A 72089-nucleotide genomic window follows, 5' to 3' on the forward strand; every position below is an offset into this window, starting at 1 on the left:
TTCTTAATAAGAAAAAATAATTTCATATTTATTTAAGCTCTTGCATTTTTGAGCATCCTATAACTCGCAGTTAAATGCATCCCTAGCCTATATTTTAGCTATAAAAAGTTGCTTAGACTTTTGTATCTATCTATATATATAGATATATATATCTTTTGTATCTATCTATATATATATATAGATAGATACAAAAGTCTAAGCAACTGTTAGGATTGAACAACTGGAACAATTGGAACAACCAATCCCTATGACGTACACTGACCACCAGGGGGCAGATGTTCAATGCAAGAGCTGCCTCCTGGTGATCAGTGTGCCCCCACAAGGGGAGCACTGCTCAGCCAGAACCTGGGCTCACAGATTGTGAGCGCAGCTGTGGCTGCGGGATCCTCTCTGATTCCACAGCAGCTCTACCAAACAGCGGTGGAAGGCATAGTGGGCCAGGATAAGCACAAGCAACATGGCGCCCGACCCCACCTCAGGGTCCTCCCTGGCTGCCTGCCGCTTGGCACACTGCTATATCCCCTGAAGGGTCCCGATTGCAAGAGGGCACAGGCCAGGCTGAGGTACCCCTTACCCTGTAAAGAAATCCATGCACCGAGCTTCTAGTAGTTATAATAAAGAAAGGAGGAAATAAAATCAAGGATGGCTTCCTTAAGAAAGACACAATTGAATTTGATCTTGGATTTAAACAGAAAGTGTCCAGGTAGATAATTGTAGAAAACTTCATCTGGGTACATAAATACAAAACAGCACAATATATAAGCAGATGCTTCATTAAGTTAAAACAAAGACATTCTACATAGCTCCTTCATGCCCCAGAAATTCCAGTATACATCTTACAGATGAAAAGTAAGTGAAGTAAACAAAACCTAATGTTTTTTACCCTCTTCCTAATGGTATTGGGCTCTGAGAAGAGCCATATTCAGTGAATATTTCATCATTGATATTGGAAGAGTGCTCTAGAGAAAAACATTCAGAACAGAAACTGTTGGTAAGGCCAGTGAATGATTAGCTAAGATATAAATGAGGGAAAATTAATTAAGGGCCACCTACAATCAGTAGTTTAGAATATATAATTTTAATGTTGACATATATACTATCAGTTCTTCAAAGATAGAGATCAATTTCTTATCTTAGTCTTCCACTGATCCCAGACTCACCTTCAGAATCCTTATCAACTCAGGACTTCAGTTAGTCACTATTTTCAATTAGAATTGGTATGTGAGGGGGGAAAACACTTGCAATCATGAGATATTTGTTGTGGGGTCGAACCGTGGGTTCAAAATAAGGCCACTGGAAGCTATGATTGATTAAAAAAGCAGGCAAGAATTTATTGAAATAAACTGGCCAGGACACCCACAAGAGCACCATAAAGCAGGTGGACTCCACACGACCGCATTGTTTTAGGTGTAGCCAGTCCTTTTAAAGGCTCAAACCACAGGAATTTTCCTTTGTTCTAAATTCTAAAATCTAAAGACTACGTTCTAAAGACTGGGGTCAGCCTACAGGGTCGTTCCCAGTCACATCCTGCTGGACATTGGAATGTGGCCCTATCTTGTGATAGCCATAACACAGAAGCAGAGCTCAGAGGTTATCTACAGTTTCTATCTCTGAAGGTTATCTACAGTTTCTATCTCTGAAGGTTACTGAGTCAGTGGGAATCAATCTCCTGTGGTCCAGGTCCCAGGCAAGGGAAAATTGCCTTAGCCTCCAGGTCTCCACCTGAAAGCTAAGGTAAATATCCTGTGTTTAATCAGGTGTAGGAGCCAGACAAAAGGGTTAAAATTCAAACAGCAGTTTTTATCAAAGTATGGTTGCCACTATATTTCAATATTATCATTAATCTGGGACTTGAAAAATCTCATAGTAATGCTTAAATTTCAGGTCAACATAAAAACAAGGAATGATTGGGATAAAAACAAAGTTTAATTAGGGAAAGATATAGTCTTTTGTTTTAGATAGTTATGAGTGATATATTCTAAGTTTAAATGAGTTCATTATAAAGTATTTGTGGTGATGATGATGATGATGATGAGTCTTAGAGTCTCCTGTTGAATTCAAAGAGGAAAAAGTTGTTAATATCAAATGGGAATTTCATCAAATGGAAATTCTTGGACCATTTCTAATTCAGAATGGCATTTAAGAATATATCTGAGAGTTACTAAAAAAAAAAAAAAATGGCAAGATAGAAAAACAACTCAAAGCTGCAAAACACAAATACCACATTCTTTTCAAAATACTGTTTTAAGAATAGAGTCACTGTCTTGGAAATGTGTAGTTATTTTGCAGAAAAGGTTCAATGTGCCCTTCTTCACTCTGAATGTCTAACATTTACATTTCTAAGTAGGCATATGACCAGCAATCCCTTCAACTTTCTTCAAACTTGTTCCACTCAGGGACAGAACCTGCTTTTGCAAGGGTTCAAGAACATAGAGTTACTATGCCTTTCTCTGAGAATAGGGATGCAACATCACAACTATAAAGTTAGATATGGAAATGAATATCCTTGTAAAATAAGAAAAGAAATCACAATAAGTCACTGTAGACTGAATGACTAAGGTCTCTTTTCCTGCATTTTCTTTAGGTAATTTGCAAGTAATTCTTAGAGATGCTTTCTATTGTTATCTGACCTACCTTCCTGAACACTGCACAGCTCTGAGCAACTCCCAGCTCTCACAGGGGCAGAAGCAAGTGGGGACACTGATGCTTAAGTTTCATTAAGTTCACAGTAAATCCAATTCTGATTCTACTCCATGTCCCTCTAGGTCCTATTGAACTAGCAAAGCAATAGCAAATCCAGTCCTATTGTACTTAAAGTGTTTCTTCAAGTACTATGCATTGACAACCAAATCTAAAATAAATGCCCACTTTACTTTTAAGCAACTTAGTGCTCCTAGAAAAGTGGTTTTCAGCACTTGCCATGCATTAGAATGATTCAGGGCACTGTTGAAAAATACCAGTGCCTAGGCCTCATTCCAAGAGATTCTGATTTAATTGGCCCTTATTGAGGCCTAAGCATCAGTATTTAAAAGCAATGTCAGCCGGGACCGGTTTGGCTCAATGGATAGAGCGTCGGCTTGGGGACTGAAGGGTCCCGGGTTCGATTCTGGTCAAGGGCATGTACCTTGGTTGTGGGCATATCCCCAGTAGGGGGTGTGCAAGAGGCAGCTGATCGATGACTCTCTCTCATTGATGTTTCTAACTCTCTATCTCTCTCCCTTCCTCTCTGTACAAAATCAATAAAAAATATATTTTTTTTAAAAAATAAAAAAATAAAATAAATAAAATAAAAGCAATGTCATTCTAATATAATGGCAGAATTAACACTCTCTGGCCTAGGGATTTGGAAGGTTCTAAAATATTTATTACAGTTGGCTACTAAAATCTGCATCCTTACTGGGACTTGAAAATTAAATATGTGCCTTCATTTCCCAGTGCTGAGGGCATCAAACATTATAAGATATTAAGTGCCCACTTAAGAATGTGCCAAGCAGAAAAGAGAGGAGGAGCAGAAAGGGAATTTGAAATTTTTCAATTTTCTTTTTCCTAGAAAAATAGGAATCAGATAAATAAGAGCATGCTACAGATCGATACACTTTTGTGGACTATAATAACAAACCAAAGAAGGAAAAAAACTAAAAATAATTGAAAATAAAGCATCAAGCAAGATAATGGAATATGAGTAGATGTTAAATATTCCTGGATGACTCAATATTGCTGGTTGTAGCACATCTGTAGGTGGGTTTTTCTTTTTTTTCTCAGGCATCAAATTAAAGATTCTGACAGCATGACATGTTATGACATGACAAGTTCTGTCATTTTCATTTTTCTTTCTTCCTTTCTTATCAGTTTTATTTAATAGCAAACATGAATTTTCCTGGACACTAATTGTAGCAATTATTAGTCAGCAATTCAATCTACCAAGAGGAAGACAGAATGGCAAAATAAATAAATAAAGTAAAAAAAATCATTTGTCTCACTTTAAAAAAAATTAAAGGTATCAGTTTAAGAAAGAATTAAAATATATCATATTTTTGAGGTTCAATAAGACTCCATTTAGCTCCAGAGTTGGCAAAGACTTAAAGAAAAAAAAATAGTGTTTATACAGATCAAAATAAGTAGAGAGTTAAAAAAAATGACCTAATTTGTTTCCCAATTTTTTTGATTTTTGTGTGTATGTGTTTTGTTGTGGTTTTTCTTTTTCTTTTTTCTCTGCAATCCCTGACTCTAAAAAAATCTTACTCAGAAACTCAATATGGAAAACAGAAATAGTAGAGTTAGTCTAAATGAAAAGAGAGCTGGAGAATTTCAGACAGAACTCTCAATGGGTCAGGGTGAACGTGACTCGTGACTTTTCTTTTACACTTTCAGCAACTCTTGTAACACATCATCAGAATCCCAAGAGGGATATGGAAAACAGTCTAAACACCACTAGTCTAGGAAATTCAGATCTCAGATTCTGATGCTAACAGAAGAAGAAAAAAATTAAAGAGAACATGATCTTTTCCATTGGTATCAATAGATATGTGCAAATAGTCCTTTGTTTTGTTTTCTGATTTATTAATATGCCAACTCTATGACTCTAAAATAAGCCATTGAAATTGTTTTCAATGTAATTAACTTGTGTTTTTTTTTTAATAACAATTAGAGGCCCAGTGCACAAAATTTGGCCAGCAATCAGGGCTGATCAGGTTCCCCACCTCACTGCCTCCCCGCCTCCTCCTTCCCTTGCTCCCTCAGCACCCTGCCACTGCTGGTTGCCTGCCATGTTCTGCACCACCCCCTGGTGGTCAGTGAACTTCATAGAGAGCGATCAAACTCCCAGTCTCTTGGTCGAACTCCTGAGGGACACTTTGCATATTAGCCTTTTATATATGTAGATAATAGGAGGAGAGCAAAGGGGAGGCCAGACATTATAAGCATGGTTATTTAGGCAACTTCATCAGGAAGTTACAGCTTCAGTTCCCCAGGGAACCACCTGACCACTCCCTGTACATCACTAGGGGAAAGGATTGAACAAAGGAGGATATGTATGCATAGGCAATAAAGTTGAGACTTGTCTGTAAGACTAGCCTCAGGGATAATGGATTGGCTACACCAGAAGCGCACAAAGTCTATATTAGTTAATTGGTTCTTTTGAAGAATACCCTGGTTAAAATCTGCAGACAAAGAGTTCCCTTTCTCTTCTTCACCATCTTTCACTCTTATTCTGTCTTGCTCCATGACTAGCACTCACCCATGTACTCACATGTTCTCTCTCCATAGCCATGTGAACTTAATTAGCTGCATGGGGACCCCACCTACTGTCCCGACCCGCGGGACAACAACGGGGGGCACGCAGGAACCACCTAAGAGAATGAATCAAACAAGGAACGCGAAAGAATGGAGGCAAGACAAGGTTCTTGATCAAGCCTCAGTTTTATTCTCTGAAATGGCTGTATTTATACAGCAGAGACAAAGGGGGTCAGGGCAGCTTATGCAGGGGGGTCTTTGGAATGGCAACACAGGATTGACTAATTGCCAGAGGCGGTGTGACATTCCAAGGTGCAACATTCCAAGGCTGGGCTATCTAGGGGGGAGGATCAGGAAAGGAAAGAGGCAAGAAGACAGGAGATGCTAAACCCCAGGTTAATCTTATCTTCTGGCCAAGCCCTCAGGGCACCACACAACCTCTGCTAGAAGGAACCCAATTCCATTTCCTTAAGACTGAGTAGCTTGCCTCAACTCTGCTAGCTCCCAACAACCTACAATGGACTGCAGCTGGGAACACAAGCTAAGCTAGCCAGATGCTGGACTGGACTGGACTTTAATATGAAGCAGAAACTATGAGCAGTGGCCTTAATGCTGGCCCTGCTGAAGACACAGTTGGACTTTTTCCATGATGAATGGACACAGATGGGACCAGGGATGTTTCATTTGTTGTTACTAGTACTTTTCACAGTAACATTGGTTGTTACTTTTAACAGCAATTACCACCAGAATATAGATGCAACAGAGGGCCTAGGTGAGTTAATAAGGCGAATAATTTGACAGAGAAGGTAGATTGTTATGGTTGCTATTTTAACTTTGTGATTGAAAAAAAAACAAAAAAAAAACCAAATCATGAGAAGTAGAGGGGACCCCATTTTGTTGAACACTTACTGTTACATGTCCAGTGCTTTTTATAGCTGATCCTTCTTCACCCTCAAAAAGTGCATCTGGGCTATGGGCTCCGTGTTTTCAATTGGCAGGTAAGGCAGATGAGATTCCAAAAAGTGAAATGACCTTCCAAAAGCCACATAATCCGCATGGTGAAAGGCCTAAAGCCCTGTGATCATCAAACCTATGCCTTTTCTCTTTGCGTCACACTGCTTCCCCAGATCTTCGGCTATAAATTCAATGAAAAAATGTTAAAGGTTTCTTTTATGTAAATGCAAATTTATGAAAAATCTAAAGATAAGTAAACAATTATGAAGTACTGATGGAGTCTGGAGCACAACAAAAGGTTACCTGAGATCCTATTGTGAAGGGCTCTGAGGCTTCAGCATCAAGTCAGGAAACAAAGGTGCAAGAAGATACCAGGAAGACATGAAGAATGGCTGAAATAAGCCCCACGTCTGCACCAGGAAGGTAACCATAACATGGAAAGAAAACTGCTTCTCATTAGAGGCACTACAGTGCTTCCTAAGCAGTTGGCTTGTTTTTCACACTCCTTTCTAGGAAACAGCTCTAGGAGCACCAGAGTTGTTCTGATTCTAAATGCGTTTATTTTAATAAAGCCACTTTTTAAATGAACTTGGAGCACAGTCAGTTCTGAAAGACAGGCCTGCTCTGTGAATGCCGTGCAATTCACAACAAAGCCTAGCAGTAAATTGATAATTCAGAGAAGGTGTAAAAATAGAACCTTGGGTCCTTCCTGGGCATCAGTGCCATTTTTTTTTTTTTTTAAATAAAGAAGAAAGGGACTTTCTATTGCTCATAGTTTCTCCATCAGCAGCTAAGTAGAGAAGCCTCCGGAATTGGATAAAAAGTGATACCGAATTTTTGGACTGGAACCTGGATTCTTTGTCCACCGGAATTGAAGAATGAATCCACGGAAAGAAAGTGGTATAGCAAAGGTGGAGATTTATTGAAGAACAAGTATAGACTCCCACTGGGGAGAGGGAAGAGTCCCACTGAATGGACTCCCAAGTAGGGAGGGGGAAAAGGTCCCACTGAATTCCTGTTTTTATGGTTTGTAAAGGCTGCAGTTCCTGTGTCCTGATATCCCCTCTGATTGGTCAATATTCCCCTTCAAATTGGTTACCATAGTGATTCCTGAGGCTCTCTTCCCTCACAGTCCTTCTATACCTCTGAGCTTCTTCTTTTCCATCTGAATGAAGGGCTTCCTTCTCTTTATATTGTAAATATAGACCTTTCTTGGCTAATTCCAGTTCCCTTGTCTTATGGAAATATACCTGTTGCTGCTTCCTTGTCTTATGTAAATGCAACTGTTGCTGCTCCCATGTCTTATGGAGATATAACTGCACCTGCTCCCTTGTCTTATGGAAATGTACCTTCTCCCAGTCCACAGCCCTGTGTTTTTCCATAGATCCCAACTCAAAAACTCTCTAAGCCTGCCTATATTTCCCTAAAATTCCTGCTTCGGAGTAGTGAAAGACACATACTTCTTTTACTTAGGTGGGTACAGAATAGTTAACAGTCAACAATTAACTCACTAACAATGAGGGGATTTGAGGTCTCCACAGAGCAGTTCCTGTGCTTTGAGGGTGTCTGGAAAAAGGAAAATTACTCTGACATTTCAAAATATGTTATCCTAGATGCAAAAACACAATAGACAAACTCAGTTAAGATACAGATTGACCTTTTTCAGGGAAGATATGGGCCTAGGATATGACTTATTACCCCTTACCCCCAGCCCCTGACCCCCATAAACTGCTTTTAGTTTTAAAAATTTCAGACCTTCTTTTGTGGTTACTTTAGTTTCCGAATTTGCAAGACAGCCATGCAGGCCTTCCCTGAGCTTGTCATGTTAGCATGTGGCACCTTTTCATCCACAATCTGACCAAGAAGATTATTTTACCTAGTGTATTCTTGTGAAAGAAAAGAGCCACAAGCTAACCTGACAAGCTCAGGGAAGGCCTGTGTGGCAGTCTTGCAAACCCAGAGACCTAAGATAACCACAAGAGATGGTTTGAAAATTAAAAATCTAACAGGTTATAGTAGGTAGTCATGTCCCAGAGATTTCACCTGACAAAGATCAACTTCGATCTTTTACTGAGCCCCTCTGCCTTCCTGCATCTAAGATAACATATCTGCGAGATATCTGGGTAACTTGTAACTTCCTTTTACTCCAGACCCCTCAGGCACAACAAATGGCCTCGAGACATTCCTCATTGTTATTGTTATCAAGTTAATTGTCAACTGTTAATTATGTTAGAGTATCCTGTATCCATCTCTGTGAAAGAAGCTCATGTCCATCATTTAACCTTTTACCCTATCCCAGAGGTCCCCCCCCCCCCCCCCCCCCCGCTTCGCTTTGTCCCACCTCCCTAATCTATCACCAATAAATTTCATGTAACTCACCTACATCCCTTTCCTTTGATTGCAATGTATAAATATAGAAATGTAACCCGCCATTCTCCAGAGCATTATCTCAATCCGTTGAGGTTCTGCTTCCCGGCACGTGTCGACAATTTTGGCTCAAATAAACTCACAAAAAAATTATTTACAGGTTTCAATGTTTTTTCGTTAACATTCTATATATCCATCTCTTTGAGTTCTTAAATAAAACTCCTTTATCTCTCTTGAATTTTCCTTAAGAGTAGGAATCTATCTTTATTTATTTTTTAATATATGTTTTTTATTGGTTTCTGAGAGAAAAGGAGAAGGAGAGATAGAAACATCAATGATGAGAGAGAATCATTGATTGGCTTCTTCCTGCACACCCCACACTGGGGATGGAGACTGCAACCTGGGCATGTGCCCCAACTGTGAATTGAACCATGACTTTCTGGTTCACAGATTGGTGTTCAAACGCTGAGCTATCTTTATTTTATAGGCTCACTTTCATGTTATTTTTTGGTTCCATTTTAAGCAGTTCATTCTCTTAAGATACCAGAACCAATAATCCCCAAGGATGTATTCCAGGTCAGGCACAGAGTAAATTAGGAAATTTTCCCTGATTAATTCCAGTGAAAATGTCAATGTCATTCATATTATTATTGAACTGCTGATTGGCTCAAGCTTGTTAGACATTTCACCTCTACTATCAATCCACAGGAAGTTAATTAACAAAGTGGAGAAGGAATGGCTTTCCAGAAGAAAACTGAGGTTTATTATAGAGGGTAAGAATGAATTGTTATTAGAATGCAATAATAGCAGTTAGCAACAACATCCTAGGCTTCTATAAAGCTTGTAAAGACACTGTTGTAAAATGGTCAGCACAGTGTGTGGCACAGGGGGTAACTGAGCCACTTAAATCACAGTATTACTTTTTTACAAGTGTACAATGTTTAAGTGTACTTCAATCTATTGTTAAGTCCTGTGAGAATAAACAAGTCATCTTTTATGTCAAAGAACAGTTTAGACAGCTGCCATTTTGGACTATGTGACTTGGCAGCCACCATGTTGGCCACATGGCTTGCAGCTCCCTTTTGGCCTCCATCTTGAAATAGCAAAGGCCAGCCCCTCCCTTTGAATTAGCCAATTGCAAAAGACTGTGCACTTAAGCTCCAATAAAGAACAAAAGATGGGTCATGTGCATCAGGGGTTATAAAGCTGAGCAGCCCGCCTGTTCAGTGTGCATGTACTTCCAGACTATGTGTATATACCCTTCTACATAAAAGTAAAGATGTTTGCCTTGCTGCCTGGCTCCCAAGTATGTTTTATATTCTACCAGAACTCCTGACTTGGGGGGCTCGCCTTATTTCTAACTGTCCCAACTGCTCACTTCAAAGACAAAAAGATATGCTAAATTGTGTCATAATGATAAAACATTAAGCCTTTCTTGCACAAAGTGAGGTAGGGAAAGATAAAATTCTTGTGTGACCATGAAGAATGGCCCATCTGATTATTCTTTTTCACACTTCTTCTTTTTTCACACTCTTGTCTGTTTTCCCTCATGTAGATGATATAGTGAGAGGGGTCTGGGATCCATTCTCCCATTCTATCGTGTCTAGTAATACTTAATGTCGTTTTTTAACATTCGTTTAAAATCTTGCTTGGCGTTGACTTGTATTGACATAACCTTCAAACACGTGGTACCTACAGAACGTGTGAAGTGCAATTAACAAGTTTTGCTTGAAAAAGTTTGTGTTTGGTTTGGTTTTTGTTGCAAAACTAGGGCTAAGAAGATGGCAGATGAAGAGCATATTCGGCACTGCATGCTATACGAGTTCCAATTAGGAAGAAAAGCAAGTGAGGCTGCAAAAAACATCTGTAGTGCTCTTGGTCAAGATGCAGTTAGCGCCAGAAAATGCCAGCGTTGGTTTGAGAAATTTCGCGAGGGAAATTTTTTGTTAGATGACAAGAGTGGTCGAGGCCATGTGTCCAATTTTGATCACGAAGCTCTTCAAGCTCTTTTGGTGCAAAATCCTCAAATTACCCAACAAGAGCTTGCGACAACTTTAAATTGTTCACAGAAAACAATTTCCAATCAATTGTGTGCACTTGGCAAAGTCCAAAAGTTTGGAAAATGGGTTCCTCATGAGTTGACTGACAACAACCGTAATCAAAGAGTCACAATTTGCAGTTCGCTCCTCTCTCGTCAAAACCGTTTGCCGTTTTTAGAGCAAATTGTTACCAGAGATGAAGAATGGGTGCTGTATGTTACTTTGAAAAGGTGGCCTCAATGGTTGGACAAAAATGAGGCTCCGCAGCCCACGCCAAAACCTGACTTGCATGCGAAAAAAGTGATGTTGTGTGTTTGGTGGAATTTTAAAGGAATTCTTCATTATGAACTTTTACGATCTAACCAAACCATTATAAGTGCAGTGTATAGTGCCCAATTGGAAAGGTTAGCCCAAGCTTTAAGAGAAAAAGAACCCGCGCTGATTAATCGGAAGGGCGTAATTCTTCACCACGATAACGCACGACCGCATACTGCAAGAATCACTGCTGAAAAACTGCGCCAGTTAGAATGGGAAGTTCTCCCTCAACCTGCATATTCTCCTGATATTGCCCCTTCCGAATACCATTTGTTTCGTTCTTTGCAAAACTTTCTTCTTGGAAAAAAATTTAATAATGAAGAATGCCTCAAAAATGCATTGACCAAATTTTTTGCATCAAAATCACAAGAATTTTACAACAGAGGGATTAAAATGCTTCCTGAGCGTTGGGCACAAATAGTAGAAAACAACGGCAACTATATTGTTGATTAAATATTGTTGTATTGTTTAAATAAATTCGATTTAAAAAAGTATTAGAAAACGATATTAATTATTACTAGACCTATATCTTAGAATTCTGTCTTGGAAACTGATAGGGATCACTTTACTCCAATGAGGTGCCATGGATAAAGAGGTCTGTATCAGTCTCCTTTGTCCCGACCCGCTGGACAACAACGGGGGCACGCAGGAACCACCTAAGAGAATGAAACAAACAAGGAACGCGAAAGAATGGAGGCAAGACAAGGTTCTGATCAAGCCTCAATTTTATTCTCTGAAATGGCTGTATTTATACAGCAGAAACAAAGGGGGGCAGGGTTGCTTATGCAGAGGGGTCTTTGCATAACATTCCAAGGTGCAACATTCCAAGGCTGGGCTATCTAGGGGGGAGGATCAGGAAGGGGAAGCCACAGGAAGATGCTAAGCAGCAGGTTAATCTTATCTTCTGGCCAAGCCCTCAGGGCACCGCATAACTTCTGCTAGAAGGAACTTAATTCTATTTCCTTAAGACTGAGTTGCTTGTACCAACTCTGATGGCTCCCAACACTCCTTGTCTTGCCTACTTAAAATAATATGTTCCTGTGGCTTCCAGATTGTCTCTTTCATTTGACTAGAAGTCTTGCTGGGGCCAGTTGCACATTTTCAGCTATAAATATAGTATTCCTATGTCTGAAATATCATTTTGGCCTCTCTTTTAGATTTTCAGCATTTGAAACTGTGGTCATTATTCAGAAATTATAGATTGTCCTATATAGAGACCCTATAGAGATGGCCATTTTGTTTCCATGGACACCTGAAGATTCATACATCAAGCATGGAGGCAGACAATGGCTCTTATGTTCTTTGGCTTTACTTTTAACTCTCCAGTTACTTTGTGGCCCCAGGTCTGATCTGAGCAATTAAGGGAGATACTGGCAGTGTCTATCTGATTCCAGCCTATGAAATGAGGCAGGAAGATACTGTCTTGTATACTTGAAATTTGCTGAGGGTAGGTCTTAAGTGTTCGCATCGCACACAAAAAATAACTATGTGAGGTGATGGATATTTTAACTAGCTTGATTATGGTAATCACTTTACAATATACATGTCTATCACATCATCATGCTATACAACTTTATTTAATATGTACAGTTTTGTACCTTAATAAAACTGGGAGGGGGGACTGAAAATAAGGAGAATAGTTGCTATTTCATATGGTTGTCATGATAATTAAATGTACTTATTTATATTAGTTTTCTATTGCTGCATAGCAAAGTACTAAAAATTTAGCATCTGCAAACAGCACCTTAGTTATTATTCACAGTTTTTGTAGGTCAGAGATACCACAAGGCTAAAATCAAACTGTAGGCAAAACTAAGTTAGGGTCTAAAGGTTCTGAGGGGAAAGGAATTTCCAAATTTATTCTTGCTGCTGACAGAATTCTATTTCTTGATTATAGTGTTTGGGTCTGCATTTCCTTGCTGGCTACCAAGTGAGGCCACTCAGCATCTATCTACAAGCCACCCTATTTCTTTATGCATGACCCACATCATCGCTAAGCCAACAATGACACATTAAATATATCCCAAGCTTCAGTCTTTGAATTCCTTCAGTTACCAGCCAGAGAGAACTTTCTACTTTTAAAGGGTTCAGGTGATTGGCTCAGCATACCCAGAAAAGCTCTCTTTTTGAAGGACAACTGTGCCATGTAGTGTTACCTAATCACATGAGTAAAATCCATCAGATTTACAGTTCATGGGATCATGTAGGACATGTACACAAAAGGATAGACAACTTTGGGGACTATCTCAGACTTCCACTTATCATAGGACGCTTGTAAAGCACGTAGAAAATTCACTATTCATATAGGCCCTTAAAAAGTATTTGATATGTTATTTTATATGTAAAGGCTCAACATACAGTATTCCACAATGTATGGAATCATCAGAATTCAGAATGATCACTCTGTAGTAAAACTGAAATTTACCTATATGTTTTCATTATTTTGTTACAAAAAAATTCTGAATGAAGTCTAAAACCTTCAATGTAGATTTAGCAAAGTTTAAGATACTGTCTAAAAGGCTACTTTATATAACAGACTTTAGCGTGGTTGGATATTTTCAACCGTGTGCATCTTCTGCCTTCTTCTGGTACTTTGGAGCATGGCACGAGGATATTTTTTCTTTCATGAGGGAGAAGTCTTAAAAAGTGCTGACTTTCTGTATGAATATTATAAAACCTTAGTTGGCCTTAATTTTAGAGTACTCCATTTAGAATTTGTAGTATGACTAGCCACATTTATCTTAGTGAATATGTTTAAGTATAAAGATACTGTGATTCAGTACACATATCATTTTCTTGAATATCCTGTGGCTATAATGCCTGCTTGATTTTAGAACTGATTTACAGCTACTGCTATGGTGCCTATTTTAAGGCCCATTGGCTGGTACACAAATGGGCATGGAATGGTTCAATCAACACATTAAGCCCACTGGTTTTCAAGAGGGTAGTGAATGTATGGAAAGTCAAGTCTTTTCAGAGAGGTTCAGAAACTTTCTGCAATGAAATTAGGTTTTATTTGTAAGGTCAGGCCTGTTTCTAACTGCCCAGGAAACGGCCAAGAGATTGCAATCTCAACCTTATGTTTGCATTTCCCCAGGCCAATTTGCATTTCCCCAGGCCAATTTGCCAATTTCCCCAGGCCACCTGCGTGTGGTTTCTGCCTATAAAAGCTTGTAACTAACCTCTGTTCAGGGCTCTCAAGCGGCAGTCTTTTTCTGGACTGCTGCTTGTGGGTCCCTGCGCAGCGCTTGGAATAAACCTCCTGCTCTTTGCATCAAGACTCGGGCTCTGCGTTTGATTTGGGGTCGCCGCTCATCCTTTGGACCGGGGGTCTTTCAGGCCTTACATTCTGGGGGCTCGTCCGGGACCGAGCGGCCCCCCCCTCAAGCCCAGAACCGATCTTGGAGGTAAGAAGGGGTACCCCGAAGTTGTCTGTCTTTGTCTTGTGTTCTGTTATCTGATCTGGTTCTGTGTGCGCACTTCTGTAATCTGATCTGGTTCTGAGTTCGCAGCCGTTCGGCAACTCGTGAGAGTGGCCGAACAGTGGTCGGTAGACGTGTCGGAGGGCCACAGGCTGCCCCAAGGGTGCAGGAGAGCCAGGGGCGCCTGGCGGTCTCCTATCAGGTGTCGGGTTCGAGTCCCGGCAATCAGGTGTCGGGTTCGAGTCCCGGCAATCAGGTGTCGGGTTCGAGTCCCGGCAATCAGGTGTCGGGTTCGAGTCCCGGCAATCAGGTGTCGGGTTCGAGTCCCGGCAATCAGGTGTCGGGTTCGAGTCCCGGCAATCAGGTGTCGGGTTCGAGTCCCGGCAATCAGGTGTCGGGTTCGAGTCCCGGCAATCAGGTGTCGGGTTCGAGTCCCGGCGAAGATCGGATAGGTTTGGTTACTGAGACAGTGAGGCAGCCGCGACCGTCTGCCCCAATCGTGTGTTTGTGGAAGAGATTCAAGTGGAGACTCCTTGGCTCTGTCTGGGTTTGGAGTCTGGAGATTCCCTGGTTCTGGTCTGAGTGAGTGTTTTGTGAGTGTTGAGAGAGTGCGGCCGCAATCGAGTGTGTGGGAATTGGTAAAAGTGCAGTGTTTTTGTTTTTACTCTTTTGGATTTGTTTTGGAATTATTTGTTGCCTAACAAATTGGGAAGAAAGAGAAAAATGGGGCAAGGAAACTCAAAGGAGAGTCACCTAAGTCCCCTTGAATGCATGGTTAAAAATTTTCCGGACTTCAAAAAACGAGGTGAAGGCTATGGTGTTTCGGTAGATGCCTTCACTCTCCGGAGACTGTGAATTGGAGTGGCCGACATTTGGGGTTGATTGGCCTTCAACAGGGACCCTAGACATGGGGCCCTACACGGGAGTCCGGCGGATAGTCTATAGGAGCCCTGGGCATCCGGACCAAATTCCATACACTGATATCTGGATTGATGTTCTTTTTGATAACCCCAAATGATTGAAGGAGTGTGGTTGTCTCCTTGACAAAGGAAAATTGGGAAAGAGACCTCCCAGGTCCATCTTACTCGCCCGGCCACAGGCGAGCAGAGAGAAAGAAAGAAACCTTTAATTTGTTTAAAGCTGAGTGCTCTGGTGGCAGCACCGCCTTCGTCACCTGGGACCCGTTTGCTCCCTGCCTCCATTCACCTCCAGGAGTTGAGTAGCTGGAGGCAGCAGATAAATTAAAAACTGGTTTCCCAAGTCATTGTAAGCAGCTCTTGAAATTCCCCACCATGAGGCGGAAACTAGATGGTAATGGTAACAAGTTTATGTGAATGGTGGTGAATGGCCCTGAATGGCCAGGAGTCTTTAGGTAAAGAATGTGTTCATTTGCATTTGAATGCTGCTCCAGCAGCCCACAATGGTTAGTCTTTGTCATTGGTATCAGCTAAGCAGAGTCATATAGCTACTTAAGTATGAATTGTGATTGAGAAATGTAATGTTGCTTGCCAGCTTTAAAGGTTCAAAGTATAAATTGAATTAGGAAAAGTTAATTGCAGTAACTAAATGCCTAGAATATGGCAGGCTAAATTGTATTACATGTGATAAGAATAAGCAGTAATGATCAAAGATCTCAAGGATTGGTTTATTCTCATTTGTCAGATGAGGAATCTATATGATGCTTGAGCCCTATCCAGGTTGTTTCATACAGACCTAAGTAAATTTGTTGGGAATTTATAGTGTGCCTCTTGTGAAGAAGTAGGCCAAGTCATATATTTTTCTCTTAATGTAGAAAAAGTGATAGCCATATTAATTTGTTTTGTTTTGCTTTTCTCATATGCCATTGTTATCATTTCTAATTGCATTGTAAGCTTGAATTTGGGCTTGTACCTGCATCTTGTATTTTGTTTAAACTTTGGGAATAATTTTTGGTTTCAGTCATGTGTGACTACTTTATAGATTTAAGTAGACTTCAATAATTTATTTAGAATTGTGTTAAAACAATGTGAAACTGCTTGGACACTTTTCACCGTGTTCTATTAGGGGATTTAAAGGCACAGTTAAAATTCTCCTGTGCCCCTTTTCAGTCTTATCAGAATCTGAGATCTTTATCTGTAGGAAGAATGTGGCAGTTTAAAATTCAAGCGGCTATTGGGAACAGAGTGCTAGACCTGCTCTCTCTTCCCTCTGCCTTTCCTAAATATTCTAAAATAATGGTTATAGATTTTTGAAGGACATAGGAAGAAGGTTTAAGAGCTAATGTAAAATAGTGAAAGTTTTTATAAAAGTTGTACATGTGATGAGAAGGTAGGGAGCGACTGACAGTCTATCTCCAGATTCTAGTGGCCGGCCTCAGAGGAGCCGCGCGTCGGCCCACCAATTTGGCTAAGGTAAGGGATGTCCTTCAGGGACCCACGGAGCCTCCCTCGGTCTTTCTTGAGCGACTAATGGAAGCATTCAGGCGGTACCCTGCGACCGAGGGGCAGCGGGCTTCGGTGGCTATGGCCTTTATTGGCCAATCTGCTTTATACTTTGCAGGACTTAGTTAAGGAGGCAGAGAAGGTGTAGACAGGAGAAGAATCTCACGCGCATCTTGGCAGCAGTGGTAGGTGATAAGGGAGAGGTAAGGGTAGAACCTGGGCGATCGCCTCCCACTCGACCGAGATCAATGTGCCTACTGTAAAGAAAAAGGACACTGGAAGAGAGAATGCCCAAGAAGGCAGAGGAAGGAGAAGGAAGCCAAGACCATTTTGGCCTTTCATGAGGACAGTGACTGAGGGGGACGGGGCTCGGAACCCCTCCCTGAACCCAGGGTAACCATCCAAGTGGAGGGGAAACCAGTAGAATTTCTGGTGGACACAGGAGCACAATAAAAGCTCCCTTGGGGCCGATATCTAAGAAAACTTCTTGGGTCATTGGGGCCACCGGTAATGAGCAATACCCGTGGATGACTAACCGGACTGTAGATCTTGGGACTGGGACGGTCACCCACTCTTTCCTTGTGACCAAAGTCTCTTGTTGGACGAGGGGAGAGTCCAATTCGGGGCCCCCGTGACATTGAATCCTGCCTCTCTGCTACCAGAAGCAGACTTGGAAAAGAGAGAGATTCTGCATTCCTGTCAGAAGATATTGGCTGAAGAAACGGGGGCCAGGCGGGATCTCAGAGACACACCCCTACCCGGGTCCCCCCTCACTTGGTTCACAGATGGCAGCAGCTACCTCTCAGACGGGAAGAGGAGGGCAGGAGCCGCAGTAGTCAGCACGGATGAGGTAATCTGGTCTAGCAGTCTGCCAGAAGGCACCTCAGCACAGAGGGCAGAACTCATAGCCTTAACACAAGCCCTCAGGTTGGCTGAAGGAAAAAGAGTCAACATCTACACTGACAGCAGGTATGCCTTTGCGACTGCTCATGTGCATGGGGCCATTTACAGACAAAGAGGACTCCTCACCTCAGCCGGAAGGGAGATTAAAAACAAACCCGAAATTCTCTCCCTCTTAGAGGCCATACATGCCCCCAAAGAAGTTGCCATCATACACTGCCCAGGGCACCAAAAGGGGACGTCTGAGGTGGCGGAGGGGAACAGGAAGGCAGATGTTGAAGCAAAACAGGCTGCATTGGGACTAAACATCCTGCCGCTAGCAAAAGTCCCTTTGGACCCTCCTAGGTCCTTCTCTTACTCCCCAGAAGAGGAGGGGGAGATGGCCAGAAAGCCTGGCAAATACGTCAAGGATAAGTACGGGGTCTGGAAGGATAAGGCAGGTGGGAAGATAATCGTCCCTGAAGAAATGGCAAAAACTTACCTCGAGCAACTACACCGCCTCACCCATCTGGGTCCAAAACATCTCAGTGCTACCTGCCGGGCCCTGGATTACTCCATCCGAAAGCTCACCTCCCTGGCCGAGAGAACTGTCGCTAGCTGCAAGGCATGTCAGCTAGTAAATTCCCACCCCTCGCAAGTCTCTCAGGGGAAAAGGGAAAGGGGAAATAGGCCGGGCAGCTATTGGGAGGTTGACTTTACGGAAGTCAAGCCGGCCCGGTATGGTTATAGATACCTTCTAGTCTTTATAGATACCTTTTCAGGATGGGTTGAAGCTTTTTCAACGAAGAGCGAAACGGCAACCACAGTAGCCAAGAAGATTATTGAAGACATCTTTCCCCGGTTTGGAGTTCCAGAGGTAATTGGTTCAGATAATGGGCCGGCATTCATCGCCCAGGTAAGTCAGGGAATTGCCAAGGTGCTGGGGATTAATTGAAAATTGCATTGTTCATGTAGACCCCAAAGTTCAGGACAGGTAGAAAGGATGAATAGAACGTTAAAAGAGGCTATGACTAAATTATCCTTAGAAACTGGCGTGACAGACTGGACAGTCCTCCTTCCCTTTGCCCTATTCCGTGCCCGGAATACGCCCGGGCCCCTGGGAGTAACCCCTTTTGAAATCCTTTTCGGGGCCCCACCACCACTCACTGCTGACCCGTGGACAGAAACTCACGCCCCTCAATCCCTGCTCGCTAGGTTGAAGGCGTTGGAGACGGTCCAAAAGGACGTGTGGGTCCCTTTGGCTGACCACACCAGTTCCAGGTTGGGGACTTTGTCTACGTTCATCGTCACTGGACAGCCAACTTGGAACCCCGGTGGAAGGGACACCCACCGCCATCAAGGTAGACGGCATCGCCTCCTGGATCCATGCCTCTCATGCCAAACCTGCACCACCGCCTGACGATGGATGGACTGTGGAGACTGCTTATAGACACTCTTTGGGGATGGTGGCTGCCACTGACTCCTACTCGCGGCGGGTCTTGATGATGCCCCGCCCAATCAGTTCCCCTTTTATGGGAGAACAAGGAGTGAGGCCTGGCGGTGTGGAGGGGCTGAGGTTTTCTTTTGTAAGAGCTGGTTTCACTAACCCTAGCTGTCTTGCTGGGGCTAGGGGTAACCGCCGGGGTGGGGACTGGGACAGCAGCTTTAATCCAAACCCCACAGTAAGCTGGAAGAATCCCTGACCTCGCTGTCTGCGGTAGTATTACAGAATAAGGGGGGGGGGGCTAGACCTCCTGTTCTTGAAGAACGGTGGCCTGTGTGCAGCTTTGAGAGAGGAGTGTTGTTTTTATATAGGTCATTCAGGCATGGTGAAGGACTCTATGGCCAAACTGAGAGAGAGACTAGACAGGAGGCAAAGAGATAGAGAAGCTCAACAGGGGTGGTTTGAAAATTGGTTTAATCGTTCCCCGTGGCTCACCACCCTAATCTCCACCTCATGGGGCCTTTGATTACTTCTAACCCTCGGGCCCTGTATCGTAACTGGGCAAGGGGAAACAGAATATGAGTTCCAGGGTTGAAACTCAGTCCTGAGAAGAGGAGGGAATGTAAGGTCAGGCCTGTTTCTAACTGCCCAGGAAACGGCCAAGAGATTGCAATCTCAACCTTATGTTTGCATTTCCCCAGGCCAATTTGCATTTCCCCAGGCCAATTTGCCAATTTCCCCAGGCCACCTGCGTGTGGTTTCTGCATATAAAAGCTTGTAACTAACCTCTGTTCAGGGCTCTCAAGCGGCAGTCTTTTTCTGGACTGCTGCTTGTGGGTCCCTGCGCAGCGCTTGGAATAAACCTCCTGCTCTTTGCATCAAGACTCGGGCTCTGCGTTTGATTTGGGGTCGCCGCTCATCCTTTGGACCGGGGGTCTTTCAGGCCTTACATATTCTCTCATAACTATTCTTGCAGTTATGATTTTCTATGATGATTCTGTTGGATGTAGGTGGATTTAAATAGCTAAATTTGCATAGCTGTCTCACATCACTCCTTCCTGACATTTCAACCCAATGTATTTCTTTGTAATGTGGTCATTGGATTACCCTTTCTTCATTACCTTTTTCTCCTTTCCAATCTGAGGTTTTTTGGGGGGTTGTCTAGAAAGCCTTATTTCCCTCGTAGCACCAGCATAATCACTGCATGAGGAACTGCTTGGTTAAGAATCCTTCAACATGTTAACTTCAAGCTCTAAAAGGAGAACTACCATAAAAGGGCTGTTGTCAAGATACTGTAATCACAGCACTACAAGAAAGGAAAACAACCTTGGATTCTGGAGTTCTCATCAGAAATGAGAAAACCTTGGTTGCAGGCTTAATCCCCAGTAGGGGTTGTGCAGGAGGCAGCTGATTGATGTTTCTCTCTCATTGATGTTTCTAATTCTCTATCCCTCTCCATTCCTCTCTGTAAAAATCAATATTATATATATATATATTAAAAATTAGAATGCTATGACTCAGATCAAATAGCCAATCATTCAGGATATTTCTTCCTGTTAACTTCCCTGGGTTTCAGTGGGCAATTTTTATTTTCTTTTTTTATAGGTTACTGAGTTTATGCTCAGGTGCTGTCTCTTAGTAGGTTCCTGTTCATTTTATGGACCTGTCCATATTCTGGATCATTTACTCCTAAGGATTCAAAGAAGTTCAAAACAGATAACACCTGCTTCTTTACAACCCAGTTTGGTTGAAAGGCTCACAACTGCAACATTCACTCCTTGTACCAGGAAGCCAGTGATTTGAAAGTACAGAGAAAATAGGTGTGGTGTGCAGGATGGGGAGTCCTTTTCATGGGATCTGTGTCTCTTAAGTAACTGCTACATTTATCATGAAATCTTTTTTTTTTTTAATTATTTCTTTTGAGGAACAGGGCACCCTTAAGCAAATACCACTTTGTAATAAGTTGTCCTTTCTTCAGTCAACAGATTGACTCCAACAGTGATATGTAAATTCATTAGATTATAAGTAGTGTGTACTTATCTTCCAGTCCCTGAATTTAAACATAAAGTGTGATGGGCATGAGAGGCAGGGATTTGCTCTCTCTCTCGGTCCCCTACTCCCAATATAATGCCTATGAATATATTTATTATGTGGCAAGGGAATTTTAAGGGTGATAATTGACTAACCTTAAGATAGGGGAATTATACTTCATTATCTGGTTAGGCCCAATGTAATCCAATGGACCCTTAAAAGTAGAAGAGGGAGGCAGAAAGCTCAGTGAGAGAGAGAGGAAGTAGGAAATGAAGGATGAAAGATTCAAAGAATGAGAGGGACTCACTATTGCTGGCTTTTAAAACAAAGGTGGGCACAAGCCAAGGAAGGCAGGCAGCTTTCAAAAGATGAGAACTGCCCTGCCTCCATGGCAGCCAGCAAGAAAATAGGGACCTCAGTGCTACAACTGCATGGAGCTGAATTCTGCCAGCAACTTAAATGATCCAGGAAGCAGACTGTCCCCTATGGCCTTCAGGAAGGGACACAGAGCCACAGGCATCTTTATTTGGACTTTGTAAGACTTGAGGCACAGAAAGAAGCTGAGCCTATCAGACTCTGACCTCTGAAACTGTAGTGTTGTTATGTTAAATGGGTACAGGTTTAAGCTGTTAAATGTCTAGTGAACCGTTACATAGCTTCAGAGAACAAATAGTCACATTTCAGTGATTTCTCTTAAGAGGGTCAGTAGATTGCTTTTGTATGGGCATCTCTGTCCCTCCATGCTTAGCCTTTCATGATAAGGATCCATATGTTCCATGGCTGGGTGTAAAAGGAAAGCTTGGTGATTTGCTTTCTGGGACATAGATGAAAGCACTAAATGCAAACCTGGTCTCTGAATTTTCTTCCTCATCTGAAAACTGCTGATCAGAGTGTTTTCCACCCCAAGCAGATAAAGACGAGCCCAGTTTCTGGGTCAATAACAAATTGTCCTTTTGATTCTGTCCCACTCCTCTCTGTTAGCCACATATGCCAACCCCTTTGTGTATTGATTCTAACATCTCATGCTCAGTTTTGGTTAGGAATCTTTTTTTTTTTTTCTCTCCTTGCAAATCTCAAGAAGAGAGGAAACATTTTGGCTTGATTGCATTATACTCCATTACCTGAGACTATGTCTTTGGGGAAAAGCCCAACTAGGCAGAAATTGAAAATACTGATTATAATCTGAATCCAGAAAGTAAGTTCTTAATGAGAGGGATAGACTCTATGGGCTGCTATGAATATAAATTGTTATAGTAGAGTGTATATAATTTTGTTTAATCACTTGGGCAGCTGTGTAAGTTAGGTATTAATATCTTTATTTTTGTTTTTTAAAGTATTAATCTCATTTTAATAATTAATAGACTTTCTTTTTGTAAATTTTTAGAAGGACAATAAAATGGAGCAGATAGGATAGAGTTCTGTATACCCACCCCCTTTACCAACTAACTCCTTTCCCTAGGCACACATCAGTTTCTTTATTATTGATTTATTTCTTGCATTAATTACAATCAATGGGTCAATATCAAAACATTGTCATTAACTAAAGCAGGGGTCTTCCCACATGCGGCCCGCAGAGGAGTCTGATCCGGCCCGCCAGATTTTTTGGGCAGTGAGCGCAGCCGAGGTGTTACAGTAGGAATTAGTAGTTCATATAGTCTGGCCCTCCAGCTCTCTGAGGGACCGTGATCTGGCCCCCACTTTAAAAAGTTTGAGGATCCCTGAACTAAAGTCTTATTTTACAATAGTGTTTACTCTTGTTTTGTACAGTTCTATGGGTTTAGACAAATGAATAATGTCAAATGCATAATGACACTGCCATTATATTGTAGTATCATACAGAATTATTTCATCACCCAAATGATTCCCATCAGTCCCTTCTCTTCCCTTCGTTGATCAGTCCCTTCTCTTCCCCCAACTAAACTTTCTGACAACCACTGATATTTTAATTTTCTTTGTAGTTTTCCTTTTCCAAAATGCCCTATAGTCAGAATCAGCCAGCATGTAACCTTTACAGACTGACTTACAGTATGCATTCACTTATACTATGCATTTAATGGTTCCTCCACATCTTTTCTGGCTTACTAGTTCATTTCTTATTATCACTGAATACCCCATTCTGTGGCTATACCATAATTTGTATATCCATTCATCTACTGAAGCACAACTTAAAATGTACTTCCTGCTTGTGGCTATCTGAAAAAAATTGTTATAAAAATGTGTGCTTAGGTTTTTGTGTGGAGAGTGTGGTTTGGGTGTGGACATTACCAGAGATGGCCTTGCATTGTTGGGAAGAATAGTTTCTGTAGCAGCAGAGCTAAAAATGGCATCTCAGTTGTTCAGACTTTAGCATCTGTACTCATTCTACCAAACTATCTTTTCCAAACTTCCTTCCTCATTAGTTCCAATGGTTACTTATGGTTATTACTGGGAAAGGCAAAGCAGGGAGGAATTCTTATGTATATAATAAAAACTCAGTGGTCATAACACCAAAATTACCAAAGACCAGTCACCAGGAGGCTGCATGTACACATGGGTGGGCTGGGCCACGCAATTTTACATGCAAGGCTTCTAGTATTCAAGTAAACTTTGTAATGTTGGATTAGATAAAGGTAATTTGGCTTATTTTCAGCATGTTAATTTTCTATCTCTCTCTCTCTCTATATATATATATTACAATTTTTTAAAAAATTTATATGGCCGTGGAGCTCCCTCAAAGAATATTTCATGGGACTAAGTTTCCATGAAGTACTCTTTAGCAATCACTTCATTTGAATAAGGAGATTTGGGTGCTTGGGTATGTAGAGAGTGGCTCAAAGGAGGAGAAAACAGCTTTTGTGGGCATGTGCCCTGGATCCAGGGGATCTCCTGACCCATGAGAAGGGAACACAGTTGAAGGTGAGACAGAATGAGATCTCCACACTGGGTTTAGAGCAAGGATCCCACTTGTCTAGGCTATAGTTAACCTTTATTGAGTACTCCCAGTCTTCCAACTTCACATCTTCTTAAACTCTCACAACACTGAAATTACATATTCTTAGTATTCCCACTTTATAAAGAAGACAGTTATAGGCACGATAAGTTATTTGTCCAAGGCCACATTAGTAATAATAGAAATAGAATTGGGGCCCAAGGTGTCTATACTTATAGACTTTATAAACTAAAAATTTAAGGGGACTAGCTAGTTTTCTACCAAATATCCAAATATAGTCTTAAAAAAGTATGTATATATATATATATGTGTGTGTTGTGTGTGTGTGTGTGTGTGTGTGTATAAATATATATAATAAAATATATATATTATTGATTTTTTACAGAGAGGAAGGAAAAGGGATAGAGAGCTAGAAACGTCAATGAGAGAGAAACATCGACCAGCTGCCTCTTGTACACCCCCTACCAGGGATGTGCCCGCAGCCAAGGTACATGGCTGGAATTGAACCCGGGACCCTTAAGTCCATAGGCTGACGCTCTATCCATTGAGCTAAACTGGTTTGGGCCAAATATAGTCTTTAAAGAGCCAGGGATCCCACACTGGGTACAACTTAATATTGTAAAATGGTCATTCAGGAGTTTTGGTATAAAAATCTAGTTTTTTATTTGAAGACATTGGATTAAATATAGTTAGAAATTTTAAAAATTAGAGAAGAGATATTATCCTTACTCCCAGGGAGCATCTAATGCATGCATTAGAATATTGTCTATTGCTCTATTCTAAAACTCATTTAACTTCTGAGTTTTCAGGTCAGTATTCACTTCAGAAGGCATTGTTTGGTTCACTTCATCGTTTCTGTGATACAGGAGCCACCTCACCTACAGAAACACTTTAAAGCAGTGTTCCATATGGCATGGACCACAGAGGATCCTTTTGCAGGATGGGGATAGGCAACGTGCTGATGAGGAAGTCAGTGGCCAACGTGCAGAGTTATGTTAAGGATGCTTCCTTATTGCAGGACTTGTCAGAGTCTTTACTATGATACTCTGCTATTTCAATCTCCTGAGAGGGAACAGAGAATAAAATACTTTCCAACAATGTTTGTAAGAAGAGCTTTTATTTTATTTTATTGCTTCCTAAATGATCTTTGTCAAAAAACGATAGGAAAATGTTTTTGCTTTGTGGCAAATGGCCTTTCCTCTTAGCAGCACCATATATTTTCATCTCTATTTCTCGAAAGGAAAATGAATTGAAACTCAGTTGTAGGGGCTTTTAACAATGTGCCATAAGAGATCATTTAGCCTTGATTGCAAATGGTCCTGTGCTTAAACGATTTCTCTTACGGAGCCACTTTGGACTTGGAAAGTTGTTCTGCCTCCAGAGATATGAAGAAATGAAAGTTGCAGTGGAAGCTATGATTGACAGATATGCTGAGAGCAGCAACTGGGGAATGATGCTCAGCTACGGACCCTCTTTTAAGATGCCTTCATAACTGGGAGGTCAGAGGAGAAGGAACATACTAAAGGCATCCTGTTACAGCCCTGCTGATGCACTCAAATCTGACTCTGTACTGTTTACATCCTAAGTGGATTGCAGATTTATTTACAGAAGCTACTGGGCACTTTACAATGTATTTTACTGCTTGCCAATATCATGGTTCATTTTCTGCAACTAGCTCTAGGAGCTGGTTTAATAAAACCCAGCGTCAATTCTCTTTCAGGTTAACTCATTGAGGTCATAGCTGAACTAGGCAAAGGTTTTTGAACCTTGTAAGAAATGATTCTCCTCTTTAAAATAAAAATCATTTATAGCATGTCAGAGGGATTATTAAATAGGAAGTGCAAACTGAAGAGGGAGAAAGGAAATGCATTAGTACTTAGTCTTAAATACCATCAGTCTTAAATACCATCAGGCTTAAATAGTCTTAAATGCCTTGCAGGCATGTTCATTATCAATATGGAGTAGACCATAAGCATTTTTAGCATCAGTTACTAGTGTGGGATGCCAAAGGTCCATGATGTCTTCTTCTATGATTTCGCTCAAGCATTAGCATGAACTGTGCCGTACACAGAGAAGTGGTGTGTGGAGACAAGTCAATTAGGTTCTCAATGAATCAGCCTGGTTCTTCTCCCCTCCACTAATGAGCATGAAGAGTGTGGGAGGCTAAATAATGTACCCCGTACTATATCCACAACCTAATCCTTGGGGCCTGTGAAAATTAATTTTTATTGAAAAACAGATTTTGCAGAAGTGATTAAATGAAGGGCTTTGAGTTGGAGAGATTATGCTGGATTTTCTGGGCTGGCCTGGTGTCATCACTAGGGTCTGTGTAAGAGGGACACAGGAGTCCTGCCGATGTTGCTCAGTGGTTGAGTATCAACCCATGAACCAGGAGATCATGGTTCGATTCCTGGTCAAGACACATACCCAGATTGTGGGCTCTATCCCCAGTAGGGGGCGTGCAGGAGGCAGCTGATCAGTGATTCTCTTTCATCATTGATGTTTCTATATCTCATCCCCTCTCCCTTGTCTCTGAAATCAATTTTTTTTTTAAATGTAAAAAAAAAAGGGACATAGGAGGAACCAGGGTCAGAGGGGGAAACAATGGGATGTTGGAATTAGTTGCACTTTGGAGTCACAGTGGAAGAACACAGGTGGCCACTAAAAGTGGAAAAAGGCAAGGGGACAAATTCCTCCCTCAGAACCTCAGGGCAGAACCAGCTCTGTCTTTACCTTGATTTTAACCCAGAGAAACCGATTCAGACTTCTGAATCTATTTTTAGGGCACTGGAAATTTTTTTGGAAGGTTTTAGGTGAAAGAGTGGCATGAAAGAGATATTTTAAAATATTACTCTTGTTAACATCTGGAACATAGGTTGCAAGAGGCCCAGATAGGTGGCTTTTGAAGTCCTCCCCTTGAGAGATAAGGATGGCCTGATGGCAATGGTAGCCATGAAGTTGGAAATACATGGGAACTTTCACAATATGTTTTGCAGGTGGAGTTATAGCATTTCTGATAGATTGGATGGAGCGTGGGAAGACAAAAGAGATATAAATTATGGCTCCTACATGTTTGCATTAAGCAATGAGGGGAATGTTGGTTTCATTTTTCTTTTTTTTCTTTTTGAGATGGGAAGAATGTGGGAAGTATCAGGTTTAGGGGAAGGAAATAGAGTTTTGTGGTAAATTGTGAGGTACTATTAGACATCCAAAGGGGAATGTTGAGCAGGTCATTCTGTATATATGCTTGGAGTTCACAGTATTAAGACATTTAATCTATAAATAATAGGGATTTAGATACTTGATGATATATTTCATTGGGAGGCAAATTAAATAAATTCTTACTATTACTGGACATTTTGCTGAGAAATGAGATAATTACTCTAGTTATTTAGAGATAATTAGCTTATGGTAATTAGATAATGAGTCAGAAATTGTTTGTTTTAATTGTTGTGTCCTTTAAGCATCACTTTTTATTGTGTTTTTGTGGCACTGGTAGTGGTGGTATTCTCATTCTTCAAAATGATGCCTCTTGCAAAAAAACCTTTTGAAAAGCAAAAAACTAAGGCACTATTATTTAATTCCTGCTGCCACCTAGTGGCAGTATTTGAAATTAAACAGTTAAACTTGAGAATCAAGATTGTTAGTAGACTCTACACAGCAGCTACTTACTGGATCCTATCTCATTTTCCAGATGAGGAAAGTAAGACTCAGAGGAGGGCAGTGTCTTGTCCTACGTCTCACAACTGCAGGCTTGAACTCTGTCGCTGAAATCTCAGTTCAGGAGGTTTTGCCCTACAGGGTGTATATGCTTCTCTCATAAGTCCTCTTTTGCCAGCTCTCTTTGAGATTATTTTTCTATTCTTCAACTTTGAAAAGGGTCTTAGCCAAAATCGGTTTGGCTCAGTGGATAGAGCATGTCGGCCTTCGGACTGAAGGGTCCCAGGTTCGATTCCGGTCGGGGGCATGTACCTTGGTTGCGGGCATATCCCCGGTGGGGGGTGTGCAGGAGGCAGCTGATCGATGATTCTCTCTCATCGATGTTTCTAACTCGCTATCCCTCTCTCTTCCTCTCTGTAAAAAAATCAATAAAATATATTTTAAAAAAATGAAAAGGGTCTTATTTCTAATTTCTTTGACTCCACTTTGATAGTCTTAGCTGCTGGTGAATAGAGACTCCTAGAGCTTAGTACCAAGTAGATTTCGATCAATGTTGTATTCTTATCAGTTACAGAACTTTAAAGACATGATTAATCAAATTTCCTTTTCATATTTATTTTGATGATTTCATAAAAAGATATGTTTTAAAATACAGGTGTTGTTATTATTTAGGTGTGGAAAGTTCAACAGATCAGTAGACAGCTACCATGGAAAAGATTGCTTGTTGTACTCACAGATTCCAAGAGGGAGGGCATGCCCTGCCATGGGGGCCAGGAGGAAGCAGCAGGTCAGTCAGGAGGCAGGAAGAGTGAGCATAAATGTAGGCAAGAGGCTTTATTGTAGTTTCCCTGGGATGGAATAAGCAAGGCAGGGTCAGAGGTTTACAGCTGACCAGTTTGAATAATTTCAGCGGGCTCTCGGGAACTGTCCCTACATATCTGGTGCTTGGAGATGGAGTGATTAATGGTGTGTGTGTGTGTGTGTGTGTGTGTGTGTGTGTGTGTGTAATGGCCCTGACTGTAAATGCTTGACAAAGAAGGTGGTTGTGAGTTTGTGCTCTGGACTGGTTGGTTTGCATCTGGAAGGCATGCTCACAGGTAACTCACTTACTACCTTAAGAAATTTACTAGCCCTGGGAGGGGCAATCCCTCCAGAGTCAGCAAAGCCCCAGATGTCAAAGCATCAGAAACACTTGTTTAACATGAGGTTTCTCTCATGGGCACCTGGAATACATGGAGACCACAATCATGATAATGCAAAGATAGATATGGGATGATGCCTGATCTTAAAGATATCACAGTCTCCTCTGGGCACACAAAAATGAACACAAATTTAATATAACTAATAAATAATGCAGTGGTAGTACCACATTGCTATCAGCTGAGAGAGAGGGAGATAGGTTTAGCTTGGTGAAGGGAGGTTAAGGGCAGTATGTGTGAAGTTAATATGTGAATTGGTTCCTAGAAGATAATTGCAGGTTAACACAAAGAGCAAAAGTAGGGTCAGGGATGAGGAGGGACATTATCCAGAAAGGGGCTGATGTGTAATGAGAAGTACCAACGATGAGAGAGAATCCTTGATCAGCTGCCTCCTGCATCCTCCCTATTAGGTAGGCATGTGCCATGACTGGGAATTGAATCTTGTCCTCCTAGTTCATAGGTTGAAGCTCAACCACTGAACCACACCAGCCGGGCTCTCATTCTTCCTTATTCACTAATGTATCTTAAGGACTCAGAAGGGTGCCTCACCAGTAGCAGGTGTCTGATAAATATGGAATGAAATGAGGTTTCGGATTCCAGAGTATTTTCTATGACCCATTGCCTGTACTAATAATGAGGATGATGGTGATACAAATCACCACAACAGTAGCTGAATAACCTCCGTTTGCTTCCCATTTTTACATAAATCGTCTAAGTAGGTCAGAAACTGTGCAGCTTGGCTCTGCCAGGTTATTTTTAAAACGCAAGCGATCCAACTGGAACACCAAGTGTTAATGGAGCAGAGCCTGGCTTTTGCAGCAACAAGCTGTATACACTCCGAAGCTACGAAATGAGGAGCAACACTCTCATTCTCGGGGAGTTCTAGATACATTAGGAACCTGTAATTACCGACTCCATCTGCCCACTCTGTCTCGAGCTTAATTATGGATCTCAGAGGACCGTTTTTTCATGTTTTCATGTTTTGTATATATAAATATTTAGCTACATCGCTTATCATTTTCTGCCTTCCTTTCCCTCTGCTTTTGCCATTTACCATCTCCTGAGCTATTTTTACTACCAAATGGCAATGTCTTTCCGAGGCATCAACACGAGAAGAACTGGAGCCAAGAAATTTAGCTCTACCCATGTCTCCACAGGATGTTTGAAGAGGGCTTCTTAAATCCCAGACATGTGTGTACAAATGGTGGGGGAGAGGGGAAGGGCAGCTTTAGTGTTTTTTTCCAATCAAAATGTGCAAAATATTAACAATCTTTATAGTTAATAATGTGCAGGCACTTCCTGAGAGGATGGAGGTGTGGATAAAATCAGAAAACAATGAAGTAAAAGAATGTTTAATAGGATTCTTTACATCAGAATTTAGGATAGTCTTTACATATGAATGTGCCTCTCTAAGGGGCAGAGAGACTGTATCCTAGGATTACTCAATCAATAAAGACAAACTTTTGGGAGGACAAGACACCTATTAGTGTACCCCCAACAATATTTTGGAAACAGGTGATCTAGTGAAATTTATTTCCTTTAATGACATAAGCATATAGACGTATTGGTTGGTATTAGCTGGATCTGTAATAATTTCAGTGTTCCTTTCACTCTAATAAAACACTAAGGAGAACCACAAATATAGGTTAAAATGTGGTAAGAAAATATACAGTAAAATTAATTTTTAACTCCCTCTTCCTGAAAGAAAGAAAATAAAAAGCAAAACAAAGGTGATTTTATTTTTCATTTTCTCCCATGGTCACCCTCCAGGCCAGCTCAGCCTTTGTGCCCTGTCTCTTTAAATTCCTCTTTACGTACCCTCCGCAGCCTCCACAGGTGTCTTGAAGGAAACTCCACCCAGGTCTGTGTTTAGAAAACCCAACGATGGAGTTGTCCGGCCAGGCAGGGGAGTGTGCCAGTGCTTGGATATGGAAAGGAGCATCGACCCAGGAGTAATGGCCTGGGACCTAAAATCACTGGAAGGTTGATCATTTAGTTTTGTGTAGGGAGAGACATGTGTTCAATAGGCGATGGAGATGAGTACCTGCTTACATCCCTGCCCCCACGTGAAGGTACAGCTGTGACCTGTCCAGGTAAGAATGGGGGTACCTTATTTACCCTATGTGGTAATAAAGGTAATAGGTCCCCAATGGGTCAAGGGTAGAGGAAGTGGCATTAAACCTGGCTTAGGTAGAGAAACAGCTCTGGTTCTACTTTCAGGACTAGAAAATTCACATTTAGGTAGACTAGAACACCACTGATTTCAAGTTAACATTATTTTTTTTTAAATCCTCACCTAATGATATTGTTTATCGATTTGAGAAAGAGAGGAAATGAGAGAGAGAGAGAGAGAGAGAGAGAGAGAGAGAGAGAGAGAGAGAGAAACAGCCATGTGACAGAGAAATATTGATCCATTGCCTCCTATAAGTGAAATATGGCACTATCTGCTATGATCCTTAAAATCCTTCATACTACTCGTAATATGACTTGTACAAAGACACTAATTTGGAATTCTAGGTCAGGATAATACATATTAACCAGCAGCAGGAGTGGGATTCCTATTATCAGCATTCCATAATAGGGACATTAGTTACTGGCCTTGGGCATTAGTGTGAGAGGGGACTGGTGACCTTGGGTGTGGAAACTAGTAGGGAGACGAACCAGAGATGAGGTCCTGATGGCAGCAACATAAGGGATGTTGGGAATAGTGGAATGGTGCATAAACAATGTTTTTTCATGCAAAGATTACAAATGACTTGGGTAGTTATATATTCTGCACTACTTTAATGTTTAGGTATATTCTGACTTAAATATATTTTCTAGAAAATGGATTTGTCTTGTAGTTTAGAACCTGGGAAAGCTATTTGCTTAACTTGAAAAGGTTGGCCTGGGGGTGGGATAAGAACCACAACTTGTCCTTCCTGACATTTTTTGCAGAACAGGAAACAAACTCAGGTTAATAAACTGGTGGAAGTCATGGAACTAATCCACCTCTGAGCAAAGATTCCAACCCACATATAACTCCAAGCCGGTGGGCTCCTCTCTACCCTAGTAGCTCCTCAGCCTTGTTCATCACAATCACCGGAGGTGCTGGTTATGTAATAACAATTCCTTACAGCTGGTCCTGGAGACTCTGATTCCGTAAGGTCTGCCTCCTGGTGGCAGCCAGGTGCAAGAACTCAGGTATTTGTAATGCTTCTGAATCACTGTCTCACTTTCGCTATCACTGAACAGGGAGAACAAGCATCCTTTCCAGCAGAGCATAGTGGAGTCAGGAGGCCAACAGTAGCAATCAAAGCCTAAGCAGAGTTGCATGCTCAGGGGCATAGACTCACTCTCTAGGAGGGGCAGGGAAAGTGAGGTGGAAGAAGCCAGTCTGGGCAGCAGTCCTGGCAAGGATTCGGGCAGGGCAACGAAGCTACTGCACCTGGTGAACAAAGGATGTTGGGAATGGGAAGCAGTAAAGACAAATGAGAGCATCTGATCCTTAGAACAGAGGGTAAAGGGTGTGTACGATTAATTGGATTGATTTTTAGTCTCCAGCAAGGGCTAAGGCCACCACCATTTATTTATTCGTGCATACATTTCACAGAATCTTTGATTCCATAAATATTAGTCGAGCGCCTGCTGTGTGGTAGGCTCTGTGCCCAAAGCAGGTGGGATTTCTGCCAGGTGGAGGGTACAGCAGAGTGGACATTGTGAGAAATGGCTCTCCTCTCCAAATTTCAAATGAAGGACTGTGAACAGAAGCATGGCAAAAAAGAAACTTTTAATAACACTCTCCAGAGTCTGCATCCATTGTACAGGATCACACGTAGGGCCGGATGGTAGCCTATTTATTCAGACCCTCCTCCTGTTCCTCATCAGCTGAGTACTATTTAGTCACCTATTTCCTAATAGATTGCCTTGATGCTTCCATTGGGTTATTTTAAAAAGTGGGCTGGGGCCTTCTCTAGTCCCCTCCACCTCTGCAGTGTTTCCCAAAGTGAGGTACTGTATTTTCCGGCATATAAGACGACACCCTAATTTTACAGTTTAGGCTAGGGGTGTCGAACTCAATCATAGAAGGGGCCAAAATCTAAAATCCAGCCTAAATCGCGGGCCGAATGGTTTACTGAACAGTCATAAACTGTCATTGTGATGGAAACGCAGCGGAGTGCAGTGATGACAGCGAGGTGCGGGCCACATTGCAAGGCCTGGCGGGACGGATTTGGCCAGCGGGCCTTGTGTTTGACACATGTGGTTTAGGCCTATATTCATTGTATAAGACTATCCCCTACTTCCGAGGCAACACCAGTTCTTTTTTTAATTAAATTTTTAATGAATGACATTTTTCGAACATTGACTTTTTTTCATTTCAAAAGTCATCTTATACGCCGGAAAATACGGTACGTGTACCCCCAGGGATACGGGAAGAGTTTGGTGGGGGTACACGCGTTGCACTGGAATTTGGTGGGGATATGCACTGCACCTTGCTTAGCTGCGCCTAATTCTACATTCTCCTGAGTACGAGGGATACTCAGGGTTACGAAAATTATAGAAGGGGTACACATATGTCAAAAGTTTGGGAAACACTGGTCTAGGGGAATCTTGTTAGGACATATGCCATCAGTCATGTGTCAGCTCTCATCCCCTCTTTCACCCCCACATCCTGTTTGGGGAAATTCAGTAGTTTGATCACATGCTGTTTCTTTTCTATGAAGATATATCAGACACATGTTTCTTACAACGTGATTATCACTAAACAGCGATTAGTTAATTTTCAGTCCTGGTAAAAACGAGAGAGGAATGACTTGGGGCTGTGATGGAGGACAATGGGGTGGGATGAGGCTAGCAGGCATTAGAAGGGGAAGGCCTCTCGGCCTGACAAACTTCACCTGCGATGGGGAGGGAAGCAGGCTACCCTCTCCAATGTGCAGGAGCCTAATCCTAGAGGACAAGAAACATTCTTCTCATCGAACGTGGGAATCAGAAAACAACTCTGAAAAGGTAAAACACTTGGATTTTTAAAAAATATGCAAAACTGGTTTCTAATGTGAAACATACTCCTAACACCCAGGGGTGATTGTTACCACCCTGGGCTCCTGCCAGTGGCCTCCTCTGCCGGCTCCAGGGACAGTCAGGTCCCAGGTGGACCCGTGTTGGGATGTCTGTGGGCAGCTCACGCTCTAAGTCCAAGAGGGAGGCCCAGTGCTGAAGCCAGAGCTGGAGTTGGAGACCGCTGATGGCCAGAGCATGGTTATAAAACCTCCTTCATTCGGATGTCTTCGTGCAGGTTTAGCCCCCTCCCCCCCTTGGGGTGGGGGGGTGGGGGAAGAAGTCTGACTCCATCAGACAGTGATGCTGGATTGGTCCCACCTTAGCTGCCAATCCTCAGCTGGTGAGAGTGGCCCCTGGCAGGAGGGTGCTTAGTATTGTCCCAAGGCCCCATCTGGCACAGCAGCAAAGTCTGCAGGCACAACACAGAAGGGGTTCAAATCTTTCCAAACATTGGCATTTTTTTTTTTTTTAAACGCCGAGGGATGTGGGACCAATTGTTAAAAATCGGGACTGTCCCGCCAAAAGCCGGACGTCTGGTCACCTTAAACAAGACCAAGCTTTCTCTAGCCATTATTTACATTTGCTTTCAGACAATCAGTGGGGCCCCAAGGAAATCCTGTGAAGCTAGTTAAGAGAGAAGTTCAAAACCCAGGCAGCCCTGTGAGCCATCTCCTTCTAGTTCTATAATCGTGGTGATGGTATACTCTGGGCCTCAGCTTCCACAATTGTAAAGGGGAACCACAGTGCACCCCACTTGGCTTTTTAAGTGGATAAAACGAGGCAATGGGTGTGTTGGCCTTTTGCAAATTCCCAAACGCTAATAAAATGTTACGGTAAAGGAGATATCCGCTGAGGTTCCCTACCCGTTGAAAGAAAGGATAAGATTGGCTCCCAAGTCAGTTCTCCATCTGTGAAAAACCAAACACTCCAAGGTTTTGTCACGTTCTGAAAAGTCGTATTTCTCCTCAGTTCTGGCTCTTGTTGCTGGCTTCGGCATCTTGCACCTGTTCTTCTGTTCCTGCTTTGTCATTGACTCAGATGGCAAAAATGGTGCCCATTCCTGGAGCACTTTCTCACAAACTCATGCCGCAGGAGGCAGGCGTGCACAGGAAACTTTTACTGGGGATGTGAGGGTACAGGGTAGGAGCTTACCTGACACACAGAAATAATTTTAATATCAGTTTCAAGAGATACATTTTTTGGGGGCAATTACTCCAAAATTTAGCTCTCAGTGCTCATCTATTCATGTTCCCATCTCCTCTTGCCCTTCTTATTTCCTGGACATCTAAATTTTTGCTTTTCAGGATTTCACCTTTTGTTGTTGTTTATCCTCACCGGAGGATATTTTTTCCCATTGATTTTTTAAGAGAGAATGGAAGTGGAAGAGAAATGAGAGAGAGGTGTGGGGGAGAGGGAGAGAGAAAGGAGAGAGAAATATCGATGTGAGAGACACATCAATCGTTTGCCTCCTGCATGCATCCCGATTGGGGCTGGGGATTGAACCTGCAACCCAGGTGCATGCCCTTGACTGAGAATCAAACCTTTGGCCTTTGGTGTGAGGGTCCACACTCTAGCTACTGAGCCACACCAGCCAAGGCAGTATTCCACTTCTTATTCTTCATGTGCTTCCTTCCATATAGTCTTCTTAATATTAAGGAGTAGCTTTCAGGCGGGCAGAAAGGGAAAAAATCCTTAGTCATGGGTTCTGGATATTTAGAGAGCCCTCTTTTGGACTGCTCTAGTGACATCAACCCTACAAAACTGTAGCAAATAGTTGAAGGTATGTGTATCTGTTCTTCCTGAGAAGAGAATTTGTAGCTTTTCAATGATTTTCAAAGGACTCTCTGGTCCAGTGAATTTCAATGCTATCTGGTTGTAAAGCTTATTATTATTTTAACTATGTTTTTAAAATGCAGGAAATCACAACAAAGCCCTATTCAAGAAAGAAATCAAAGCATACAATTCTGTAATGTAAATCTCATCAATAAATGCTAAGACCGCACACAATTATTTGTGTCCGTGAAAAACATAAAATGGAGCATGGTTTCAATAAACTGGGAATAACTATTGCTTCCCCGAGTGATTCACGTTAGGATTTATTTAAAGACATATTTTCTTTGGGCGAGAAACACTTATTTGTGAAATGTCTTAGTCGGTTTGGCAAACTGTCAGGGACGAGGTGCATTAATAAACAACAGAAATATGTTCCCCGCAGCTTGAGTGCCTGGGAAATACGAGTGCATGGAGCTGGCAGATTTGGTGTCTGGTGAGGATGTGCTTCCTCATTCTTAGAAGGCCACCTGTTTGCTGTGTCCTCAGGAGGCAAGGAAGGCAGGTTGCTCTCCTCGGTCTCTTTGGTAAAGCATTTTGTAAAAATCACCTCTTCATGGACCCTCTCCCAAATGCCTTCACATTGGGGAATAGGCTTCAAAGTGTGACTTTACTTTTGTGGCAACATACACATTTAGACTACATCGTAGAATTATAAGTAATTGAAGAGTTTGAAGACAGGGGAGAACAGTGGAATGAGAGGTGTCTACTTAAAGTAATGTGCCAGGCGCTCATGTTTAAAATCTACCAGAAAGCAGTGTGTGACCTGCCACAGGACAGAACATTTGGAGGCATAAGTTGTTGTGACTTAGATTAAGTCACCTTATCCCTCTAGGTCAGGGACCACCCATCTGCAGGCTGATGAAGTATAAAGTAAACTAAGGTGCCAATGACGATTGGAAATGAGAATGAAAGTCAACAGGAACATAGCTTTTTATTTCCATGGGGCTTGGATGCAGTTTGTGGAGGAGGTGGTACAGCTCTGCTCACCTACAAAGACAGTGGGCTCTGAGGAGGCACTGACTCCTTAGAGCCCTCTATGAAAGCTTGCTGCTGGCTGCTCGGTGCTCGATAGCCAGGTTCTTAAAAAGATCATGAGCCCCACCTGAGCCTGAGTTTTTCCTGTGGTAAACCTGTGGCTCAATGGTTGAGCCTTGACCTATGTACCAGGATGTCATGGTTTGGGGTGTTATATAATTGATGTTTCTATTTCTCTCACCCTCTTCTTTTTTCTCTAAAATCAATAAAAAAAAAATCAGACTATAGTAGGAAGGCTGGAGAAGGTAGTGGGGAGGGAGGTAAGAGATCAACTGAAAGACTTGTATGCATGCATATAGCATAACCAATGGGCGCCAGATACTGGGGGGAGAAGGGGAAAGCATGTACTAGTGGGTAGGGGAGGCAGGGGAAGGTCAATAGGGAAAAAAGGGAGATGTGTATTACTATTGGTAATACTTTAAACAATAAAATAAAATTTAAAAAAAACTTGAAAAGAAATATATACTTTTTATTTGTATTGTCCCAAAGTTCCCTTAGACTTTCCTCCTGTTTTTTAATTTTTTTTTCCCCAGAAGCTGTTCTAATTGGGTATTTTTTTCCATCTTGTCTTCTAGCTCACTGATGCGGTCCTCTGCTTCTTCTAATCTACTCTTGATGCTTTCTATTGAGTTCTTTACAGTAGCAATGTCATTTTTCATTTCTTCTTGGTTTTTCTTCATTTCCTCTTGGTTCTTACTCATATTGTCAAATTTGTCTTCCATTCTTTTTAGCCATTTTATGATCAGTACTCTGAATTCTTGCTCTGGTAGGTTGCTTGCCTCTATCTCGTTTACTTTCTTTTCTGGTGAAGCCTGCTTTTCTTTCATATGCGGGCTGTTTTTTGGTCTCCCCATGATCTAGGATGTCTGGTTGTGTAGTTCTCTCTCTCCTTTTCGCTGAGCAGTGGGGCACTGCTGTGAGGCCAGGTGTTCGCGCCGCCTGGGATCCACGTTCTGGGGGTCACAGATGCTTGGTGGTCGCTACGGCTGTGGATATTCAGGCCTCTGACACGATCCTATCTTCCTCTCAAGATGGCGAGGTTTTCCTGTCCAAGCCGGTAGGTAGCTCCGGGCAGGGACGTAGCTCGCGTGGGTGCTTCCCTGTGAGGGGTACCTCTGTCAGCGGCCCCCCAGCAGTTTCTTCTGGTGTTCGCTGTCTCTCAGCTTGCTAATAAACACTCACAGCACAAGACCCTCAGTTGCTCTCTCTTTCTGCTTTGGGTGAGGGCTCAGAATCCGCCCATCTATTCTTTTGCCATCTTACCTCCTCTGTAGAAATATATATTTTTTAAAGAGCACACATTAGCAGTTAAGAACAATGAATTATGCATGGTATTTTGGGAGTGTAGCATGGTGCTTTAAGATAATAAAAATTGCCTACTGTCATTTTATCATTTGAGAAATAATTTTTTATTCCCAACTTCCAACAATGCCCACTGGTAATATTATGACACATTAAATACAAATGGCAATGTCCACATTCTCTTCCTGAGTGGTTTTAGAAAATTACTGTTAGCTGGGCACTTTATCGAGTGTGGAGAGCTTGAGCATACAAATTACACATTGGAGATTACATGTGTAGCAGTGTACCATGGCTAAGCTGCTTCTGCCAGCAGGGGGCGCACCCAGGGGAACCACAACAAAAAGGGTGACTATTTTCTCAACTTTCTAAACCCAGAGGTTCAATGCAATTTAGGAACTTTATATGCACATAGACTGTGATGCAGAGAGGCCTGGGATCCTATTGAGCTGGCTTCCTTCCTAAATACCTGGTGAGACACCTGTAGAAAAGATATAGAGATTGAAGGTGTAGGTGATGGGATGCAAATAAGATTCCAAAGGATTTAGAAGATCTAATCTGTCTCTTTTGCCAGCCTCTGACACTTTGAGAGGAAGCTACTGTAAAAATGCTGTTATGAGCAACCTGATGTGGAACACTTCATTGGTTGGTTAACATGTGGTTTAGGAAGGCCCACCCCTAACATTTTACAAGGTCAGGTGAATGAGTGCTAAAAGAGACCACATACCCTATATCTAAATATTTTAAACTCATAAACTAGGAACTGTTTAAATAAAACACAGTGAGCTGCTTTAGTGAACTGCCATACACTGGGTGCACTATAAGCAACACTGTTAAATAGAGCTTTGTAGCCAACATCAAAGGCCAGATCCAAACTTAGGATTCTCACTTGTGTCTGTTCTTCATCTGTATTTCCTTTTCCTTCCAACTGCAGCTCCATCACACTGAGTGGTGAATCTTGTCTGCACGTGTGTGACACTCCAGCCTTCATGTCCAAGTCCTGTTCATACTCCACCACAAACAGACACCCCACCAATGATGGGGCCCATTCTTGGGCACAAGGACTGGAGAAGATGCACAAGCCCTGGGCCATTTGGGTGGAAAAATTATTGGGTGGTAATTACCTGGATTGTGGATCTGAGGGCCTGTCAGAAGGGGGACCAGTAGAAAGGGTCAGAGAATCAAACAGGAGGAGGTTCAATTGCAGGCTCTGCTCCATCTAATATGACACTGGGCATTTTTCTGAATTCTTCTGTTCCTCATTTTCCTCACTACAAAATGATGTAATGATGATCATTATTAATGCTTATTATCATAGTGTTGGGGAGGGTATTAAATGACTTGGTGTCATACAGTAGCATCCCATAAATAGTAGATAATAATTACCATCATTACTATTAATCATCATCATTAAAATATCATGTGTCTCATTCATTACAGACATAGGTAGATTCAATAAAGAGCGAGATAAGATTATTGGAGGAATTCAGAAGACCCAAGGATATCCTGGAAATTAGCTGAGAGAATATAATTTATACAAACCTTCAAGTGTTAGTCATTGACCAAAGTCAGAAAGTGAGGCAGGCTTCAAATATGCCTCTTCCTCTAGGCAGTGGGAGGAAGGATGGGCGCAGATTACGTGGGGAGACAGAACCACAGAGCATCAGAGCCACAGAAGTGCAAAGAGAAAGGAATGTGTGAATACGGTGCTTCAGGAGTGTGGGAGCACAGAGACTGGCCTCAGATGAATCTGGAGATACTGGTGAAGAGTCCTTAAAACTGACATTTTTGAGTCAGTTTGACTGCATACAGCAGTGTGTTTCAACCTTTTTTGGGCAAAGGCACACTTGTTTCATGAAAAAAATCACAAGGCACACCACCATTAGAAAATGTTAAAAAATTTAACTCTGTGCCTATATTGACTATATATAAAGTAATTCTCTTGAATAGGAATCAAATAAACACAAAGAAAGTATTTTATAATTACTTTATTATGAAATATTAAGTAAACAAAATAGTGAAAAATTATAAAATTCTTGTCTTGTCTGCACCTACGGCACACCAGGCAACATCTCGCGGCACACTAGTGTGCCGCGGAACAGCGGTTGAAAAACGCTGGCATACAGTGTGTGCAGTCAAAAGGAACAGCATGGCAAAAGTGTGGCAGTGGAAAGCAGACTGTTACGAGAATTGTGTGTGATTCCGTGGTTCATCCGAGGACTGCATCTCCTAGTGCAGTGGTCTGCAAACTGCAGCTCATGAGCCACATGCGGCTCTTTGGCCCCTTGAGTGTGGCTATTCACAAATTACCATGTGTGGGCGCACACCTACGGTGTAATTGAAACTTCGTGGCCTATGCGCAGAAGTTGGTTTTCGGCTCTCAAAAGAAATTTCAATCGTTGTACTGTTGATATTTGGCTCTGTTGACTAATGAGTTTGCCGACCACTGTCCTAGTGTGTGGAGGACAGCACGGGAGGTGATCAGGGAGGGACAGGCTGGAATGGATTGTGGAGGTTCTGTAGGCAATGCCAGCAAGTTTGGATTTTATTGTTGGGTAATTGAAAGAGTTGTAGGCCATTGAGAGACAATAATCTTATTTGTGCTCTGGAAAAAATCACACTACTGCACTTATGGAGAAGAGAAAACCAACAGATAAATTGGAAGTAAGAACCAGCAGGAGACTAAGGCTAGAGGGCATGAACAGATGAACACAGGAAGGATTTTAAAAATATGAAGAAGATGCTATTAACAGGATTGGATTGAAGGACTAACAGTATAGACAGGATTAGTACGGCAGGATTTTGGCTTGGGTGATGGGGTGAGTCACATATAATGTGTTAAAAATTGAAAAATTGACAGAGGGGTAGAAGATATAAAGGTAAGTGTAACCCAAGTCCTTTCCAAATGTGATAAATCAAGCTAGGATGTAAAACGAAGATTTGACACGAGCTTTCCCTATGTTTTCTCATTCAGCAAGCTTTATTGGGATGGTGGATGGTCCTTAAAGCTAGTTACTGTACAGATTCAGGTGTAGTAAGCCTAGTGAAGAATCTAATGAAATAGGATTGCTTTCCACATAGAGATAACACTGCTCAAGTCGCACCGCCTAGGGCACTGTTATGGACAAGAGAGTAATAAGGGATGTTACCGGAATCCTTATGTGAGAAAGAGTATGGGTGCCAAGGAAGAGGGTTTCCACTGACTTAAGATCGTGTCAAAATTAGATTTGTTAGTTACAAACAATTGCCTCCACACTGGCTAGTAAAAGTAGAAAAGGAATTTAGTAAGTGGAATTAGATAATTTGCAGAATATCCAAGCGGTAAGAGAGCCAGATACTGAGACCCAGAGCCAAAATCGTTGCCCAAGCCGACTTTAGGTACCATGGCACAGCACATGTTATATCCAAGACTGGAGACCAGGCACTGCCATTAACATCCACGAAGAATTAGACTCACTCAGCATTTTGCTTTCCTGAAGTTCAATGTCCAAGACACATGGCCTCTTAGGGTATTTAATTCTCAAAATCTTGCACAAGTGAATTTATTGATAGAGATCAGATTTTTCTAGTTTTTTCCTTGGGGAAGGCCTGACTAATAATTTGGAAAATGCTAAAGTATAGGAGGTTTTTCAAGAATGGTGGGTGGGCTCAACTACAAACATTGCCCTAGTATAGATCAGCAGAAGTCTGTAAAGTCATATGATACCTATTGCACATCATCAATTTGTATGTATTTTTTTTTAATTGTCAATATAGTGAACAGAATATAAAAGTCCATCTGAATCTTTGGCAAAATGAAGATTGAATCTATAAATGTGGGTTTCTTTGGATTGTGTATCAGGATAGCCTGAAACAAAGGCTTGAGAGTCAGGAGTTGGGATTTAAATGTTCACTCCATCAATTAGCCGATGGGTCATCTTCATTGATTCTTTATCACATCTTCTTCATCTCAATGATGGGGACAATAACAGAAGTCTCTGCAGTGCTATTGTCAGAATGAAATGAAAACACACATGCAAAGTACCTAGAAGAGAATTGCCAGGCAGCGGATCCTCAGGTTTCTTATTCAGGACTCTGCACCTCTGATTTAGTACCAGGATGATTTCCCCTTATTGTGAACATCAAAAGCCCTGGTTTGGACCCTCCCCCTTTCTTTCAGCTTCCTGTCTCTAGGGACAACAAGCAACCAGTTATGGAAGCCCAATTAGGCATGCACAACTCCTGCCTGTCTTATCTTAATCCTGCCAGTAATAGAACAGCAACAGAACAAGGGAGATAGTGAGCAAGCGAGGAGCACAGACAGTGCTCCCATTGATCTCAATTACTGTCATGCAATTGAGTCTTCTGTCCGACAACTAAATTTAATGCTTCCTTTTCCCTGAGGATCTGTCCCTCTTTATTGCATTCTGTTGTATCCCTTGTAGGCACGTTACCATTGACATTGCACTCTTCATCAGAATGATGGGATTGTTTGCATTTACCTAGTATCTCCTCTCCATGCTGTTCGCTTCCCAGTTCCATCCTCGAGTATTCTGACATTCAGATGCGAATCATTTCCATTTTCTCTAGTTCAACACCTGTGCAAGAACTCTGTGTTTTGGCATAAAGTATTGATTTCCATTTATGAGCAAGAAGACGATTTTTCAAAACCTAAACAAGATCTGTGTAGACTTTGCCCAAAGGGTAAAAACATATTCTGAAGTGAATTATTTCCCTCTTTATTTGGGTGCAATTAGGAAAGTTAATGATGGGTAATTTTCAGCATGCATATGCTTTCGCTTTGCTGATTTATAAGTAGGCATAAACATAATTAGGTGTGCGTATGCATGCTCACACTTTAATAGGCCCTGCATCCTGGTAATTAGGAGGCTCAGCGTGAGGTTTATGTGTCATTTTTCAGGCTAAGGTATAGAAAGCTTTTCAGATCGACTATTACCAGGAAATTCTATGGAAATGCAAGGTATATAATTCTATGAGAAATAATGGCATCTTAGGATGCATTTACCATCTGTTTTTCTTCTTAAATAGATTCAATAGATTTAGGAAATGTGTCTTCCTAAAATAGTTCCATTTTTTAATGTTGTAAATTTATATGTATTTACAAATCAACAGATTTATAGTATTTTAGAATTACAAGTTCATAAGAGAGCAATCTAGGACGAGGTTGTTACAGGTTCAATGAATTAAAGTGATTTTCCCAAGGTTACATATTTATTAGAAGTCTATCTATGGTTTACCTGAAGATGGAAGAAAGATATATTTTGATTGTCCATATAGCATCCTTACCTCACCTTAATTTTTAAACGAGGTGTTTCTCTTTTTTTGTTTTATGATTGAACTCTTAATCAGGCCTAAGAGGAGAAAAAATCCTGTTTCAGCTGTAAAAGATAAAATATAGTCAACCTAGAGGCCTGGTGCATGAAATTCATGCACAGGGGGTGGGATCCCTCAACCTGGCCTGCACCCTCTCCAATCTAAGACCTCTAGGACATCCATCTCCCAATCCAGACCACTGGCTCCTAACCACTCACCTGCCTGCCTGACCAATGCCCCTAACTTCTCCCCTGCCTGATCACCCATAACCACCTCTGCCTGCCTTCGTGGTTGCCCCTAATGGTCCTGCCCTGCCAGCCTGGTCATCCCCAGTGGCTGGTGTCCCTCAGCCTGGCCTGTTCCTTCTCGCAGTCTGGGAGCCCTTGGAGGGATGTCCTCGGGGGAGGGAGCCTAAGCCAGCAGTCAGACATCCTTAGCTCTGCTACGGAGGTAGGAGAGGCTACAGCCACTGCTGCTGTGCTTGCCAGTTATGAGCCTGCTCAGGGCTTCTGGCTGAGTGGCACTCCCCCTGTGGGAGTGCAGTGACCACCAGGGGGCAGCTCCTGCATTGAGCGTCTGCTCCCTGGTGATCAGTGTGCATCATAGCAACTGGTTATTCCACCGTTTGGTGGATTAATATAATGTGAGCCTTTTATTATATAGGATGGGAAGGACTGACTGAGGTCAGAGAGGAGGGAGACAGACATAGACAAAAGTGTGGTGATGGCCGAAACCAGTTTGGCTCAGTGGATAGAGCGTCGGCATGCGGACTGAAAGGTCCTGGGTTCGATTCTGGTCAAGGGCATGTACCTTGGTTGTGGGCATATCCCCAGTAGGGGTTGTGCAAGAGGCAGCTGATCGATGATTCTCTCTCATCGATGTTTCTAACTCTCTATCCCTCTCTCTTCCTCTCTGTAAAAAAATCAATAAAATATATTAAAAAAAAAAAAAAAAAGTGCGGTGATGGCCAGAATTGGGGGGGCTGAATGGAGGAGGGTGAAGAGGGGGAAATGGGAAACATCTATAATAGTGTCAACAATAGAATAAAATCAACAATGATATACAACTACACTACACACCTATTAGGGGGAAAAAAAGACACATTATAAACTACATATTTGCTACTTTGATAAAATTTAAAAATTTAAAAAGAAAGAATTTTGTCCAGAAAGGAGTGTTGTTGAAATGTTTTTTTTAATTTTTAATTTTATTTTTATGGTGAAGCTAAGGAAGCTTCAGAGCCCCTGTGAGGGCTGGATTTGTTCTGGGGGAGAGAGCAAGCAAATTGCAACCAGCAGCATTTTGCCTGAAGTGATTTAAAAGAGAAAGGGTCAGATTCCCCAAGCCTATAGTTATTTGTAATTTATTCTTTTATCTTCATAAAATCATTTTTGAACGGTATTAAAAAAAAAAAACCTCCCCTGCCACCTAAAATTAGTCCTTTAGGTTCAGTAAACGTTAGGCCTCATAAAACCTGTGTTAGTCCCTGAGGGTTGGGATCCCCAAAGGAGTTTGGATTCATTCATTCTATTTATTTGCTCCTTTTTTTCCCCTAAATATATTTTAATTGATTTTTTTTACAGAGAGGAGGAGAGAGGGATAGAGAGCTAGAAATGTCGATGAGAGAGAAACATCGACCAGCTGCCCCTTGCACACCCCCTACAGGGGATGTGCCTGCAACCAATGTAGATGCCCTTGACCAGAATTGAACCTGGGACCTTTCAGTCTGCAGACCGATGCTCTACCACTGAGCCAAACCGGTTTTGGCTATTTGCTCTTTTTAATTCTTATTCTAGAGGGAGAGTGAGAACAGTTTTTTACTCAGTAATTTTTGTAATAAGAATTATATTGGGGAGAGGATCCAAGATGGTTGCTCGGGTAGACATCTAACCGCAGCAGCACACAACAATTTCAATGGAATACAACTAAAATGTAGAGTGAACATTGCCCAGAGCTACAGGAAGCCGACTGACTGAAAATTCTACAACAAGAAGGAAAGAGAAAACCAGAAGGAAAATCAGAGGAGCTGAAAAAAAGCCTAAGGTACAGAGACATGCTGCGCGCTCGCACGCACGTGCGCCCGGAGAGGTCGCAGCCGGAGAGGCGGAGAGGGCTGGGTGCTGCCTGGCATTCCCTAGCAGGAAGGAAATAGAACCCCCAGCCTGGGCTGAACCCCCGAACCGGCAGCGCTGAGCCCCAGTTATGGGCCAGACCCTGGGGACCCAGGGGGAGACGGGGCTGTGAGGCAGAATCCCAGGGGAGCAGCGAAAAGCAAGGCCCCCGGAGTCGTGCTCACATTGAGCCCAGAGGACTGAATGTTGACTCTGATGCTGGATTACCCTAGCCGGAAGAAACAAAACCTCCGGCGGCGCTGAGCCTCAATCCGGACTGCTCTGAACCCCAGTTCTAGGCCAATCCCTGGGGACCCAAGCTCAAGCAGAGGGAGATGGGGCTGTGAGGTGGAGTCCTGGGAGAGCAGCGAAAGGCCAAACCCCCGGAGTCGCGCACATTGCTTGCAAGGGAAGGAATGTTGACTCTGATGCGGGATTGCCCTGGAGGGAAGGAAACAGGAGCCCCGGCCGTGTTGGGCCCCAGTTTTGACTGCTCTGAACCCCAGTCCTAGGCCAGACACTGGGGACCCAGGCTCAGGCAGGGGGAGACGGGGCTGTGAGGTGGAATCCTGGGGGAGCTGAGAAAAGCGGAGCCCCCGGAGTCGCGCACACTGCGCGCAGAGGACAGTCTGTTGACTCTGATCCTAGACTCCCCTAGCGGGAAGGAGAAAAAAAGCTCCAGACTGGAGGAACACGACGAGGAGCAGGAGCCCCTGCTGGACACCGGCCAGCCGGGCACCAGCAAGGAGCCGGGTGACGGGGCCCCCAGGGGGGGGGGGTGCCCCTGAGCCTTCAACCGCTGAGCGTGGGCAACAGAGCTAAGGCCAGGGGCTGTTTCCTGGGCGACACCGACCCCGGCAACAGGCTAAAGCAGCGCAGGAGCCCGCGGAGAACAAAGAGGTGCCACAGGCCAACCTGCTGAGCTCCCAGGACAAGAAGGAAGAAACCAAAGAAGTTCTCAATGTGAAGAAATCAAGTGAGAGCAAAAGATAGTAAAATTACTTAAGAAAGAATACAAAGATCTTGAAAAATCAAAGACTAAGTCAGAACTCAACTCATCAGCCAACATTGCAACATAAATGCGTTTAAAAAAAAAAGAAAAAGGATAGAATGGTGGAACAGTGGCGGCAGTCAGGCCTAGAGTGGCCAGGCACAAGGCAGTGGCAGCCGGGCCCGGAGCAGCAACGGCCAGGCCCCAGAGCAGCAGCAGCCAAAACCAGAGCAACAACAGCCAGCACTGGAGCAGCCAGACCTGGGGTAGTGGCAGCCAGGCCTGAGGCGGAGGCGGCCAAGCCCAGGGTGGCCAGTCCAGTAACACCCAGACCCGGAGTGGCCGGGCCCAGAGCAGCCAGGTTGGGAGCAGCCAGGCCCAGAACAGCAGTAGCCAAGCCCGGAGCATCCAGGCCAGGAGCGGCCAGGCTCTGAGCGGCCGGGCCCGGAGCAGCTGGGCCCAGAGCAGCCGGGTTGGGTGCGACCAGGCCTGGAACAGCCGGGTCTTGTGCGGCCAGGCCTGGAACAGCGGCTGCCAGGCTGGGAGCGGCCAGGCCCGGAGCAGCCGGGTCTGGTGTGGCCAGGCCTGGAACAGCGGCTGCCAGGCTGGGAGTGGCCAGGCCCGGAGCAGCGGCTGCCAGGCTGGGAGAGGCCAGGCCTGGAGCGGCCGGGCCTGGAGCAGCAGCAGCCAAGTCCAGAGCAACTAGATCGGGAGCGGCAGTGACCAGACCCGGAGCAGCTGGTTGTGGAATGAACCAGAACAACAGAGGCCAGTCCCGGAGCAGCCAGGCCCAGAACAGCTCGCTCCTCACCTGCCCCTGCCCCACGGCTGCCTCTCAGACATGGCTGGAAACTTTTGCAGGAACTTGAGGGGCTGCTGAATCAAGTGATGAAGGCTTAGATCTGGATGAGTTGAGTTAGTATAGCGCTGGGGTGTTGATCTGTGAGTGCCTTGGGTGGGGCCTGGATGAGGCAGGTTGACCTATTTGGAAATGTCTTTTGTGTGAAGTGTATCATTGGGCATGTGGAGGTATTATTGATATGAGAAAATGCTAAGTAACTGATTTACTATCTGAAAAGGGATTTACTATCGGGGAAAGGGAGGGAGGAAGAGACTGAACATAAACTGTGCACCTATGGATGAGGACAATAGGGGATGGAGAGGGGGCAGAGGGTGGGGTGGGAACCTGGTGGAGGAGGGAAGAAATGAGGAACCTTTGTAATAATATGAACAATAAAGATTGATTTAAAAAAAATTATATTGGAACCTGCTCCTTCTTTGGCTGTTTACAGGTTTCCCTTACTGGGAACCACAGAGACTTTAAGCCCTTTGAAGATAGGGACAGAGCTGTGCTGTGTGTCTGTAACACAGACACAAAGTTAATACAACTTTTATGGATATTTGTTGAAGAAACATAAATTTCAGTGCCAAGAGGAATTACTTTTCCTTCTGCTCCATCTTCTTATTGAGACTTTTGTGCAAAGCATAAGGCTGAGGGGATGAGCAGATAGAGAGGAGTAAAATTCCTTTTTCCAAGGCCTAGATCCGATACTTTGATTTTACATAGAAGATGCATTTCTGAATGACATTTTGAATTGGGTATATTAGATTTTTCTAATATCAACTCCTTTTACTTGTAGAGATTATTTTTAATGATGTTTAAACGTTTCATACTATGAGATGCAAAATACATTGCTTATTTCAAGAATATTTGTGCATTCTTTCTATAGACAAGTAAATTATCAACATAGTAAGTCTATTTGGGGGGGTTTGCTTAAAATGGGGCACACCAGTACTAAATCCAGTTCTAACAAAATAACTACACCACGTGTGGAGTTGGATGACTGTTGGACATAACCAGTTTTTTTTGTTTTGTTTTTTTTTTTTATCCTTTTTTTACTACAGCACTTGCTTCAACCAGAGGAGGCGTCTTGACCCTCCATGACCTCTTTGTCATGGCAACTGCAGGGCACTTAGTGCCTGAGGCCTTGGCACTCAGCCTGGCGTTGACCTTCCCAAGATGGCAGCAACCCTGAGGAATCCGGGTGCTGGGTGCCCTCGGCAGAGGTGAAGTAGGGAGGCACACGGGCAGAGCTTTCAGGTAGGCCAGCTGAACCCAACGGAGTGGCACTGACAGCTTCCCTCCTCTTACCACCTCCCGCGCTGGCGGGCTGGTTGAGGGGAGCAGCAGGCACTGGGGAGGCCGGGTTTGGACTCATGAGGTGGGGAGCCTGAAGTGCTGGTCCCAGCTGGGCAGGTGGGCATTTGTTCCCAGGGTTTCAGAGAATGTTGGGAGTTGAGTGTGCCCTGGCCTCTGTGCTGGGATGGGGCCTGGAAAGGAGGAAGGCTACCCCCTGCTGGGTGGGATTTTGCCGAAGAAGGGGCTGTGGATCCCTCGCCTGTACCCACCCTCCCAGGGGCAGGTCATGGGCTCTGGCACCGTTAAGGCTGGACCCTGGGGGCAGGAAGGAGCATCTGGGCCCTCCTCGCTGCGAGTCCCTGTGGGCAGACAGCAGGTGACAAGAGTAGATGGAAAAACTGGCTCCGGGCCGGATAGGTGAGGTGCGCAAAACTGCCTGGGCAGCGCTGGCCACAGAGTTGTGGAGGATAACAAAGCACTGGCAGCTAAGGCCTTGATGCTGGCACGGGGGTCTGAGAACCTTGCATGGTGCAGGATGAGCCTCTCCTGCCTCCACCTGGCACCAGCTCTACTGCACCACTGGCTGGGGGAGGGGAGGAGCTGGCCCAACAGGGGCTGCAAGCTGCTTGCTGCCTGCTGCAGTTTGCCAATCCCCTATGGCCTGAGGGGAGATGACAGTTGAGTCCACAGCATATGGCAGTGGCTGTGAAGGTCGCCACGGCAACCCAGCACTGATTGCAGGGCTGACTTTGGGACTGACTTCCAATTGGTGGAGCCTCCTGTTGTTACTGGTTGTTATGACCCAGGGTTTTTATATATTAGGATATAACTTTTATGAGAAGGGGTAATCTGTCCTTTAATATTCTGAAATAGATTTGTTTTTTTTGCTTTCATATTTGCTGAAACCCTCTAAGCCTAGTTGAATCGTAATGTTAATGTGAAAACATTCAAACCTATAAAGAATTTTTGTGAATTTATTTGATCCAAATGGTTGACAATTGCCAGGAAGCAGAATCTCCAGGGGTTGCAATAATGCTCTGGAGAATGGTGGTTTTTCACCTTGTTTCATACATCACATTCAAAGGAGGAACCTTAAGTGAGTTACATAAAATCCATTGGTGCTAGATTAGGGAGGAGGGAGAAAGTAAAGAGGGAAACCTCTGGGATTAGATAAAAAGTAAAATTATAGACACTTATTTTACTTAGGTGGGTACAGGATAGTTAATAGTCAACAATTAACATGATAACAATAACAATGAAGGGATTATGGTCTCTGTCCTGGCACCCCTGCACCTTTGGTTGTGCCCTGAGGGGTCTGAAGAAAAAGAGAAGTTACAAGTTACTCTGGCATTTCAATGATAAGTTATCTTAGATGTAAAAAAGACAATAAGCTAAATTAAGGTAAAGATGGACTTTGTCAGGGAAGTTACTGGCCTTGGAGGTGACTCCTCATCATAACTGCTTTTAGTTAAAGTTTAATTTCAGACCATCCTTTGTGGTTACTTTAGGTTTTTGAGTTTTCAAGACCGCCATGCAGGCCTTCCCTGAGCTTGTCAGGTTAGCATGTGGCCCCTTTTATCCACATTACCAATCCTTTCACACCTAGATCGATGTTTACCCAGGGTGACTACCTCAGTCCTAGAACATTTGCTGATTACACTACTCCTTAAAACTCATTGAGAAGTGGCTCACTACTTTTTCCTGAATGGGCCTTATGAAAAATTGCTTATTCTATTTTTTTTTTAAATTTGGTTTCTTTAGCTAGACTATAACCTCTCTGAGAACTGTTGGGTCCCTTCTCTCTGACAGACACCAATTTTCACTTTTTTTTTTTTTTTAAACTTCATAGCAGTCATATAAGGTGCTTATACTATTGTTCCCATTTTTCTAACATGGAAATCATGGCTCAGAGAGGTCAACTAACTTGCCCAACATCACACAGCTAGTTAGGGATGGAAAGAGGTATCACACCCAGGACCATTTTACTCCAGCACATTATATTCTTGTAGCACCGTCTTCCTAAGCTTAGCCTGGGACTCCCCTAGGCTAGGCAGCTAAGTACACAGTTAGCAATTTGATTTGTTATTTATCCAGGAGCAGCAAATTACAGAGAACTTCAAAGCTGTAATTCATACCAGCTTTACCTCCTCTTCAGAGGCCGTTAAAAATTGCTGGCCATGTCAGCTCAGTTCTGAGACTAGAAATGATATTACCATTTTCTATAAAAATATTGAGACATGCACAGACACTAAACCAAAGGAGGTTGTTATATCCCATTTTCTAAAATTGCAGCAAAGAGAGTGAGCGCTCCCTTCAGATACCAAATTGTCTATTTTTTTTTTTGTGTGTGTGTGTTATTTTTTATTTTATTTTTTTAAAAATGTCATTTCAGCTCAGAAAAATTGGTTATCTTTCACAATAGATTTCCTCTGGCGGTAGAATGCTCTGAGCCCTAGGTGTTGATGAGTTGGATGTTATCATTCTTGTAGAAATAAGAAAAGAGCAGGCCCAGGAAATAGTGCAGAACGGGCTGGGTGATTTGGAGGCAGGATTTTTAGTGCTGCCTCAGTAACAGGTCCTGAGTGCTGGGAGTTGCGATCATATGGGATATTCTCTACATCACAGGATTTATCTCATTTCCTTAGAGAATTTGACTATTTCCCTCAATATATGTAATTGGAGGGCGCTGACCAAGTGGAGATAAGTGGCACTGTGCCAAAGGATACACATCACATGTTTCAGATAACTGATAAGGAGTTAGCAGAAAGAAATAGGGGTCAGCTGAAAGAGCACCAGGGTCAAATAAGGGATGTTGGCTTTTGGGTCAGGATACAGGAGAAGGGTGGTGTGTATTTGAAAGCAGAGGGAAGGAGCCTCACATGATAGAGAGGCTCTATTCTACTTATGGGCCAAATAATCCCTAAGATGCGGGAGAACAGGCTCAAAAGCCAAGGAGTAAATGAGTCTTAGCCTCTCATGCAGTACTGGAGGAAATGCAAGCAACTATAATCCTTCTGAAAGTGAATTTGGTAGCAGGTATTGAGTTAAATATGGTCAGATCCTTTGATCCAATATTTACAGAAAACTTGCCAACAGAAAGAAGTAGAAAGGTGTGTGTCCTCAGATTTGTAACCAAGCCTGTACATTATACCAAAACCAAAGAGCAGTGAAAACTGGAACCAATCCGGATTCTTAAATGTATGGAGAACTAATTAATGGGTGTCATTCATTCGTATGGAATATTGTGCTTTCAGTATAGTTTAATGGCCTGGGAAAATTCTTGAATATTAAGTGACATAAATGTATTAAAAAATGATATAGACAAATGTGATTAGAACAACGATAAACACATACACAGTGAAGTAGAAGGGGAAAAGTTCATAGTTTTCTCTGGCTTGTGTGATTATAAATGGTAATTACATTCTTTAGTTTCCTGTACATAAAATTTCTTCATGAAAAAAAAATTAATTTTATATGAAATAAAATATTGGAAACATAGGCTTTAGTTCCAGTTCTGTTGTTTTCTACATCTGAAGTTACTTAATCTTTCTTACATGCAGGGAGTTTATTCAGTCATTCACAGACTCCGATATTATCCTCCCAGAGTACAGATTCCAAAGTCCTGGCTTAGTAATTTTGTGATTTAAAAGTCTGCCTATCCTCTTTATACTGTGGTTCCTTCATCTATATTAAAAAAAAAAAAGTTAATAATAGTACTTATTTTGTTGGTGTATTAGGAAGTTAAATAATGTGATGAGTATATGGAACAGTGGCTGGCACAGAATAAATCCTCAATATTCAATATTAACATGAATACTTTTAAAACAGGTACATCTACCTCAATGAGTTGTGGGAATTATACGAATGCATTTTAAAACATCTCCACCAGACTCTGGCACGCTGGAGACCTTCAAGAAATGCTTACTTCCCTTCATTCTCCCTTCTGCCCTGCCTTCCTCCTTTTTTCTTCCCAGAGGGGCAAGCTCTCGAAACCAGCAGGCAGGAAGCCAGGTGTAGTGTGCTGCCACCTAGTGGACCACTATTGTTCACAAAGGCAGCCGGCTGTCTTTTTTTTTTTTTTTTTTTTTTTTTTCCTTCTTTTTATTTTTATTTTTAAATAATTTTATTGATTTCAGGGAGGAAGGGAAAGGGAGAGAGAGATAGAAAACATCAATGATGAGAGAGAATCATTGATCGGTTGTCTCCTGCTTGCCCTCTACTGGGGACCAAACCCACAACCTGGGCATGTGCTCTTGATTGGAATCGAACTCTGGACTCTTCAGTCTGCAGGATGGTGCTCTATCCACTGAGCCAGGCGTCCTCAAACTTTTTAAAGTGGGGGCCAGATCACGGTCCCTCAGAGAGCTGGAGGGCCGGACTTTATGAACTACTAATTCCTACTATAACACCTCGGCTGCGCTCACTGCCCAAAAAACCTGGCGGGCCACATGTGGCCCGCGGGCCGTAGTTTGAAGATGCAAACCGGCCAGGGCTCTTTTTTAAGGCCTCAGGAAATCACATAAACCTACTTGTCACAGATACAGACACATTTCTGCTGTCCTTGCCCTCTGCAAGATTGTGTTGCTTTTTCTTCCTAATGCTGCTTTGTGGAAGGTTTTGATTTGTGAGGCAGCTGAGTCAGAACCAATTGTATTTCTCTGTAAAGGATGACAAATAGAAAGCCACATCAGTGTTCTTTAACCCCCTCTTTGCAGAGAGTTCTGGTCAACCCAGGTGAGAAATGAACAAGATGCAGACCAAGAAGGGGTGGCCACTGAGGGACCTCAGGCCCAGGTGGGGCACAAGGGCTCCAGAGAGGAGAACTGCCCTTCTCCTGGGTTTTCACCTTTTATCTGGCCTTCCAAGGTGACAGGAAAACTTGTTTTCCCTCCACTCAGGGGAGAAGGCAGAGAAAGACAAGAGTAGTGCAGAGCACTGTGCAGAATGGGTTTCTCCCCCACCTCCTTTAAAAAATATATTTGTATTAATTTCAGAGAGGAAGGCAGAGAGGGAGGGAGAGAGGGAGGGAGAGAGAAACATCACTGATGAGAGAAAATAATTGATCGGCTGCCTCCTGCACACCCCTACCCAGGACTGAGCCAGCAACTTAAGCATGTGCTCTGAACAGGAGTCAAACCATGACTTCCTGGTTCATAAGTCAATGCTCAACCACTGAGCCATGCTGGCTGGTCTCCTCTCCCCCTTCTTTCTGGAATCTAAGGACTTCTTCAGGGTGGGCTAGCAACAGTATTGGTTAATCAAAAGTCTCCCATCTCCAGTGAACCCATTTCTCAGTGTTGCATGGAGGGAAGCATAGGGCAGAGATGCAGCGGGACCTTAAATCCTGTCTTAGGCTCTCCTTAGTACTGTGATACTCAGGAACTTATTTCACATCTCTGGGCATCAGTTTCTCTAATTTCAAGTTGAGAATTATAATGATCATGTCATAATTTTTTAGGGTGTCATGAAATAATGTGCATGAATGTATGAGATAATAAAACGACAGGCCACAGTGTTTGATACCTGCTGGGTTATCCTATCTAGTAAAGAGGGAATATGAAAATTGACCATCACATCATCACAAAAATGTAGGTGTTCACAGTGGAGGCGGGGTTTCTGTAACACAAGATGGCTTCACCCATATAGGAGGCCGAGTTCCCATATTGAGCCTTAAGGAGCAATCAGCAGGGACCTGTAGCTGCGTGGCGCTGGCTTGAAGCAGGGGACCTGAGCCTGTGCCCCCGCCTGGTAGGGCTTGAGTGGGAACCTCAAGGTACGCCCTCCACTCTGGTGCTGGGCTAGGGGGACCTCAGACTGCCTCCCCCACCCAGGATAAGGGGACCTGAGGCTGTGACCCCACCTGGCTGGGCTTGACTGGGACCTATCGCTGTGACCCCACCTGGCTGGGCTTGACAGGGACCTGAGGCTGCACCCCCATGGGGTGGGACTTGACAGGGGATCTCAGACTGTGCCCCCCACCTGGAAGGGCTTGATGGGGGACCTCAGGCCGCACCATCCGCCCTGGCGCTGGGCTGGAGGACCTGAGGGTGTGTTGGGGGATCTGAGGCTGTCCCCCCTACCTGGCATGCACCAATGAACCTGAGGCTGTGCCCACCACCTGGCAGGGTTTGACGGAGGTGGGGCCAGCCGGGTCTGGATCTCTTCCAATGGGTGTGGGGCTGGCTGGGGCTGGGTCTCGCGTGATTTTGAGGCACAGTGGGTGGGCAGGAACTTGACTCTGGGTCCTGCAGCACACCCCAGTTTCTGACAGGAGGAAGATTTTCATATACATTTTACTAATTTCCTCTCATCTCTGACACTTTTATTATAGAGAAAGGGCAAATAGCAATATTAAAATATTTCCTCTAATCCCCTTTTATTGTGCACAAATTTCATACACTGGGCCACCGGTCCTATTTAATAAAGAGGGAATATGCTAATTGACCCTCACACTGTAGCAAAGATGGCAGCACCCACAGCCAATAAGGAGGGGATATGCTAATTGATTGTCCCATCCTCAAAGATGGTGGTACCCACAACAACAAGATGGTGGAGCCCAGTACCCTTGGCCATGCTGGGATGGCAGGTGCACAACATAGCTGGGCCTGCCCCCAGGTGGGTCTGGCCGATTCACGTGCCTGCTTCTGGAGTCCCCAATCTCCTCAGCCCCCAGCTGCCCAGGGCCGGCCGAGCCTTGTGCAGCCAGCAGTGGCAGCAGCAGAGATGTGATAAGGCATTGCCTTCCCCTGATTTCCAGGTCGCCTTCTGCCCCTAAGAGCTCCCAAACTGCGAGAGGGGGCAGGTGAGGCTGAGGGACCCCCGCTCCAGTGCATGCTTATCATGCACTGGGCCTCTAGTGCATATGTATTGTGTTCCAGGGAACCCAGATTTTATCATTTGAAGCACCTTTCTATGATCAAGTCATCAAGCCTACAAAAGGAGCCCAGGCTCTGGGCTGCAGGTAGGCAATTTTAAAAATGTCAATCAATTACTTGAGGTCCACTGTGGGTTATTTCTTGGTTAACATGGTTGGCTAGGAATCAATGGACCTGGGCTCCAAGCCCAGTTCTTTCATTAGCTCCCAGTGTACCCTTGAGTAAGCATATACTTTAGTCATTTATTCCTGTGTCCAGAGAGATGAAATAACTTGTTCAGTTTTACTTATCCCATCTGGGCTAGATTTCAAACCTTCACCTGTTTGATTCTAAATCTTGGCCCACTGATTACAGGTATTTTGAAGTCAGGTATCCCTTGAAATCACTTTGAAGATGAATGCCTGCCCACTCTGTCTATCATAGAGCTAGCCCTGCCAACACTAATACCTTCACATGGCTAAAAAAATCAAGGCAGTTTTTAGAGAATTTGTTGGTTTAAAATAAGGTCATTCTAAAAGTTCAGAAATCACAATCTTTGAGATTTGGGCCCTCTTTCTTTGGGACTTCTTTTTTAGCATATATTTTGGGGACAATATGGTTTAGGGATAGGTGAAAATTTGCACGTTTACCTTCTCAACTCTCTTGCCTCTTCTCATCTCACTACACCCACCCCCACCTGTTCCTATAGAACAACTCACACTTTTGTATACCCTTTGCATTTTCTCTAAAATGTCATGGAATAGAAATTTAGAGTCATGAAGCTGGCCTGAAATCCCAAATCTCTCACTTACTGAATATGTAGGGTCAGGAAAGCCACTTCACTCTTTGATCTTCAGTGTTTTCATCTTCTGAGTGAGGATAATGTCATCCGCACTGTACAGATTAAATCAGTCCTGGAACAGGCATCCCAGTTTCTGAGCAGTTGTTCGATTTTCAGTTCTAAGTGCTTCCAAGCAACCTCTAGACCTTGTTCTCAGGTCTCATGCTCTCTACCTCTTGAGGAACGGTGAACAAATTTGGGGTCATAGATAATGTGTATGTTTTGTTTCTAGTAAAGCTGAATCTTCTAGATTTGCCTTTCCGGTTGTGGGTCTCTTGGGAAGACATGTGTACTGTGCAATATACCACCGAACAAAGAGGTGTATTGCCTCTTGAATGCTTTGTTATATAATGATGCCACTTAATCTGAGTAAATTAAAATAGTTGTTGGGTGTGAGAAAAGCAAACCACAATGGGTTGGGATTTCCTTTTATTAATACATTGACTAGAGTTTAAAAATTGTTTTGAGCGACAAAGAAGAGAAAAGTGTAACACAACAAAAGAGGCAGTTGTGATGTGGGAATGTGAAGATGCAGCCACACTAACATGTACATACACATTCGAACAAATAAGGGGATATTAAAGTCCTCATAAAAATAAAGATGAGTTTAATCCTATACCATTTTAGGTTATCACAATAATACAAACTTAATCTAAAAAGTAATAAAAACAAAACAGAAAAAATACCAAGAATATGTAATCCATAATCCTGTAAACTAGAGAAAGCTTCTGTTGACATGTTTCAGAATTCTTCAAATAATAAAGGGTTTTTATAAACTTGCGAGCATAATTTGCATTTAAAGATACAGAACAAGTTTCTTACAGTAACCCATTTAAGAATGTTTTGCTTTCAATATCCTATATAATAAAGAGCTAATATGCTAATGGTCATCATGCCATCACATTGTAATGACCGATCAGCAAGAGGCTATGTGCGTAGCAGGAGCACATGGGTGGGCAGGGCTGCATGCTCACCTAGGAGTGCACGGGTGGCTGGGGACTTGACCCTGCATCCTTCCGGACAAAGCCACAGTGGCTGCTGCTGCCCAGGGCCAGCCTGAGGCTCAGGCAAGCTATGGATGATGATTGCCACTGCCCAGGTCTGGCCCGAGACTCAGGCAAGCTGGGGATAGCAGCTTCTGCTGCATAGGGCCCTAGGCTCACGCAATGAGGGCCAGGCTAAGGCCCAGGCAACCCGCAGTGACTGTGAGGGCCAAGGCTCAGGCAGCCACATGGCTGGCAGTGGCAGCAGCAGAGGTATGATGGGGTATTGCCTTCCCCTGATTGCCAGGTCGCCTCCCACAGAGGAAAGCCAGAGGCACCAGCAGTGAGAGGGTAAGGAGGTGCTACCTTTCCTGATTGGCCACAGAGAGTGGGCCTAAGCATCAGTAGGACATCCCCTGAGTGCTCCCAGACTGTGAGAGGGGGTAGGCCAGGCTGAGGGAGCACCCCCAGTGCAGGAATTTTTGTCCACTGGGTCTCTAGTCTTTTATAAATTCCTGCACAGCCCATTTGGTCTCAGAACAAGGTGAGTATATCATGTATACCAAGGAAAGTGGGAATCTAATAGGCTTTCTGGTGCCTGACTCAGAGGACAGAAAAGAATGCTTGACAACTTATTGTCAAGCAATATATGCTTTAAAGACCACACCTGAAAGGTCTTTAAAGCATATAAAGAATTTAGCATCCATTACAATGTAGGGGGAGGAGGTCCTAACACCAACAAGCATTTCTCAGACCATAAAATTCAATGGAATTCTGACATTATCTGGAGATAGATAGCATCACATTCCACAAGTTAAAAGCTCAGTCCTACAATATTAGCTCTCTCCTCTCCCCCACACAAACATACTTCAGAGGCCAGTTGGAAGTCCAGGTTGTCACCTGTGCAGATTGAAGGTTTCAAGGACCCTCTCCCTGGCTTTAATTAATTTCCTAGAGTGACTCTCAGAGAACCATTTTACTCACCAGATTGCTGGTTTATTACAAAAAGTCATTACCCAGAACAGCCAGATGAAAGAAATGCACAGCATAGAAGAAGGAACAGTGGGGATAAATTGAGAGAAAGAAAAAAATATCAACAAGGGCATGAGCTTCTAGGGTCTCCCCATGTGCACCACTTTCCCCACATTTCCATACATTCACCAACTCCAAAGCTTTTCCTCTGCCCTTTGGATTTTTATGAATGACTAGAAGCCCGGTGCATGAAATTCATGCACAAGGGTGTGTGTCCCTCAGCCCAGCCTGCACCTCTCCAATCTGGGAATCCCTTATTGTCAAGCAATATATGCTTTAAAGACCACACCTGAAAGGTCTTTAAAGCATATAAAGAATTTAGCATCCATTACAATGTAGGGGGAGGAGGGATGCCCAGTAGGATGCCCAAACGGGCAGTCAGACATCCCTCTCACAATCCAGAACTGCTGGCTCCCAACTGCTCACCTGCCTGCCTTTCTGATTGCCCATAATAGCTTCTGCCTGTCTGACTGATCATCCCCTAACCACTCCCTTGACAGTTTGATTGATGCCTAACTGCTCCCCTGCCAGCCTGTTTACCCCTAACTGCCCTCCCTGCAGGCCTGATCACCCTTAACTGCCTTTCCCTGCAGGCCTGGTCTCCCCCAACTGCCCTCGCCTGCAGGCCTGGACTCCCCCAACTTCCCTCCTCTGCCAGCCTGGTCACCCCTAACTGTCATCCACTGCAGGTTTCATTGCCCCCAACTGCCTTCCCTTGCAGGCCTGGTCCCTCCCAACTGCCCTCCTCTGCTGCCATCTTGTGGCAGCCATCTTTGACCACATGGGAGCAGCCATCTTGTGTTGGAGTGATGGGCAATTTGCATATTACTCTTTTATTAGATAGGATTCCTTAAGCATATAAAATCAGTAGCCATTCATAACTGAACTTGATTTCCAGCCTTTCCCCATTCACAAAGGTCAGGGGTTAGGACTGAAAGTTCTAACCTTGTAATCACATGCTTCTTTCTCTTGGCAACTAGCCCTATCCTTAGGTAAAGCCTAAGGATCACCACATTGCATTAACATAACAAAGGAACCTTTATCTCAGTACTCAGGAAAGTCCAAGGGTCTTAGAATTTTGGCCTTTTGAAGCATGGGGCACACAAGCTTGAGTTTGGTAACAGAATCTATTCACACATGTTTGTTGCTTTCATTTAAATTGTTTCATCTTAAGTGGTTGGAGAGTGGGGATGAAAGTAGGATGAAGGGAAAAGACTAGAAAGAATCTATACATTGCTTTGGCAGCCTCCAGCTGTTACCAGACCTCTTCCACATCAGGGACTGATCCTACCAGGCAAAAATTTTGACTCTATCTTCTCACTGGATGTACGTGTGTGTGTGTGTGTGTGTGTGTGTGTGTGTGTGTGTCTTATTTCTATCATGATCCATTTAGGAAGTGTCATGGCATTTGTCCTCCTTAGTGCCCCTTCTGCTTGTGGTATCAATTTTCATTTTAATGAGGATATAATGAGCTTTAGGGTCATTCTCTGGTCAATTGTTTTCTCCATCTTGGATTGGTCTGGATCTAACTGGTTTTTGTTATCTGCCTCCCTGACTATGGTGATTTAAACCACCTGCTTTTAGGCATCTTCAATTAAGGAGGATAGAGTCTTGTGATTTATCAGTTGGCTGTTAATTGCCCAGCCATTGAAGTCCTTTGTTCAACCATTTGTCTCAGTTTCCGCATTCTACTTGCCTCACAACCTTCTGAAGTTCAATGATGGTAAAAAACTTGCTGCCAAGTTTCTTACTGGTGCATCAGAATAAATTCAGAAAGAAACAGGAACCATTTGACTTGCTTAAATTTAAGGTATTTTGTTGCCCCTATAACATTAGAATCTGAAAAGTTTTCTAATCCAAACCTGAATCCAAAAGAGAAACATTTATAATGAGTTTTTAACCTTCTCAAAGTCAGTAACTTCTCATCTTTCAAATTTAAATTCACATCAACCTGCACAGTGATTACTCATACCCATGGGGTAAAGAGCAGGAAGGACAGTCTATTGTAACCATCGCCCTTTGTCTGGAAGGTCTAATCTCATGCTTTAATTTTCCAAAGATTCCCTGCCAGGCTACTTGCCATCCCGTGCTAGCTGTTTAAAAAAATGACATTCTAAATTTCATATCTACGAAACTTATTGTCCTTCCTAAGTATTTCTTTCATATAGATTGACATGCTGCTGTCTGGAGTGTGTTGAAAGACTATTCAGTAGACATATGCTGAATCTTGGGTCAGGTAAAGGAGAGCCTCTATTGCACATGTTTGATCAATAAATCCACCTTGCCTTCAAGAGTTTTGGCAGAGATGGGGAAAGTTAATTTCCAAGTCTGTTTCAAGAATTAAATCCCTGTGTACTTATTATTCTACTTCAACAAATTCAAGGAAGGTGTCCAAGGATGGTTCTAAGAAAATAGTATTGAGCATCAAGTCCAGAGTATGATATGTAATAAAGTTGAAGATGAGAAAGTCAGTCAGTGACAAGGTCACTACTTGGAAATCAAAGAAGTTTGAGGTTAGATCATGTGGACAGTGAGTTGAGCCAGCAAAAGGAGTTTGTCTGTAAATCTATTCTGTTTTATGGGGCTTCACCAGGAGAAGCTTAGAAAGAACTAGACAAGGATAAAGACAGGGACCTCCTCCTTTCCATAGGTGTGGAATAAGAGATCTCAGGCACATTTACTGCTCAAAGCCTAACTGGTAATCATTATGAAAGTTTTGTCAAGGTCTCTCATGTCCAAGGTGGTACAGAGCCTGGATCAGAGATGTCCTTCAACTGGATGCTTTGGGAGGACTCTAAAGAGCAGTACAGGTGCCTCACATCCAGTCACATCAGCTTCCAGCCTTCCTGTGCCCTGTGTTTTAGTCCTGGTGACCAAGTTTCCACTTGGCTCCTGAGAACATGACACCATTTTGTACCTCATGCCTAAAGTGGGGCCCAGGTTTAATCCTCACCTCCAAACATATCCTGACAAGACTAAAGCCTGGTGTTGCCAATCCTATTTATTTATGAAGTGGCATTCCTGTGATTTGTGCTCAGCAGTCTCAGCATTGCCTCCCAGAATCCCCAGTGCTGAGTATATTATTTCTCCATGGCCATGGTCAACCCATTTGCAGCGACAGCTCTTTATTTTTCCAGTTTTCAGTAATGACCTTCAAAGCTTGCTCTAGATTAGGGGTGTCGAACTCAATCAGAGAAGGGGCCAAAATCTAAAATCCAGCCTAAATCGCGGGCCGAATGGTTTACTGAACAGTCATAAACTGTCATTGTGATGGAAACGCAGCGGAGTGCAGTGATGACAGCGTGGTGTGGGCCACATTGCAAGGCCTGGCGGGACGGATTTGGCCAGCGGGCCTTGTGTTTGACACGTGTGCTCTAGATGGACTCCCAGAGAGCTAACTGCTTTTCTCTTTCAAAGCTACCTGGGATGTTATTACTTACCTTCCCCAAGACACAGATGTTGGAGGGGAATTCCCAGTGTAATTCATCTCATGCTTTAAATCTAGATTCCTCTGTGTATTTGAGCATTGTTTTAGGATCATCTCTATTACAACACCCTCTGTACTAGTCTAGGTTCTTCAGAGACACAGAACCAATTATATATATACTAGTGGCCTGGTGCATGCAATTCATGCAGAGGAGGGGGTTGTTCCTCAGCCTGGCCTATACCCTCTCCAATCTGGGACCCCTTTCAGGATGTCTGACTGCTGGCAGTCATACATCCCTCTTGCAATCTGTACTGCTGGCTCCTAACTGCTCATCTGCCTGCCTCATTGCCCCTAACCTCTCTGCCTGTCTATTGATCACCTTTAATTGCCTCTACCTGCCTGCCTGATTGCCCCTAATTCTACTCCCCTACTGGCCTGATCTTGGCCCCAACTACCCACCCCCCATTGCCAGCCTGCTCACCCCCAACTACCCCACCATTGCCAGCCTGCTCACCCCCCACTGCCCCTCCCACCAGCCTGATTGCTCCCAACTGCCCCCCATTGGCTTGCTTGCTTCCAACTGCCCCTTCTGCTGGCCTAATTGGCCCCAACTGACCCCCTCACTGGCTTGATCACCTCCAACTACCCCTCCTGCTAGCCTGATTGCCTCCAACTCCCCCCACACCCCACTGGCCTGCTTGACTCCAACTGCCCTCCCCTGATGGCCTGATCACCTGTAACCACCTCTGCCTCAGCCCTGCCACCATGGATTTGTCTGGAAAGATGTCTAGGTCTCCCAGTCTCATTAGCATATTACTCTTTTGCTAGTATAGACTAGAGGCCCAGTGCACAAAATCATGCATGGGTAAGCCCCTAGGCCTAGCTTGTGGTCAGGGCCATCTTCTGCCACCCCTTCATCACACATCCCGGTTCCCCGTGGTTCCCTGTTCACCATCGAGGTGATCAGAGATTGCGGGCTGGGGGGAGAGATAGAGAGGTGGTCAATGCACCTCATAGTGACTGGCCAATTGGTCGTTCTGGTCGTTACACCGTTATGGTCGCTGGCCTTTTATTATATAGGATGGAATTGACCCTTGTGGTTATGGAGGCTGAGAAGTCCCAAGTTCTGCAGCAAGCTGGAGATCCAGAAAGGCTAAAAGTATAGTTCTAGTCCAAGTCCAAATGCTGGATATATCAATGGTGTAAGTTCCAGTCTCAGTTTGAGTCCCAAAGCAGGAGGAAACCAATGTGCCAGAAGACAGCCTGACAGAATTTCCCCTCAGTTCTTTTCTTCTATGCAGGCTTCTAGCAAACTGGATGAGCCCCACCCACCCTGCAGAGGGCAATCTGCTCTACTCTGCAGATTCAAATGTTAGTCTCCAAAAACACCTCCACAGACACACCCAGAATAATGTTTAATCTATTATGGGAGGCCCTCAGGCCCAGGCAGGTTGACAGATAAAATCACCCTTTCCCCTTTTATTCCAGTGATTAAAAGCATACTTTCCCCCACCATAATCACTAAACTCAGGGTCATCAACCTGAATATGAAGGTCCAAGAGCAAACTTTCAATGCTCAGCCTTGGAGAAGAAATCATTTAAGGAGAAGAGGTCCTTTTGTTATTGTTTTACTGTTTCTGGTCTCCATTCCCTCAGATATGTTTACTAGACACTCATGTACCCTCTTATCAGACTCGTTCCCCACCTATCCCACAGCCCCTACCCCTGCCCGATCCGTGGTGCAGGTCTGTGTCCCTGTCTTCAGATTCTACCCCTATGGGAGCAGGCTGCATTCCTACCTTATTCTTTCCCAAATATATATACTGTAGTAGCTACAACTGTCTTCTCCTGTATACTTCCTGTGCTTACTGTGTGCTGTATTTTACCTAGATCAGCATGCTGAATCCTAGAAACAATTCTGTGAAAGGTGATTTCTATTTTGCAGATATTACTGAAATGCAAAAGGACTACAAGCTTGCTTAAAGCCATAAAGCTATGAAAGGGAACACCACAATTTAAGCACACCATCACTATGCATTGTTTTGCCTGCCCCCTGCCTCTCCAAATTGTTTCCCAAAAGGCTGAATATCTATCTGGCTCAAAAAGAAATTTTCACCCCGATTCAGTCTGGTAGCTCCAATAGATCCAGATACAGTGAGCTTTTCCAAGCACTGGCAGAAACAGGAAGTTGAAAATCTGATGTGACTTCTCTGTGAGCAGTTAAGGGGCTGCGTTCTATAGCATGCCATTCACATCCACTGTTCATCATCACAAACCTCCAGACACACCGAAGGTCATAATGGAAAACAGTTATTTTAAGAGACGGCATTGTTCTCAAAAAGACACAGTAGGGCCACTGAAGAATAACTTTAACTCAGATCTATATTCAGAGGCGAATTCTTCTTTTGGCTCAAATGACGCAGGTTTGTTGGTTGGGGTGTGAGTAGGAAGTGAGGAGATAAAAAAGGGGGAGGTAAATACTTATTTTTATCCATCTCTTGCTCTCCTATTGATAGGTGCTTACTTCCCCTCTTCTTGGCACATTCAAATTCCTTGCTTTGACCTGACCTCCCCATTTCATTAATTTGTCAAGGAATATTTCTCCATAAGGGCAAACATTGAAGGAGAATTGAAAACTATAATTAATAGGGGCAGAAAGAGAATATTGGGGACCAGCTCCATTTGTAAGCTCTGTTAACAGTGATTGTTTTGTTCTGATTAAAGAAGGCATATTTTTCACCTGGCTGGGATTTGCATTTGGGAGCTGAGAGCTCACCTAGTAATGCAGCCCATTCTTCCTTTCTGGAAGCTGCTCATTATCATAAAAAAAGATGAACAACCTTGTGCAGCCACCAGAGCCACCAGCCCTTTGAAGACCCCCACCTCTGCAAATCCCCAGCCCGAATTTCCTGTAACCATTTGGCATACCCTTTGACAATCTTTGTCCTTCTACCCAATATAAGCAGCTGGCTTATTTATGGTGGGGTGCAGAGCAGATTTTTGTGGATGACTTGTTACTCTCCTATACTGCCAGCATTATTGGAAGAAATGCTCATATATGGTTCAACCCCATCTCTGCTTCATTGGCTCAAGTAGTGACAGGCAGCCTGGACCCCTTGGTTGTCTGGTTACATAATCACCTGCATAATGAAATGTTTTTGCAAAAGATGCAAGGTTTTGCTTGGGTCATGTTTTCCTCCAAATAGGTGGAGGGAATATATTAAAAACACTCCCACCTTTGTCCTGTGATTTTGCTTTGTGCTCAAACACTTTCTCTACTCCCATAACTAATGGCCACGGAAGACCCGGAGATCTGGGGCCCCACTGTGTAGGGGGGAAACTACCATGTACATAAATAATGGGTAATATTTAGTAGTTGATTGAGTTATGGGTCTTAATACTCTACTTCTCTATAGAAACAGTATATATTCCATCCTCTTGCCCTTTGAGAATGTTAAATATTCCCATCTCTTGCCTTTCAATTTGTTCACATGACTTGTTTAGCCATTTGGTTTTTGGCAGATGTGCCATGAGCACAGGCTGGTATCCTAGCACTAGTGCCATCCCCATGAGAAGAGCAGGCCATGACAGATCTTTGGTCCCAGAATCCACAGAGGCCCATGGAACGAAGCTGAAATGAATCTACAACTTGGAGGCAGGTCTAGCCAGATCCAGCCCCAGTTACTAGAATCCAGGCTTTGTGCAAATGCAGCATGAGACCTACAGCACATTTCATTCCTTCATTCAAGAAATAAATGTTCAGGCAGGCTGGCTGGCATGGCTCGGTTGTTGGGCATCAACCTATGAACCAAGAGGTCATGGTTCGATTCCTGTTCAGACCATGTGTCCGGGTTACAGGCTCCATCCTCAGTTGGGGGTGTGCAGGAGATAGCTGATCCATGATTCTCTCTCATCATTGATGTTTCTATCTCTTTCTTCCTCTTCTTTTCTCTCTGAAATCAAGAAAAATATTGTTTTAAAAAGAAAGAAAAGAAAGAAATGTTTATTTTTGCAAGACACCAAATTTGGCAGTGGTTTGTTATATGATATTTTTTATGAGTATAGCTGACAGATGTACAAATCAAATCAGGAATAAGAAAATCATTAGAAAGGAGCCCATAACACTGAGCTAGATCATATGCAATGTTTGATTCTGCTAGTACTCACTAAGCACCAGCATGCTGCTGCTCTTTTTTTTTTTTAAAACTTTATTATTGACATTGTTACAGATGCCCCCCTTCCCTCCCACTTTGCCCACCACACTGTTGTCTGTGTCTAGTGGTTATTTACATTTTCTCATTTAGATTTTACAACTACCATGTGAGCTAGGTATATGCACTAAGTTTCTGAAGGTGTAGAGAAATGAAATGACTTTAAAATATATATATATTATTGGGTCGGCAACTAAGTAATTGCTGGTTTCACACATATATGGCTTCAGTTGAATTTTTAGGTTTGCAGACGTAGTACAAATGTAAAACACATTTTGTTATTTTATAGTTGGCTATTCAGCTGTTAATCAGTAAAAAAAGTTTTTTGATCTGTTTTGTAGTTTTCGTTTGGCGTTCGTTGAAAAATGGAAAATCAAAAGGAACATTTTCGTCATATTTTGCTTTTTTATTTCCGTAAAGGGAAAAATGCATTGCAAGCTCATAAAAAGTTATGTGCTGTTGTGCTGTTTATGGTGACGAAGCCTTAAAAGAACGGCAGTGTCAAAATTGGTTTGCCAAATTTCGTTTTGGTGATTTTTCACTCAAAGATGAAAAACACTCTGGTCGTCCAATTGAAGTTGATGACGCCCTAATCAAAGCAATAATCAATTTGGACTGTCACAGTACAACACGTGAGATTGCAGAGAAGCTTCATGTATCACATACATGCATTGAAAATCACTTAAAACAACTTGGCTATGTTCAAAAACTCGATACATGGGTTCCTCACGAACTGAAAGAATCACAGTTAACGCAACGCATTAGCAGCTGCGATTTGCTAAAGAAACGTAATGAAAATGATCCATTTTTAAAACGACTGATAACTGGCGATGAAAAATGGGTTGTTTACAACAATATCAAGCGGAAAAGATCGTGGAGCAGGCCAGGTGAACCAACTCAAACAACATCAAAAGCTGATATTCATCAAAAGAAGGTTTTGTTATCAGTTTGGTGGGATTACAAAGGAATTGTCTACTTTGAACTCTTACCACCCAACTGAACGATCAATTCTGATGTCTACATTGAACAACTAACGAAATTAAACAATGCAGTTGAAGAAAAGCGGCCCGAATTGACAAATCGAAAAGGTGTTGTATTCCATCATGACAATGCAAGGCCACACACATCTTTGGTCACTCGGCAAAAATTAATGGAGCTTGGTTGGGATGTTTTGCCACATCCACCATATAGTCCTGACCTTGCACCATCTGATTACTTTTTGTTTCGATCTTTACAAAACTCCTTGAATGGTAAAAATTTCAATAATGATGATGATGTCAAATCGTACCTGATTCAGTTTTTTGCTAATAAAAACCAGAAGTTTTTTGAACGTGGGATTATGATGCTGCCTGAAAGATGGCAAAAGGTCATTGATAAAAATGGGCAATACATTACAGAATAAAGTTATTTAGTTCCATGAAAAAATTGTCTTTGATTTTCTTTAAAAAATCCGCAATTACTTAGTTGCCGACCCAATATTATTGTTTTTTTTTACAGAGAGGAAGGGAGAAGGATAGAGAGCTAGAAACATCAATGAGAGAGAAACATCGACCAGCTGCCTCCTACACTCCCCCCACCCCCACCCCCAACCAGGGATGTGCCCGCAACCAAGGTATCTGCCCTTGATCAGAATCCAACCTGGGACCTTTCAGTCCACAGACCTACGCTCTATCCACTGAGCCAAACCGGTTTCAGCTGAAATTACTTTCTTAAGCCGCCCTGGTCAAGAGCTACACCTGAATTTGAGTTTTTACTAGATCTGCTTCTGCTTTGTAAAATCATGTTTCTTTTCTCACCTTAGTACTTTTGGTTGAATTTGTGCATATTTCCAAAGTATTTTGGAAAGAAATAGTAAGAATACTTTAACATTGTTTATATTTAGTGGTTCACAGCTGATTCACATTCTTCTCTATTTTTTCCTCCCATTGCCCATATTCTAGCTTGTAGATAAGGATGCTTGAAATTGCTGTAATTTTACAGATTGGGAGACTGGTTCACCAAGACTTTAATGCTCCCCTTTGACCTCACTAACCTTGAGACAAGTTTCTTCCTGACTTTAGGCCCCTCCCTCCGTTTGTAAAGATCTCTTACTCTAGAAAAACTGCAATGATAAATTCTTTCTCCGCTCCTTGGAGATGTAAATTTTCTCCTCATCTTTGCCAGTTTTATGACCTATGGCTGTCTTTCTCAAGGACATGGGAGCCATCCCTTTCAAATATAATCATCAATATTGAGCCCCTATCTCCCAGTCTCTTTGGGAGGGTAGGAACCTAACTCCAATTAGCAAACACAGATGGTCTAATGGCACTAAGCCCTCCAGTATTTTCCCACTAGCTCTTGACCCCCATTGCAATAGTCTTAAGTAATGTCTTCCTTGCCTGTTCAACTTGACCTGGAACAATTTTTCTTTGACTTGAATAAAGGAATATTTCCTTTAGGAACACACAGTGAATGATTGCCAGAGCTTAAATTCGGACACTTGGTTTCAAATATAATTCCTTCTTCTATCCTTTCCTTCTATTCTATTTACACTCACTTATCATGGAGGTATGTGTTTCTTGCCCTTTGTCCTTTTCTTAGAGGGCTTTGTTTGTGAACTTTTTATCATTTTTACTTGATTTGTGAGATTGGGTGAAGGAGCCCGGGTTCAGAGCCTGGTTTTCGATTGTGTAAGAGAGGTTTGGCCTCGAGTTGTAGAGACTGTTAGTCTCAGAGGATTGCTTTGTTTAAAACTCTACAACATGCCCCAAAGCTCGTTATTTGAAACTCTAATGTGGACTCCAATATTTTAATTAAATGTGTATTGTATGAAGCCAACCTTTGGCCACCTCTCAGTTCCATGTAATTCTTGTCGCTTGTTCACTGGGGTGAAAATTCTCCTTTGCTCCACAAGATGGCAGTATAGGTTAATGTTGAGCCTCACCATACCCTTCCTTCAAAATCCCACAGTGGGGTTTTGTTCAGAATTGGCACTCAACTCTCCTCTTCTCCACATGCCCTCAGCCTCCTGCAAACCGGGCTCAAAACATTTCTCACTTCCCCCTTTTCTGACCCAAACAAAAGCAGCCTCTTCAGTTCAAAAAGGGCACTTATGAATGAATATGTATACAATACCCTAGCTCCTTTATAAAAGACCCCAGACACAGGAGGCTGGGGTTCAGCTGCCCGCAAAACCACATGCAATGAAGCCTTGTTCTGGGGCTGGTGAGTAGTTGATTATAAATAGCAATGGTCAGTTACACATTGTCAGCAACCTGACCTAATCGCTGTTAATCAATGAAGTCATTGAAGTGTAACAGCCTCATTGGCAGAAGATTGGCCTGGGTCCAGGCTGCAAGGAAGCAGTCTTGTTAGTAGTCAGTCGGGTGGTAATTATTTAATCAGGTCTGCGTGGCCTCAGCAGATCCACTATAGAGAAATGACTACAAAACCGTATCTGAGGTATCTTTCCTATCCTCCAGAAAGGTGAAGTAAGGCAAATAAAATCTGTGAAATTGGGATAATTGGGGACTGCTTGCAGACTTTAAGAAGCACAGAACAAGGATATTCCTTAGACAAGTAATTAGACAATATTCATGCTACTCCTCAGAAGGGGGTAATTTTTTTAAAGCTACCTTTTCTTCTTACCTCTTTAAATAGTAAGACAAGCTCTTCAGCTACATAGGTCAGGTATCACACTCTTCTGGGCGACAGCCACCCTACACCTTAAACTTTTTCAATTCTCATAGTAATATGCTTTCAAAACTGAGAATTAACCAGGAAAAAGGGAGGTTTTAACTAGAAAGGTGTCTTTTGAGCATCTTCTTTGTATTCTCTCCTATATTCTTTATAATATTCCTTTTCCTTTAGTCCTTTTTAAAAATGGTACCATAAATTATTGAATGCCGCCTCTGCTCTCCAACTTCCAATGTGCGCAGCACAGGTTTATGACAGTGTCTCTATAACTATGCATCTCTTTAACAAACCTAAAACTCCATCAAGGCCAAAGTAAATACCAATGCTCTGCAAAAACACTGCTCAGACTTCTTCAATAAAATTGAAAAAGAGGAAAGAATCTTCTAAAATTACCATGGAAAGGCCTAGAATTGACTTTAAAAAGCAAAACAGTGATGTTTAACTTTAGCCATTTTTTCCCCCCAGGAAATAGAGGAACATTACTAGAGTATTATATGATAGAAGCCATTTTTCTAATATTAGGTTACAAATCTCAAATGTGTGCCTTGTAGGCTTGAGGAAAATAATGTATTTTTTAATGCAATTGGAGAGGTTTAACAAAGAAAGCCTTTTCTGGTCCCCATGGGGGGAAAATCAGCTTTAGACTGTTAGCAAACACATCTAAAAGTTCAATGAACTTCAGTTAGTTGCTATGCCAACCAGCAGAAGACCTGTCCAGATATGAATTGATCACACAAATAAAATCTCCCCGAAGATGATGCTTGTTTGGCTTAGGGACATAGTCTTTGTAACAACCCTTGAAAAAACATAGGTCTGTCCACTTGGAAGATTTATTTGGACCACAATCCAAATTTCCTCAGTGTATTAAAAATACTTACATTTCTTAAGATAAAAAATTAAACAGTTATTTTTGGGGTGGGCAGTGGAGGGGATGCTTCCCCTCTCATTTTTCCTTTTTCAAGTGTAAATACAGAGTTACACATAGATTCTGATTTTGAGGACGAAAAATGGCTAAAACTAAAGCAATAAATCTTAGGGGATGTTTTTTATTTTACTATAACCTTGTGATAGGAAGTCTGGCATTTATCTTCACTTCTTAATGCCATGCCTCCCACATCCTGCTGTGGATGGGGTCCCTTAGGCATGCCATGTAAAAAGCCCCTAATGAATGTCTTTTGAAGAATTTTTTCATAGGCTTTGCATTTTGTGTGTTTCATATCCACAGAGTGAACCGATTTGAGGCTAAATAAATGCGCAATTTGTGTAATATAGTAATTGACATCAACTTAAAAGAGGTTGGAGGAGAAAACAGTAAGATGCTATCACATTTTTTCCATTTATATCCCACTAGAGGCCCAGTGCATGACATTCATGAACTGGAGGGAACATGGAGCCCCTCAGCCCAGCTTGTACCCTCTTGCAGTCTGGGACCCCTCGGGGGATGTTCAATTGCCGGCTTAGAGCCTAAACTGGCAGTCAGACATCCCTTGAGGGGTCCTTAGGTCTGCCAGGGAGGCAAGAGAGGCTCCTGCCACCTCTGCTATGCTCACCAGCCGTGAGCCCAGCTTCTGGCTGAGAGGCGTTCCCCCTGTGGGAGAGCACTGACCATCAGTGCTCCTGCATTGAGCATCTGCTGCCTGGTGGTCAGTGTGTGTCATAGCAACTGGTCATTCCACCATTTGGTTGATTTTCATATTAGCCTTTTAGTATATAGGATTATTGTCCCCCTGGAAACTTAATATAAATTATTTTTCTTCCTGTTGTTAGAATCCCTCTTCAGGAATATAAGGTGTGTCTAATATAAGGAATAGAAAAGAGTGGACCAAACATTTGGGAATTACTATGATATGTTATAGGTGTATTCTGAATACACACATTAATATATGTGCCTAGCAACACAAACCTATGAAATAGAGTCAGCAAGCATTTATTATATCTGTTTTGTATGTGAACTTGACCTACTTTAATTGAGCATCCCTGCATTTTCTCAGAAAACGTTTTAACTTTAATTTTCCAATGCACATACTATGTTCACCTCTTGAATCCACACGGAAATTGGGTTCTCTAATATTGAACCTTGGTGATATTGGCAGGATTGACTTGTGTAAGAAGTACTAGTTTTTATCTTTGGATTGTCCTGCTCCTTCCTAACTTCTGAATCTATACTTTACCTTGGCTAATTTCGCCCTTGGCCTCTTAGAGTAAGTCTTGAATTCCCCAATAAACTATGAAATAGATATTATAAATGATAATCATAATAGATCAGGGTCTTTCTATAGTTCAGATTAAAGAATAGATTCTTGACAATGGGTATAGGGACTAATGCAAATTTCTGGAGAAGGAATATTTACTATTGAACTATGCACAAATAAATCAATATTCAGTCTACCCAAATAAGAAAACAAGCCCAGGG

Source organism: Pipistrellus kuhlii, unplaced genomic scaffold (genome assembly GCF_014108245.1).
Source record: "Pipistrellus kuhlii isolate mPipKuh1 unplaced genomic scaffold, mPipKuh1.p scaffold_m20_p_9, whole genome shotgun sequence".
In the NCBI taxonomy this organism is placed as follows: domain Eukaryota; kingdom Metazoa; phylum Chordata; class Mammalia; order Chiroptera; family Vespertilionidae; genus Pipistrellus; species Pipistrellus kuhlii.